Genomic DNA, 72,089 nt, shown 5'->3' on the forward strand with positions numbered 1-72,089 from the left:
CCTCGCGAAAATGATACCTGCTGACCCAACCATCAAAAAGAAAGTACCCGCGGAATCAGAATCCAGATATTATAACTAGTACGCTTCCTCTGTCCCTCAAAAAGATGGTATTCAACCAGTGCGTTCTTCCAGTAATGACGTACGGGGCAGAAACTTGGGGCCTCACTAAGCAACGTGAGAGGAAACATAGATCTACCCAACGGGATAGGGAAAGGAGATTGCTATAGGGGTCACGCTGAGGAATGGGAAACCAGCCGCGTGGATAAGGGAACAGGCTACGTTTGAAGACATTCTAGTTCAAATTAAACGAAGGAAATGGACGTGGGCGGGTCACGTCATCCGCATGGGAAACAACAGGTGGACCATCCGTTTAACAGAGTGACTCGCAATAGACCCTAAACGCACTAGAGGTCGGCCTACTCGCTTTGTAGGAACAGGTGGACGGAGCATGCGGCCTCTGTTGATTGAAGACCCCCCCCCCCCCCCCCCCCCCCCGGTCGGTTCCCTGCCCTGCGGCCACGGTGAACCTGGAAATCCCAGGCCTGCGCAGCAAGCGGCCGATGCCCCACGGCGGAAAGCTGCAGCTGTCCCTGGCCGTTGCCTGGGGTGACCTAGAGGGCCACACCATGGACTACTACGGCTCCGAGCGACAGGGCTCGGCCGCAGAGGCCGACGTACTGGTGGAGGCCTTCAGGCAGGCACGGCTGCGCTTCGCCGCGTCCTCAGCCAAGGCCTAGATGGTGGGCGTAAGTCTGCGCCTCTAGCTGCTGCTGGACTAGAGCCAGCCCCTGAGCTCTTCGCCCTGCTGAGCGACTCCAGCTGGTGCTCCTGCAGCGGAGACAGAAGGGCTACCCGCGCTGGCTGCTGATGCGGGCGTGCGCGCGAAGGCGGCCCGGCTGGCCGATAGGGGCGCCCGGCTGCGGCAGCAGTGGATGCCCTGACACATCGGGCTGAAGGGCAACGAGGGGGAAGACGAGCTTGCTGCCGCCTTCTTTCACGGTGGCCCAGGCGGCTGGGGACGACGCCCGCCTCCTTATACAGCTGCACGCGCGGGCTCGGCAGCCAAATCCGCGGCTGGAGAATGGAGAGGCCCCACCACTCATGCGGGCCCCAAGGCTGCCCCCAAAGCAGCGCTTTGGCATTTTTCTGGCCGTCTTTTTTTTTTTTTGCCCTCGACATATTTAGTGACTTTTCGTTTTGTTTGGGTATATTTTTGTTGCACTATTTTTCTAATGGTCTGCATTTACCCTCACGGTGCTGCGATAGAGGCAGCCGCGGCCTTCCATTTATTAGGAGGCCTTTGGAGCAGTTCATAACGAGGATACCAGAGTGCCCCTAATTGTCTTGCTGAGCCCGAGCATTCACGGCTTCGGGAGCAGCTCTCACTACTACCCAGTTTGCAACGTTCGAGAATAAGAGAAATAAAAAAAACCAAACAATAAGGATGCTTTGTACAGTACGCTGAAGGCAGCCAGAAATTGTTTAGCCATCCTTGCTGCGGGCTCTCTTCAAGGTCTTGACCCTGGCTTCCCTTCGTCAATTGTGGTAAGCTTGATGCATGTATCGTGGGACATTTCCAACCATGATGTGTCAGCTCAAGGTGTGGAGGATGCGTCATTTTTGGTTTTGGGCTCTCACACTTGGCCCAAAAAGGTGCAGGGTAGCTTGGCATGTAGTGGTAAGCTTGAGTCTATTGATTTGGCTGGCTTTCTGCACCTCATTGAGCTCCTGCTGCTCGTAGTGCATCCCCTTATGGGAGAAGCTTTTCTGTGAAGGCCTTGGCTGGTAGTCCCAATGCTAATCTATAGGATTGACGATGTATAATGTCAAGTTTCTTCATTTCAGTGATATTTAGCCCCAGGTACACTGTGCCGTAGGTTATTCTAATTACCAGGGCGAGTATCATTCTGTTCCTTGCTCGTCACTCTCTTGATTAGGTGGGCTACCTGGGTGAATGTTCCACAGTTTTTCGAGGACAGTTTTTCGAGGAAGTGTCCTTGATACGTCAGACCCAGCACTCGGAGTTGTACTCAGCAAGCATGAACAAACAATAAAAAAAGCTACCTCTGTCACTAAAAAAAAAAAAAAATAGTACACAACCAATGCATTCTGACGGTGATGACATGTGGAGCGGACGCTTCGCACCTCGGCCGAGGAGGATCTCCAACCTCTTCCTTTTCCCACCAGGCACAAAATAAAGTTGTTCTCTCTCTCTCTCGGCCACCAAGTGAAAAGCGAACTGAGGTCGGCGCAACGGGCGATGTATGGAACAAAGAATGATAGGCGTCACGCAGCTCAAACTCCGTGCCACACAGTGCTTCATCATCGTCGGCGTAGGTCCCCTGGATCCTGCTGGTTGAGAGAGCGGTAGCAACAAGGACGGCACGTGGCTACCTGTAAGAAGGCTCCACTCCCGGAAGACTCTGCCAAATAAAGAAGTTCTGGAGCAATGGACCAGTGTCCACTTCTACTTTAGTTCACTTCTGTTACCTTTGGTGGAGGGTGCAATCTTCATCCCCAAACTGGTTCCCCAGCTTTACCCCGTCTTGGCTCCTGAAAAGCTCTCCTTGAAGCTCTTGGATTGTGTCGGTCGCCCCAGCCGCCTGTGAGCCATGGACGCACCCATTCCCCAGCCCCATGTCTTCAGCCAATCACCCGCCAAGATCAGACGAGACGGGATCAGCCACAATGTGACAACGATGCCATTCCCCTGCCCTGTTTTCCGGCGTGTCTCAAGGGGGCATAGGCGGGCATTGCTGTTCCGGGCCCAATGTTAATCAAGCTTGCCATCATCCGTAGTGGCAAGGGCTTCACTATACATTCCCATCTTCTCACCGTTGCACCCACTCAAGTGCTGTGACCTCGACCTGGCCAGGTCCCAATCGACGAGGGGGAACTTTTACAGGAAGCAGAAGTGGACACTGGCATATAGCTCCAGGGGACCCTGTGTGGCACGCACTCAGCTCGAGCCGTCATGGCTGCATTGTAAATAGATTCCTTCTTGTAGTAAATAGATCACTCCACACTAACCATCGATTGTCTTTTAGTCCTGCCGCCATGTAACAATATCATATTAGTTTGAATTAAGAAAAAAAAAAATTGGTTTCCATCCCTCCTTGCGAAAGTGGACATCCGGCAAAGCTGTTGCAAGCCACTGCAAATGGTGATGGAGGAGGATCGGAAATGTTTCTCGTCTCGGCGGGCTTGTCACTTGCACTCTGCTAGTGCCGCTCTATTGTTACGTGTCACCGTGTAGGTCATTGGTCAGTTTGCATTACGTGACTACTACTACTACTACTAAGTGGTTCAAAAGAAAAGGAAAGGAAATGCACTGGGAATATTATTGAGCCCAGCTGGGGGCTCACCTGCATACAACCCAGTGCGGGGGGGGGGGGAGGAGGGGAGGATGAAAGATTAGAGGAGAAAAGGGGTGATGAAAGAGATGGGTAAGGTAGGAAATTAAAACGTGGAGCCTCTAGCCTCTACTTAAAGCTAAGCGAAGCAGCAGCAGCAATGGCGCGGACAGCAGACGGCCGTCTACAGGCGCTTGTTGAGACCGGCGGCCTCCAGGTAGATGAGCAGGTGGCGGAAGACGTCGCGACGGGTTCCGGCGGGGCCCGTCGGGAACAGTAGGCTCTCGAGGTGCTGGTAGGGCAGCCCAAGACGCTGAAGCGAAGTCTGCAGCACTCCCCGGTGTGCTGCAAACTCCGGGCAGGAGCATAGCAGGTGCTCCAGCGTCTCGGGCTCGGGACTGTGGGCACAGCACAGGAGGGGGAGGAGCAGCGGCCTTGGCGGTGCAGTCTGACTGCCACGTCGCAGCAGCTGAGCCGCAGTCGGAGCAGCAGGCTGCGGTCGTCCCTGCTCAGACGCCCCGGGAGGACCCGAGGGGCCTGGCCAGCGTTCGCTCTGGCTGCTTACTTAAGGCTGGGTATATCCAAAAATTCTGCTTTCAAATGTTCTAGGGCCCCATCAGATAAAGTGTTTCAGTTCAAGGTGTATTAAGTGATGCCCTTTCATTTGGGATAGAGAGCATATACTCCGCAAAATTTGGTTGCGTGTGCCTTTCATCTATCCAAGTACTTCGCTAGGAAATCCTTTTCTGCCTGGGGGTGTGACACTTCAACTGTAGCGTGGTCAAGGCGGGTCCAGGCAGGGGCTGGCCTGATGCTCAGGGTCCATCTTGGTGCGATCCTGTTATGACTGAATGTGCAGTTGTCATTCAGGTCGTTAAGCGGTATGCATTCACAAAGCCATTTGGTGTGTGCCACCATGCTAACCATCATTAGCACAAATTAGAACACTACAGGCTAGCGAAACGTGTTGGCGCTGTAACCTACCGTACTGTTGTAACCTACTGTATTTTTGCGCGTATAACCCGCCCCTGGATATAATCCGCACCCCCACTTTCAGCCCGCCAGAGAAGAAAAAAAAAATCCTCGCATAGTGCCCGCACACTTGATACAGGAAAGGCTGCACCAAAGCTACTGCTCACGCAACATATCACATACTATGCAGACAGAAAAAGCATGTATTTATAGCAAGTAGAATACACTGACTGCAAGGCGAAAGTCACGATTCAAAAATAAAATTCAGTTAGAGTGTGCCCATCCTGGTTTTTTCTTCCTTGTCCTTGTATGTTTTGTGCAATCGCTGCCATGGAAGGCTTAGTGTCACTGCGTAGGAGCTTCACGGTACAACGCGCAATTGCCGTGAGGCTGCACTAAAGGAAAAACACCGCGTAATATCCGCACCCATACTTTTCCACTGAAATTTTCACATTTTTGGTGCGGGTAATGCGCGTGAAAGTATGGTAACTCAATCACTGATCTGATATTCAACTTCGACGGACAAGGAAGTTTTATGTGTATGGTGTACAAAATATGGCAGCCCACTTAGAATAGCTGTAGTGGGGCTCCAACTCCTGTGGATGTCATTTCACTGCAAAGTCACAAGTATATCTTGCGAGAAAGTAGTCTTGTACTCACCTCTGGTACTTCATTTTTTACGCATGACACCTCTGCTGTGACAATTAAAGAAACAGGTCCGGCAAAACGTCGAACTTTTATTTACTCTACCACTTTTCCGCAAAAAAAAAAAGAAAAAGAAGAAAAAAAAGAAAAAAGATGCCAACAAAACAAAGGCACTAATATTAATGAAGCTAGAGACCACTGCTAATAATGATACTCATCAATTTGCAAAATAAGCACCCCACAGCTCTGAAATCTATCCCCACAGGGAACAGGCAGCTTGTATCAAAGCAGGCTATGTTCTCAAACTTTCCTCAACTGCAATGCACCGGCAAGGTCACATAACCTGGCAACCCCCTCCAGCTAAATGCATTCCATAAACTCGCAGGGCACACATCTCGTTCTACTCTCACTCTATACAATTACAATAGATAGTAAGAACAGGTCATTCCAGTGCATTCAGCATCATTTGCACACTCACACTTTTTTCCAAAACTTCTCATGACTTGGTCATCTTGCGACAGACTGGCGAAACCTTGTTTGCACACGTCTGCAGACATGCATTCACAAAATGTGGCGGCCCTACGCTACCAGAAAACGTGCAACAAATAAAGAGACTACCTTGATCCAGCTATGCAGTATCAACTTGTGCAAGATGGCCGACAGATTTCCCTTACTGCTCACCGAGACGAGAAGATCCGTGAGACAAATGGAGTAAAATCCTTCGTCACACGGGTGGACAAGCACACCTACGGAAGTTACACCGTTCGTTGATGGCCTGAAAAAGTCCCGGGAACGTTCCTTTGTTGTTTGCTTGACAGGTAAGCTTCACACAATCCATTCCAGTGTTTTCCACAAACGAACAAAAGGGGACAACGGATTGCAAGAGGAACCCAGGTACACAGGGCAGACTGTTCGGTGCAGCACGAAATGTCGTGGGAACAAATACACAATTATAGTATACACCACAGTGCTGCAAATTAACCTCGCGTCCTTGAAGAGGCGACACTGGTGCTGAAGACTGAAAACTTGCCAAAAAAATAATTTTTCTGCACTAATCTTATTTGAAGTCCACAGGCCCCAAACAACGTACCTCCCAAAGATTATATCGTGAGTATTAACAAAGCTGTTACACTTTGAAGTCCCACTTTTCGCCTATGTTTCTATGTTTCCAAACATCTTGCCTTGTTTCTTCAGATCCAATAATTTTTTTTAACAAGGTGAACTCTTAAAAACGATATCTTAGTATTCACAGGTAGCGTCCGCATAATTCTTGTTTCATTCAAACGCTTCTGAACTTGACAGTGCAATACAACGACAAAGACAAACAATTACTTTTCGCTACCACAAAATGTTGTGGAGTCTGCTTTACAAAATATTTGTGTTTGCTGACCTGATATTTATTTACGGTTATAGCTTTAGCTGTAACAACGTTAAAATTACTGCTCTTGTATAGTAGTCGGACACTCTAGTCCTTGTATAGCGTTCACGCATTTTTGGGCAGGCTAAAAAATTTTGGCGAGAGAAAATTGCTCAACATGCTGCACAACTCCAAGTTTGGACCTCACAGGTGAAAACTGACAGCACATTTATGGTAAGAGCACTAAAATTCATTAAATAAGAAAATCTCAATGCATTTGTCACAAAAAAAAAAACCGTCTTCAAGACCAGTGCCCCCACTTAAGACTTGATAAGTTTGGTGTCATTCCCCGGTATTTTCAAACGATTCAAGCTCTTCAGGAAAGACGAACTGTATTCAACTATGAAGTTCTCCCCCGCCCTTGATTCAAGTCATCGTTAGAATGAAAAGGATCGCCGCAGAGTCCTCGATGCACCAGCATACGTCCACTGTCAACATGCGAGAATATCACTGAGCTTCAGGTAGCGTGCTACGGCCCGCCAGCAGTCGACGTTGAGGGCGTCGAGCTGTGTGCTGCCGTCGCCCAGCCCGCACGTGACAGATGCGTAGACCACACCGGCGATGACGAGATAGTTCTCTTGAAGGAACCGCTTCGCCTTGTTTACATCGAGCAGCACCTGTGCAGCAAAATGTACACCACTCGTGGGGGAACAGAAATTGTGGGCTCACCTCTCGTTCCAATAAAAGTACACACAGATGCACACACCAAATGTTCAAATTTGAATTCAAATGTTTGGGGTTTAATGCACCGAAGCTACTCCTGGGCTATGAGGCGCACTATCACATCGCTATCACCACCAAACAATGGTGTCCATTTGTGGCTGAGTTTGTTTCGTGGCTTGTTTTAAGGGTGGTGCTGTGGGCGCACCTCTTCGGTGAAACTAAGTGATGCGGATGTGTAAAAAATGTCTGGCGTTATGCTTATTTTATAGTCAAATAAATGTTCAAACCCAGCTCCACTGGGTGAAAAGTAGGGGTGTGCGAATATTCGAAACTTCGAATATTCAATTCGAATTTTTTGGTATTCGATTCGATTCGAACGACACTTTTATTGTTCGAAATATTCGAACCACCCAAAACTAAAAAAAAAAAAAAAATTCAGAGCGTGTCTGTATCGGTGTTTATTTACAGTGGCCTCTCGATGATACGATTCTGGGGGTGCGAATTTCGGGATGATACGAATTTCCGAAAAGTCCCGGCTAAATTGCATCGTTTGCAATGGGAAAAATTTCGGCTGTTACGAACGGACCTGCGCGGCCCGGCGGAAGATACGAACGAGCCGGCGAGGCACCCGACTGCCGAACGAGCAAGTGACTGCTCTCGCTCCCCTGTTTGTCACTCTTTCTACAGAAACGGCCGGGCTGTTGTTTTCTGCTCGCGAAAACGCTCTGCGCACGCCCAACGCGCTGACACCGCCGCGAAACCACCCCCACGCTGCGCGCGGCGCGGCCGGCGGCGTCAACATGGCGTCGGCTCCAGCCGCGAAGTGGCGCGGGCGCTCGTGCGACTGCTTCTAACCGCTCTTTAAAATGCGGCTCAAGGGAGACACGAAGTTGCTTGTGCGGTAAAGGAGCTGATAATGCATGCGAAAACGGTACTATAAAACATCATCCGCGCCGCTAGTGAAAGCGCCCATAAAATATTTGCCGGGGTGCTAAGCCTAACCATCTCCGGCGGAGCCAAGCCGGCTGTCTTGATCTCATCGCAAGTAGTCAGGCTCCTCCATTCTGCCGCGCGCGTCGTGCGTCATTTTCTGACCGAGGTAGGCGCTACCGCGGGTGCGAAATCGTCGATGTGGGCGTGAAAATACAGCGCTCGCAGAGCCGAGGCGAGCGAATCGCGTGCAAAAACGCACCATGCGGTTCACGCTTGGCTGTTGTGGCGTGTAGCGAGCTTGGGCACAGCGAGTGAGGAGACGAGCGCGAAGCTTTACGTGCTTCAGAAAGGACTGCTTTGCGAGTATCAAGATTTTACTGTATCAGCGCGCGGCAATGTGCACGGGCTCGGGCATGCCAGCTACTAGTGTCTCAAGTGAGCGGCTGTTTTCGGTATCTGGTAAAGTGGTGACGAGGAGGAGGTTGTCACAGCTCCCCGAACATGTCGAGCAGTTAACCTTTCTCCATGTTAACATTTAAGTGAGTGCAGACCTTAACCTGTTGAGTGCAATGGTATTGCGTAATTCCTAATTTTACTTTGTGTGATTTGTTGTGCAATAAAGTTGCAGTTTTTGTGTCTCTAGATGGTGAAAACATTAATTTTACAAAAAACAATAAGTATTCGTATTCGAAAAATATTCGAAAAATATTCGATTCGATTCGAACTTTGTTTTTATTATTCGAATTCGCTTCGAAATTAAAAAATTGATATTCGCACACCCCTAGTGAAAAGTTTATTGAAGCAAAAACAAGCCTGAGAAGTGGTTCGATGTGGCGAGGACTTCGTTCCACTGACTTGTATGGCTAGCTGACAGGGAATAGGAACTATTTCGCTGAAGCAGAGTTTGTCGCAGTGGGGTTCGACCGTTCAAACAAACAGAACTAGAGGCCCCTCTACAATCGCCCGGTCATGTTTCTTGGCAGTGGCTTTGGTCAGACGCCACTAATCGCACAAACAAGATTCTGTGACGCCATTGAAAAATCACCGGAAATTGATTCCGTATCAATCCCAATTAATTTTTTGCACTTTGTGATAAAATCAGTAGCATTGTTATTGGGACCGAGCAGTCTTTCCTAATGAACCAAACTTGTATTTGGTCTTCGTGGCCCCTTTAATTAAGTTCATTACGGGTCATGAAAAAACATGAAACATAACTGTTCTGAATGCTTCTCATTGGCATTTATAGGTACACGGCGTAACACACAACAATGGCTTCTGAAACACATTGATGCAAACCGTGTTTTCAAGGATGGTGAAACATTCAAAATTCACAAATATCCGAGTCAGTAATCTCGAGTTTGAATGGAACGGCACTATTTTACCTTGAATACTCCGTAGTTCAGAAAACTAACATAGCCACAAGCTCACGCGTACAACACCTTGATTTATTGTGCTTTCCCTTTTCGTGCATGGAACATTCTAGAACATTTGGAGCCGGCGCAGACACACACAAAACAAGAAAGGAAAATGCTGAAATATTCATTCAATGTTCCAAAAGTTGGAGTGTGATTAAAGGACACTAAAGGCTGAATGCAACTTTGTTTTAACTGAAACATTCTACATTTCATAGAACTCTACGTGTTTGTTTGACAAGCAACGATGCATTATTTGCTGAGAAAAAAAATCTCGCACCCCTCTGTCTAACGACAACGATGGCTAGAGCCCCAAGCTTTCCGCGATTCCGCAATTCCGTGAAAGATCGCGGAATTAAAGTGTTTTCGCGGAATTCCAAAAGAACAGTTAAAACTGTGGCGCTACGTCCCCAAAACGATATATTCGGTGAAATGTGGCGGAAAAGTGGTATTTTCTATTAGCAATAGCAAAATGGTTTCTATTAATTGTCTGCAACGTTTTTACTGTTGAAAATTTAAAATTTCATCAGCGTATTCCTACCTTATCAAATAATAAAAGTGGCTAGGTAGCGCAGCCTCCACCCGAATGAAGGGGCTTAGCCATAGCCACAGAAAGAGAACATTGCACACAAGGCCGGTCAGATTGCAAAAATTGCAAACAAATGAAGGGTGCAATAAATAAAGCGGCTAGCAAGGCGCTAGTATACTTGGAGAACTCTGACACTTGGAAGTTCTTCAAGAGTGTGAGGTGCTTGGATCTCCAGCAAGTTGGGTGTCTCTCAGAGAAGAGATCAGAGTTTGGGGCATTCCTAGATTTATAGCCCTAGCTGCTGAATGGCAAGTGTACCTGAAGTTTGCCCAAGACCTCAAGTCTAGTGACAGGGACTTGGCACAATTTCTTTCTAAACAAGAAAAGCCAGGTGAAGATTTTGATGTCCTGGCTTTGTGGGCTGGGATGGAACACCTGACTCCAACACTTTCTTCCATTGCCCTTAAATACTTGTCGGTGCCAATCAACTCTGTTGACGCAGAAAAGTCATTCAGTCGCTATGGTGACATCGTGCCTCACAAGTGCCATTCTCTTGGTGAAGAAAGCACAAAGCATCACCAGATGCTCAGCCACAACAGCTTCCTTCAGTTGTAAATAAAATCTAGCATGTTAGGAGTCTGAAGTGTCTAATAAATGAACTGTTACATGTACCTTACGCCGTTTCAATGTTGTCGCGAAGTTTCACAGATTCCCCTATCTAGAATCGCAGAATTTGAAATGTTCCACCGCAAAAAGTAAGGGCGCAGAGTTTGAAATGTTCCACCGCAAAAAGTAAGGGGCCCTAACGATGGCTGAACACGAAGCCTTCTTGAGATCGATTCTTTGGTCGGCCAATCCCACACTGCGAGTATGTGCTACTCTGGAGGTACACGCCACTTTTCAAGAGTACCCACAACAACTGTCGGGTGTGCACTCTGTAGTCTTAACGTTTGGGTTTGGGGTGCACTGCGCTAATCAGTACCTGCTGCTTAGTGTTCACTTTGACTATGTCAAAATGAAGCAATTGAATAGGCACCAGCTTCATAACGCGAGGGACCCAGGCTTGATTGTGGTCACGGGAACCGTTTTTACCGCACAAGTACTCTGGCGGCCGCTACTGTGGTAGTAACCAAGTAAGCGAAGACAGAAAGAAAACGTCAGAAGATAGATAGATACAACTTTATTTGAACCATTGAGGTCACCGTTGAGGCGGCCTCCGACGGGGTGGTCCCTTATTCACAGGGCCCATATACGGCCAGCACCTCCAGGCCCCGGGCCACTAGGGCCACGTGGGTCGTTACAGCGGGGCTGGACCGTAGGATCTCGCATCGCTCTTTGGGGGAAGGAGGTAGGGGGGTGTTGGTTGGGGATGGGATTTGTGGGATGGGGGCTTTGAGTGACGTACACTCTGCAATGACGTGTTGCAAGGTGCCTTTTTCTTGGCGACAGAAGGGGCATGTGTCTTCATATTGCTGTGGGAACATGGTGTGTAGCAATGTTGGGTGGGCCAGCGACTCCACTTGAATTCTCCTTAATGTTGTCTGCTCTTTCCGTGTTATGTCTTTGAAGTTAGTGACGGGAGTCGGGTCGTCTTCTCCTGCACTCGCCTCCTCGTGTGCCCGGCGTGCCATCTCTCAAGCGTAGTAGTCGGCAATTGTGTTGCCGATTAATGAGGAGTGAGCGGGTGTCCATACGACCTCGACTACCCTTTCTGGTGGCTCTCTCTTGTTCATAACGTTTGCTGCCAAGGAGGAGATCGTGCCCTTCCGGTAGTTGCTGTAGGCCCTCTTGCTGTCAGTGACCACGACCTCGACGCCGAGTTGAAGCAGCGCTAGAGCCATGGCCACTTCTTCCACTGTGGTAGGGTCTCGTGTCCTCGTGGATGGTGTGGTGATTAGCCTGTTTCTAGACGTTACGGCCACTGCTGCTCTGTCGCTTCCGCTTCCCCGTAGTAGGGATGCGTCCATGTACAAGACATGAGGGTTGTCACCGAATCTCCTCTACAGAGCTGCTGTTCGCGCCTTTCTTCTTCCCTTGTACTCTCCCGGCGTCATATTACGTGGAAGGGGCTTCGACGTGATTTTTGCTCGCCAGTGTTCTGGTATGAGGCCCGGTGTTGGCATCAGCTCGATCTTCCATCATATCTTCTGGAGGACCCTTCTGCCGTGTTCAGTGCAGCTGAGTCGCATCCTCTGGTTGGACAGGTGGGCTTCCATAAGCTCGTCCACGGTGTTGTGGACTCCCATTTCATGCAGCCGTTTGGTTGAAGTGTAGATGGGGAGTCCCAGGGCTTGCTTCGTTGCCTTTGTTATAAGTGTGTCTAGTCCTTCCTTCTGTGTCTTCGTTAGTTGCAGGTACTGTGCTGAATAGGTGATCCGCGAGATGACGAAAGCCTGGACAAGGCGGATTGCATCGTCTTCTTTGATGCCTCGATTCCTGTTGGCTACCTGTCTCAGCATACCCACTACCTGTTCCGTGGTTGTTCTGATCTTGGCAAGGGCTGCGTCCGCTTTACCGTCGTTCCTCGGTATGAGCCCCAGTATACGGCATTGTTGGGTGGGCTTATGTCAATTCCGTCTATTTGAACAGTGATTTGACTCCTGGTCTTCTTGTTAGCACCCGGTTGGACTACTAAGAACTCGGATTTTTGGGGGGCGCAGCTCAGGCCGCACGACTTAGCGTACTCATGCACCGTCTTCGCTGCTTGCTGCAATGTTTCTTCCATCCACCCCTCAGACCCTGCTCTGTTCGTCCATACCGTGATATCGTCAGCGTAAAATGCATGGTCAATTCCTTCAATCTGTTCCAATAGTCATGGCAAGGGCAGGAGGGCGAGACTGAACAGTAAAGGTGAGATCACCGATCCCTGGGGTGTGCCGCGCTCGCCCAGTGTTATGGGGTCCGACTTGGTTCCTCCTATCGCCAATGTTGCCGTTCTGCCCGTTAGAAAGTTTCTGACAAAGTGGAAGGTCTTGCCTCCGCATCTCGTTCTGTTAAGGTTCCGTAACACGCTGGCGTGGGTTACGTTATCAAACGCTCCCTTGAGATCTAAGGCTAGGATGGCCCTTGGTCCGGTTCTCGTGGCCTGTTTGACCACCAGCTCGTGAAGTTGAATCATGATGTCTTGTGTTCCGAGATGTTTTCTAAACCTGTACATGGTGGCCGGCATTTGTCTCGTGGCCTTGAGATGTTCTTGGAGTCGTCGCAAGACCATGTGTTCCATTACCTTGCCGATGCAGGATGTCAGCGATATCGGCCTAAGGTTGTCCACCGACGGGGGTTTCCCAGGTTTCGGTATGAATCTAACTTCAGCTTCTTTCCATTCATCCGACAACGTCGAGGTCTCCCAGGCAGTATTGATATACTGTAAGAGTTCGTTTGCTGTTTTACCACACATGTTATATAGGAGCAGTGTAGTGAAAGGGTGAGGGGCAGTATGCTGAGCCAGCACGAGATGCACGTTGGAGTGTCTTGTGAAAGTGTGAAGGGGAGGGCGGCATGCGCTGCTATGGCGTCATCTCTTTCACTGCCTTCCCCTCACAGTTTCGCCAGACGCTACTCTTCCGTGCGTGGCTCACGTGAACCCCATTTGCGCGGGAGGTTTGCAACAACCTGGTCGCCATAGGCTGCGATGCACTGCGAGACAACAGCACAGTAGCATGCGCTGCCATGCGTTCGCTGATCACGCGATCACTTCCTGAGACGCAGCAGATATGCGCTATGACCAAGGAGACTACAGTTTGCGCTGTGCACAAATTCCGCATTAGGAAGTATAGTAACCGTCAATGCATTTTTATTCCACTTCAACCACGATCATTCTCCATTGTCAGAGAAAGTTGGCTTTCCTGCAGGGCGTATTGGTGTACAATGGCATCAGTGAGGGCACTAAAGCTTTGCATTAATAAGTACATAAAGCTGGCATTTCTTTTTCCTGTTCCCTTTCATTTTTTTGCGACGCAACCATCGCATCACCAAGTAGGAGCGAGGCACCGGTGTGGTCTGAAGCGTAAACAGTTGGCACTAGGCGCTCTCATGCTGGCAACAGTAGCTTTTACACCTCCGAGTTGTGGCCAACCGCCGAGAATGTTTCTGGCCGGGGAGCTGGCTTGCACTTGGACCAAAGGAACGAGAAATTCCTCTGAACACCCAAGCGCCCGGTGTGCCCACCTACAACGGACACCCAGACCCCATCAAGCTGGCCGCCAGCGAAGCCCCCTTCAAAAGCAACAAGCGCTGCTTCTAAAAGAGCACTGACACCAATTTTCAGCGTTAATATTATTGCACAGTTCATTTCCTTCACTCAACAGAATACCCTGGCTGAAATATGAGCGGCCTGCGACGCGAAGAAGATAGTTCAATTGGATCTCATTTATCGCGCCGATGGAGCAGCGCGCAGAGCGGCACTCAGCAAATGGACATCAGCGTGACATCACTCCAGGAGAGGAAAAGAAGTGACGCGACAGCGCTTGTCAAAAACTCGGGACGTCACTTCACGCGCGCGGCTTCACGAGCGGCGAGCGGGCGCAACACCCTCTCAAGCGGGCGCCGGTGACGTCCGCACAAAGCGGTGAGGTCAGGCAGGGAGTCTGTCATATGCGCCGTTCTGGATGAAAGCGCGGGAATTAGAAACAAATGATTTTCAGGCCGTTCAATGTAATTCACTATCGCGCGCTGAAGTATTTGAAGTGCTGTATCAGGTTTGCCAAACCATTAAGCATCGATAAAAGCAATAAAAGTGCAACATCAAATTTTCGTGACAGTGCTCCTTTAGAAAAAGTAACCCAGTTATCCCCCTCGGTTCCCCCAAACTAACAAAGGCACCACAGTAGTGCCTCATCCCCCACAGCCTCAACACAACGCCACCACCATTGGAGGTGGAGTGAGCAGCTTACCTCTGGCTGAGGCTTCTTAGACAGCCTGGCGAGGTGCTCCAGCAGGGAAGCGGTCCCGCAGAGCTCGTCAAAAGCTGCTGCCCAGCGACGCTCGACCCCCGTGGCGGCAGTGCCCGCATTGACGCTGAACACGAAGCGGGTCGCCTTATTCAGCAGGCCCACGTTGCGCTCGACAGCGTCGTCGATGGTGGCACTCGCCCGCGCAATGTCGTCCCACGCAGAGGACCTGCGAGAGAACGGTGGTACGCGTGCAACGGATTTATTACTTGCCAATTCAACAGAGGTCCTTGAAATGAAGAAAGTTGTGTAACAACAGATCCTGCCGTTGCGCAGCTTCACTGGCAAGCACCACAACCATGCATGTGCTGAAAATGGCGCCATCCAACAAGCTCAATGTACACGGAACTGACAAAGCCACCCCTTTTGCTATCCCATCGTAGAGTCAACTGTTTGGTCGATTGATTGATTGTGGGGTTTAACACATTGAAGCTACACCTGGCCTACGCGGCGTGCCGCAGCGGGGGGCTACGGATTAATTTTGACCACCTGGGGATCTTTAACGTGAGCCAACATCTTCACCAGGGCGTCTGGAAAATTATTATTTTAAAACCCTCACTTTTCCAGGTTTTCCCCGACTGCTGTAGAGGTGGGGCAACATATGTAAGACAATTAGTGTAGAACACAAAGAACTGTTTTATTTACACATCCCAAGCATAAATTATTTTCCCCAAATTAGAGCTGCTGCATAGAGTGTCTATTATTGCACAAGGTCTATGCAAATGCAAATCTGTTCTTGCTATTTAAGAGTGTCAGCCACTGCATGACCGTTCTCAAAGCACACTTCTTACTTCTCAAGAGCGTCTATTTTTTCTTGCAAGAGGAGGACACCAAGCACCCTTCACTTCTGTTCTTCTAGTTCTTTGACAAGAGCAGCCACTTTTTTTGTTCTTCTGAACATCTGACTCCCTGTGTCTTTGTCTTCTTTTTCTGCAATTCCTCCCTAAAGACTCTGAAGGAATTGCAAACCATCAGCACCATCTTGTCAGTAATTCCAACTTTGTCCCCACCGACTGCTGCCAACACAGCATCGTGCACCAGTCGTCATGCTACGAGTGAGTCTTCTTTCATGTTTTCCACAAGGCATTCTCAGTTGTCTGAGAAGCCTTTCTTGATTGATTGATTGTAGGATTCAACGCGCCGACGCAACACAGGCGATGAGGCTTGCCATAGTGGAGGGCTATGGATTATTCTGACCACCTGGGGATCTTTAACGTGCGCCGAAATCACGTACACATGGGCGTTTTTGCTTTTCGCCTCCATCAGAAAGGCGGCCACGATGGCCGGGAATCGAACCTGCGTCCTCGTGCTCAGCAGTGCAACGCCTTAGCCAGAGAAGCCTCTTTCTACGGCAGCATTGCTGTCAGACAAGCAAAGGATGATCTTGTTAAAAGACGGCAGCTCTGTGTGATCATACGAGCAGAGATCTAGCCACAGAACACCCAGCTTATGTTCTTTTCTGTCAATTTTTCAGTTTCTCCTGGGCGAGGCTCAGTTAACAGATCTGTGAGCACGAATGATGGGCCCGTTCTGCCTGTAGACCAGTCAGCCACTGGTGCTTTGAAAGCACTTCAAGTGCGAGGGTCAATCATTTTGGACCAGGCTCCGGAGACAGGCACCCCTAGTTAGTTCATACTTCAATAATGACCTCTCCACCACCTTTTGACCGCACACTAACAAAGGAAACACAGCCTTTCTTGAATTGGAGCAAGGCAAGCTGTGGCAGTTTAAGTACCTTGCAGAGCTTGTTCTTTGCAGCAAACCCTATGTTAAAGGCAGCTACAGGTACACAGTTCTCGGGTTTTCCCAGGTAAACCTTCAGTAACTTTTTTCTTTCTTGAAAATTCTTGCAAGCAGCGACTGTAGGATTGTCTTCAGTACCGTTGAAAGGAAGGTAACCACTGGCTTGTTGGTCTGGAATTCTGCCAAAAATAGTTCCAGTTCCTCATAAATCGACAGCACGAAGGCTACCTCTGCTGGCAACAGCTGATCACCAACTGCATTCACAACGGCGCTGTAGCTGAAGCACATCTTCCACTTGTTTGCCTTCACAGAGCACTCTACGAACTTTGCAAGTTTTGAAGCCCTGGTGATCATCCTCCCATTTTCGAGCTACCCAACTCCACAGAACTTGAGAGAAAGTAATACACTCCCAGTAAAGTTGACGTAGTCGGCACAACAAGCAGGCACGCATTTGAACAGGCCGTAGCTGCTGTGAAGAAATGCCATCACATTCAAGCCAGTTACAGCGTGGCCTGCTTTGTACACCCCACTCATTGCATGCAACCCACCACTTCCAATATCTAGGATAGTGTGACTCTCATCTGATTCCTTCAGTTCCTTCTTCAGTGACCTTACGAGCTTCATGTTCACATTCGGCCCATCCAATGAAACTTGTAGTATCTTGGCTTGCTTGCTAGATCTCTTCTGGGGCCTTCCTGAATGCAGCTGCCCGATTGTCCACACAGTTGTGCCTCAACAAGCATGAAGTGAGGTACTGCATTTTCACAGTGTCATCAGTAGTGTCATCTCAATATTGGACAAGCACATCCATCTAATGCTTCTGGGTCACTTTGTCTTGCACCATGTCAAACGAAACGACTACGAATGGCACACAGGCCAGGCTTGATAGTAGCTTATTCTGAAAGTAAGGCACAATACCATTGCAAGTTGTATACCTCACCCTTTCCACGTTTAAGCACCATCTCGACCTTTGTCACAGCACTTTTCAAAAAAAAAAAAAAAAAAAAAAAAAAAAAAAACCCATTGATGTCTTTGCACTTGTGGTGGCTGCAGGCTCCTCGGGTGCACAGGTGCAGTCTCAACTACATTGGGCCAAAAAATGTTTGTTGCTGCCGTAAAAAAGGATAACATTCCAGTTTGCGAAGCGCTTGATTGAGACTTCAAAGCAGCAAGATGCTTTCTGCTGGACGTGCGACTGGAAACTGCCGTGTTTCCCATGTTGCTCAAATAAAATGTTTTGCAGCACATTGTGCACCAAGCACTGTGAGGGTCACTCTGCACGGGCTTAATCCAGCTTGCATGTTCCAAAATGTCCGGGTCCATCCAGTCCGGAGGAGCAACTTCTTGCCGCCAACATCGTCCCTGAAAAGACTTCACTCGTGAGAACACGATGCAAACACAACATCAACGAAAGGTTCCATCATTCCAGAAAGACGACTGGGGGCAAAAACAACAAAAACGTATACCAAGCATACCCAGCGTGCACTGCTCAAGGTTGCCAGGTCCGCGGAGAAAAGAGGCCAAACTTGTCAACCCCGGCCCTGCTAGCAGCCCCACAGGCTTGGATTGGATTTGTCCGCGTTGGCTGTTCTCTTTGCAACGATTCGGGTGAGCTGAGTCCGCACTCCACTCTACACAAAATTTATTATTTTTTCACTTTATGACGTTTACGGGTCATTTTCCCTGACTGGGTCAGCTTTTTGACAATATTCCCCGACTATTCCCCAATTTTTCCCGGTAGATAACATTCCCCAGACAAGTCCCGCTCTTCCCAGCTGCTAGACACCTTGTTGGCACATGGGCGTTTCCGCTTTCTGCCTCCCCCAGAAAAGCAGCCACTGTGGCCAGGTTCGAACCCACATCCTTGGGTTCAGCAGCACAACACCTTAGCCACATCAGCAGGTGCAGATACAACATGTTCAATGCACACGAAATTGACACAGCTGCCCCCTTTGCTATCCTATCACAGAGTCAACTGTTTGGAGACCGCTACCAGCTATAACTCCAAACGAGAAATGCCAGACATGTGCAGATGGATTTTCTTTTTTTCCCCTAATCTCTCTAGGCGAGCCACTGGTTTCCAGTTGGAAAGTGTCACCTGGTAGGCAAGATGTGAGAAACAATGTGTCAAGTACTACCAGAGTACACAGCGGAACACCCACTCGAGATTTGGAGACACATGCGAAAACATATCAGGTGCTCGCTTCTGCGAAATAGACGGGTCTTGCTCGCTTAGACCACAGAAATAAAAACGGCAGCAGCTTTGCACTGTCAGCAAATGGTCCGTGATGTTTCTTTACAGAATTCAGGAAATACATTTGTATTACCCTGCCCACTTACCATTTGCCACTGACAGACAGACAATATAAAAGCGTTCAAAGGAAAATCAACCTCATGCGCGGCAAGGGACGGAAAACTAACATTGACACACTCTGCCCTCACGGCAAACAAGTTGTGGAAATCAAAAAACAAAAAGAAATGTCGTGAGACTTGTTTGAAGGGAAGGGCCATGAAGACAAAATACAACTTCGTTCATTTTGAAAAGAAAAGAAAAAAAAAAAGGCTTGGGAAACTCATTCAGCTCATTCCAAATATGACAGATGCCTTCTTAAACAAAAAAAACCAAAACGCAAGAAATTTAGAAACACTTTCAAATTTCATGCTACAGCAACGTAACATGGGCAGGAGTGACATCCCGATTTTTTTGCAATTGTAAGTCGACTTGAATGTAGGTCAACCACCCTAAAATTGCGTCCCTTTCAAAAAAAAAAAAAAAAAACCATATGAGCACAGAAAGCAGCCCATTTGAACGCTGCTGTGAATGAGCACCGAGAGAGTTCTTGAAGCCCAGGGCACTCATGACAGACGGGACGATTCAGCACAACACAGAAGTGACACAAGCACGCGGCAACGCAGCCGCCTAGAAAATCGTATCGCAAAGAGAAGCTCTTCCGTCAACTATCAATACCTTCCATATGGCGGCTCTTTCATCAATGATCGATGCTCGCACAAGAGCCGTACGCTCGTGGTACGCGTAGTAGATGTTAAAAAAGAAAAGATTTTGTATAAGCACACGGAATAACCATGCATTGTGGGTTGAACGGGAAACTTTATTCCCAGTCACGAGAACACATTCACTGCGAGATGACAACCATCGAAGCTACTGGCAGCAGCCAATCCCGCGCGATATCGAAACAAACAACATGGCGGCTGACAGAAGCGGCCGCTCGTGATTTCCTTTTATTCGTGAGTACGTTACTCACATTCAAGAAGCGTTTTGCACGCCTCTAATAAACAAAACAAGTATTACCGAATCCTTTGAGTCAATGCACGGCGCTGACGTAGGCACAATCATATCACATTCGGTACACTTCCGAACGCGCTGGTGGAAGGTTAGCCACTCTAGGTACGGTGGACAAAGGGCATAGACTGGGAACGCCAACTTTCAAAGTAGGCATCACCTTTATTGACGCCAGAATGTATGCAATGGTAAACACTACGCTTCGACCGTAACCACTGAAACAAGGGTGTTACGCTTTCTCCAGCTCGTAGCACACCTGATTTCTCATTTCTCTTGGCGTTACAAGTGGCCCAAAGTTCGATTTCAGTTCTACCCCCAACATCGGATTGTAACATTTCAAAAAAAAAAAAAAAAAAAAAAAATGAAAGGGTTGAACTACAATATTATTATCCAATGGTACGGTGCAAATACGGTATTGTGTGCCAGCACTATAAAACACAGTTACCAGTGTGCTAAATGCATGTTACCATTCAAGTGATACGATCAAATGCAACTAGAGGCACCACTACAATCACGCAGTCATGTTTCTTGGCAATGACTTGCATTGGAAGCCAAAAATCACACAAGATTTTGTGACGTCATATAGAAACTGCCGAAGTGGATGGTGAGTCACCATTGCTTCATCTGTTTTTCTTTATATCCCCACTGCTTCTTTGAAGTCTGTGATAGAATTGGCATCATTGTTCTTGGGACAAAGCAGCCTTCTTAACAAAGTAAACTTGTACGCTATTTTCACACCACACGATCTATCACTGCATACATGCACCGCGGTCTTCACTAACAGAGGTGGGCTTTCCCGCACCGCACTGGTGACATGTGGCCAAACGGCAAAAGAAACCACAGCTCACTTCAGTGCAAAAAGCTGACAAAGAAAAGAGAGAGAGAAAGGGGGGGGGAGATGACAGTTCCTGCTTTTCGTGCTGAACGAAGCCATGGATCGCCAGCATCAACTAGCCCAAACCCACACCACAATAGGCACGCGGAAGGTGTTTTTGGGGAGCACCTCTTTTTTGGCATAGGGCCCCATCCGTTCTCCTGCTTCTCTTTTCGCATCCCAATAACGTGGTCCCACTCAAACTGCCCTGTTCCACACTCTAAATAAGAAAGCCTAACTGCATACTTACACAGTCATCAAATTTCAAATCAGATGATGCACCACACGTCTTTTTTACGCTCGTAATGCCCCTTTATTTTCCATATAAGGCACCGGCAAGACACAACCTGTGTTTTGGTTCATACTCTTAGGCAACACCGCAATAATGCTGTCTTAACAAAAGTGCATTGACACTGCACACTGGCAAAGGTAGTTTGCCTGCCATGCACGTTTACCATGTTCCCGTCTGGGTCAATTCTGGTTATGGCCTCAAGTAATTTCATACATATACATTAGTCATGAAATTCCCTATGCAGAAAGGATTTTGTGGGAGACGCAAGTGTCTTTTTGAAAGTAAAATTCCCAAGCTGTTCCCAAGCGGGGAACAGCTTGGGAATTTCCCAAGCTGTTCCCAAAAATTCCCAAGTAAAATTCCCAAGCGGGGAAAGGGATACATGAGCAAAAGGTGGAAGATATGTCATGAGGGCATGCTGAGAGGGTTCACGAATCAGGCTAGATGAGGCTAAGTGGTTTGCCCTATGCACCAATCTTCTTTTCCTAGAGCTGACAGGAAGGCACATGAAACTGCCATGTACATCTTGTTCATCACGGAATTGTGCTGGTCATTTAGCTTGCCAGAATATGCAGCTATACCCTAACTACAGTAATACACTGGAGAACGTGTGATGACGATCTACACATGAGATGCAAGGCGCCCAGTATAAAATTTAATACCATAAAAAAAGCTAGCAGTAGCAGGGCACCTTCTCTAAGTATGTTCTATGCCATAGGAAAATTCTGCAAACCCTCTTCAACAACCGTTTTATTTTTCTAGATGTTAGTTACTGAAACATGGCTGAGAAACTCAATTTGAGTTTTCTGATTAAATTTGCTAAATATTAGCTTCGATTCGCACCTATTCAAACAAAATCGTTCTTCACTTTGTATTGGCTTCGAAAGCAGAAATCCTTATTCGCACACCCCCAGTATACTTGCTATTCATATTTGACATTTGTACATGACCACATTATTTTTTTCTTTCCTCTCATTATGCCTGTTCTTTTTTCCACTTCTTTTCTTCACTTGTTAGTTGCTGCTAGCATAATTGTTACTTGCTTTCACTCTTTAACTCTTTCATTACCGCGGGCAATTTGCCAATTTTGAGGGGTCTAACAAAACATTTTTTTTGCGCTATACTTATTGGTTAGGCACACATTGCAGTGTCATAAAATGCTGATAATTCCACACGCCTTCCAACGACAGCAGTTTTAATTATGTTTTCATAAATAATGATTGCAAAAAATATTATCGAATTCGAAATTTTTGGCCAGGTGTCGAAGAAGATAAAAAAAGGTAAGTTGTGTACAATAAACCACCAGTAGTAGAAAAATTTAGAATATACATTTTGTAAATAAACATTTCAAAAACCCGTCCTAGAAAAAAAAATTGAGTTGTGCGGCACAATTTGTCAGATATAAAAAAAATGTTACCCCGCGTGGTGCCCATGCCTTGTGGTGAAGCCCAACCACTATTTTAAATTTTGCTATCTTGGTTGATTCTCTAGACAAAATCTGGTGGTTTGACATTATTAAGGCCCCCAATTAGCCTCCACGTGATGTAAAAACACCTTGTCAATGATTATGACCAGCACAACATTGAAGACAAGCAAGCGATGCGAAAAAATCCGCTTGGAGTTGAAAACCAAACTCTTTGGTGGATGCTTCTTGATGTTCTGATGATCACTTACCAGTCAGAACTTTCATTTGCAGTTCACCATCATTTTCTGATTCGCTATGGTAGCCCTGCTTGCAGGAATATGGTACGATGCACTAAAATCATGCCCAGCAAGTTTTCACCAAGCCGCCGTCGTGCTATGAAGCGAGTTCAGCACTACGAGCCTTCTACATTGCAGCACCATCTAACAATTTTGAAAAGAAACAAATACAAGGCTGTTGGAGACTGTCAGAATAAACAGTTTTACTAAGCAGCAACACTAGACCTCCGGAAATAACCTCGTATGAAACAAACTGGCCGGTGAACAGCTGGCGCTGTTCAAGGCCAATTGGAAGCGTTCTCGTCGTCTGTACTGATACCCGACGACTTGGTGTTATCTTTTGACTTTCAGCAGAAGCTGCTATCACAGAAGTAAAGCGTAGATAAAGTGGAAGCACGAGTGGCATGCTTGTTTCGAGGAACAGTAGCGGGCAACGGAGGTGCCACGGCAAATGAGCTTGTAGTTGAGTAACTGCGTATTAGCGTCAAATATGAATTTCACAATGCAAAAACGAAATCAAAACTGGGAAACTGGTTGAAAATGCCAGGCACACTTGCTAGACATGCGGGGACCATCAGAAATAACCTTTGGCAGAATAAAGCTGCCCTTTCTCCGAACCAAAGACCACTAGAGAATAGCTGGTGTCATTTTCAAGTAATTATCACCTCTCAGCGCTGTTGGATTAGTAAGCTGACAACACTATTTGGCAATTGACTTGCCAGAACCCTTTTGACAAAAAAATATTATGGTAGTGCAGCCTAACCACAATCTGCACCCTTTTTGTCAAGTGCAACAGCCACGCCCCCTTCCTCAAAAACACACGCAGCTCAGCTCGCGAAAAACACCGTCAAAAATTGTAATGTCGTCAAAGTGGGAAAATTTAAACTGATTCTAAAAGTGCAGTGCCTAGACTAACCACTGGATGCATTAGGTGTAGAAGAAACGACTAAAACATGTCGAAATAGACAACATGAATCATCGATCACCAGTGATCGATTTGAATATGTGTGGTAACAAAGAGTTAAAGGGTTCAGCATAGTGTCTGAACCTACCACTCCTGTTTGGACCACCCAAGGCCTACAGTACTGTACAGATAAATTCTGGTAACCTGATGCATTTGCTGGTAACGTATGAAAAACAGTTTTCCAAATATAGAGCGTGTTTCCTGCCTAACAGCACTTCTTGTTTCCATGTTGCCCGATCCCTACACACAGCGAGCAATGGCAGCCGTACCACGATTAACACTTCCCTGCCCACGAGAAAAGCAGTGGTTTTGGGTAGTCTACAAAATTTTTTTTACCGATCGCAAAAAGAATGTAACACGTAAGTGTATGGTATTGAAATGCAGGAGGGTAAAATTTCCTTTGGAATGGTAATTGTTTCAAACAGGAATATTTAGGTGGATAAAAAAAAAAAGCTGCGTGGGAAAATTTTGTGACAAACAAAAAATAAGCAAAAACAGCGTTCCTTCACACAGAAAAAAAAACAAAAATACGAAGATATACATTTTGTGTGCATACTGGCAATTCAAAACTCCTGCATATCTCACTGTACACGCAGACTATTACGAAACTCAAGCAACAGAGCAGAGAACTTGAAGAGAGCGCCCTCGCGAACAATTTGGAATCCCTGCCACCGAAGCAGACTTGCCGTAATCTCACCGCAAATCAGTCAAAGGAATGTGGTATAACCAGAATTGGTTGTTGGAATGCTTGATAATGCAAACGAAAAGCCTAAGACTATACGAGCATGTTCGACAGGAAGGCATACTGATGCTTTCAAGGTGAAGTCGTTTGAAGGTGTACATGCGCAGGTACAAAAATAGGTTTGGATTCAAGTGTGCTATCCTCGCAGGCATTGCAAGGAAAACAAACAAAATCCATGGATGAATTCAAATGTCACAGTGGTTTCATTGTCGACAAAATGAAGCCGTCTGAGTGCCTAAACATTCCCGAAGGAGGGAAAGTGAATGGGCTGGTCGATTTGGGAAAATTCACATCGAAAAGCGACAAGCATGTCCCCCGCGACCATGCTCTCATGATCATGTTTCAGCCTGTTGCTGGTTCTTGGCATAAAATACTTGGAGTTTTCGCTTCTAGAGGAAATGTGAAGGCTGCACTTCTGTCAAAGATATCGCTAGAAGCTGTGTTGGTGGCAGAGAAAGCTGGGCTGAAGGTCGACTACACCATGGCCGATGGGGCTCCATGGAATCGCTCTACGTGGCACTTCTTCTGGAAATCCGGCTCCGTGGCATCCATAAAGCCACGTGTGTACCCCACCCCAAAGAAACGGGAAGAGGCCTCTTCATCTCTGATTTCCCTCACTTGGTGAAATGTGTTCAAAATGGCCTCTTCAGCGGAACATACGATACGCCTGAAGACGTTGATTTCGAGCAGTGTTGTACACGTTCCTCCAAAATAGGAACTAAAGCTCGTTCCTCATTCCTTGCCAATTTTGAAACGAGTTCCCGTTACAAGTTCCTTTATTGCGAAAGGAACGCGTTCCAGTTCCACTTCGAAAATTGGAACGTGTCGTTACATTAACGTTACAATTAGGTTTTTAAATTAAAATATAGTGTCGGATAATCCTGGGTCGAAATTAAGTGAGACATTTAAAACTCACATCGAACTATGTATATTATACGAATATTAACACCACCGGCAGCAGATTATCTGGAGATAAAGATAATCAAAAGAAACGCTCCTAGGCGAATTTTTTCAGGGAGCACCGGACAAACTCCCGACGGCTCGAGGACATTTCGGTGCAGGATATTTCGGTGCGGAAATTTCGGTGTACGGACATTTCAGTGGACGGACATTTCGGCGACCAAATTATCCGGTGCTTGCCTGTTTGCGACAGCCGTTATATTTTTATTTCCGCTTAACGTGGGTTATGGACAACAATCTGGAGCAGTGAATTTATATTGTTGATTGATTATATGTTCGATCTTTGCCAGGTATTTTTAGAAATTCTACATTTATATATTTTTGTTTAATACCTGTTCCTGGAGACACCTGTTATGCAGCCGATTGAATTCTTTAGCACACGTTTTTTTTTTTTCATTTATGACAGGTTGTTAATTTATATTCGCTCTTTTTTAGCTAAGACAATTACCCGCGTTTACGATGGTCTACCACCTCTTTTGTATTTTTTTTTAATTACACACCCTCAAATTACATAAATTACATGCACACTCAATATCCAAAAAGTAACAAACATTTGCTAGCCCCCTAGAATCTAGAAAACCTTATGAAGAGTATTACGTAGGCTGGGCTGCCTTGCTAAAATGAATTCGCGAACACTGGTCTAGGATATTGTCGGGGAGGAAAAACGGGCCTTTTGGAAAACAGCCGCAGGTTCTAATGTCCTAAATGCTGATTAAGCGCGTACCGGTTGTGCATACAAATTCCACCCATTGTGTTCGGGACAACCAACCTTCGTTTAATGTTTACAAGCCTACATTTACCACATTTTAATTCTTCGTTCTAGCGCCCACCCCCCCCCCTCCCACCTCCCGCCTGTACGCTCAAATCTCGACCAGATTTCTTTTTCAGCCATATTATTTTAGGTTTCCCCTGAAAATCCTACTGGCGTGGTGGAGTTCACGGTCTCCGAAGCGTCACCGCAGGGATTTTTTATTTTTTCTTATTTAGAACATACTGCTGGCCTCTTAGTGGAGGCTTTTGCAGGAATTGGGTGATACATTCAGAACAATGACATAGCACACTTCGCGTTTAAAACAGAGAAAAAGCTTTACATTCACTATTGGCGCACAAAACCATTATAATATGACACAAAAAGCCACCCAAAAAGCCGCTCAGAACACAATGGCCACTATCGTTTGCTGGCTACGCCCTTCCGCGCGTCGCGGTCATATCGACGGCGCCCCCACTCCAGGAATCGCTCTTTCTGCGCCTTCAGTCACCCCCTTGGGAATTTACTCATCAAGTCGCGCATATCATGCATACCCCAGGTATACATCGCTTCCTCCCATTATAAGGAGCAAACCCGCCGCGGCGGCTCAGTGGCTAAGGCGTTGCGCTGCTGAGCACGAGGTCGCTGGTTCGATTCCCGGTCGCGGCGGCCGCTTTTCTGATGGAGGCGAAAAGCAAAAACGCCCGTGTGTACGAGGTTTCGGCGCACGTTAAAGATCCCCAGGTGGTCAAAATTAATCCGGAGCCCTCCACTACGGCGCGCCTCGTCGCCTGCGTTGCGTCAACGCGTTAAACCCTACAATCAATCAAAACAATTATAAGGAGCAAAACAAAATGACTAGGCTAGTGTGACGAGGGTGGCAGCAGTCTATAGCTTTCGAAGTCCAGTAGACGCAATGGTGAAGCACAAGTGGCACCCCTGTCTCTCTACTTAGGGGGATGATTGCCGGCGGGGCTCAGCTTTCCCCTCCCCTAAGTAACGCCACCAGAAGTGCGATGGTTGGTTTGTTAGTTTTAAGTAGAACTGACACCGAATGCAACAAAGGAGAGATTGATTGAGAGAATATATAAAACGAAATGCACACGCGCCTAATCAACCTCGTTTTTCTGTTGTCTTTGCGCAGAAGGTTTGCTGGGGGGGGAGAGGAATAGACTAAAAGCAGCAGCGTCTTGCACCGTTGGGTGAAGTGAAAGGAAAGCGCTTTGGTAACACTTAAAGTATTAATTTGTTGTTCACATGAATGTTAAAATAACAAAAAATGGTTGAACGGATCCAAACTAACAACGTTAATTTTTAACATCTACTACAGAAATTGGGTTTCACGTGACAATGCTCCGTCAGGGTTTAGCGTTCGTTTCCACGAACGACGGAGCAAGCACAAGTCTCGAACTCTCGAACGTAAAATCATATCAAGTCACGAAATTACAATATTAAAGCTAAAATGTTCAACGAATGCCTGGGACATCCCCTCACTCAAAATGTCTGGGCCAAGGCGTCGTGCACCAAAATGTCCGTGCCCAGAAATGTCCAACCGAAACGTCCTGGACCGAAACGTCCAGGACCGAAATGTCCGACACCGAAATGTCCGGAACCCGTTTAGCAGTCCGTCCGTTTCGTTGGCTAAGTTGTTACCGGATTGACCGGGACCGGTCTGCTCCTGAGCGCGTGGAAGGGCGAGTAGGAAGGGTGCGGATGCACGGACATGGCCAAGGCAGGCCCGCGGAACTAATCCCCCTACCGCGACGAATGCCCAAGTGCCCAGCCGGGTCCCGGTCAACCCAGTAACAACGCATACGACAGAACGGACGGACTGCTAAAACTCTCTATTCTTTCCCCGCAAGGGAACAATTCGATCGGCCAGACGCGCATTCTGGCCTCCCCAGACAAACGATGAAGGGTGAAACGCATTCTCGCAACTACGCTATTCACCCGCCGAACGCTGCGTAAGCAACCAGCATGAAAGCAAGCTCAAGCTGCGGCCTGCTGCGTGGTTATTCTTCTGCCTTTGACCTTAGAGGAAGCACGTACGGCTGAAGGGCTGGCAATCTGACCATCTTATAGGAAGAGAAACGCAGTAGCGCTTTGTGGATTTTTTTACTCGAGCCTTGGCATCAAAAACAGCCAAATCCTAGCGATGTAACGGCAGGAACGCCGTTCCTGCCGTTCCTTCAAAAACGTAACGAGTTACCGTTGCAGTTCCACCGACCCTTAATGGAACGGTGGCGTTCCTCCGTTCCTCCAAAAAGGAACTAGTTCCAGGAACGCCGTTCCTTGTAACGCCGTTCCGTACAACACTGATTTCGAGCACATAAGAACGGAGCACAATGAAGATAAAAGTGCAGACACGCTTAAAGTGATGCCAAAAATTACAGCTGCTCACATGAATCTCAACAACTTCGAAAGGATGAAAGTAAATCTGGCTTTTCCCCTTTTCAGTCTGCAGGTGCTTCAAGGCCTGTTCTACAAGAGCGAAATAATGAAGCATGGCAGTGACCCTGCACCAACCGAAGCCTTTGTCCTACTCATGTGGAAGCTAATACAACCCATGACAGCAAATGTGCCATTGGAAGGGCTTAAACCTGGTTCTACACAAGAGAGCCACATTAAGGATGTGCTGGAGTATCTTAACCAGTGAGAGGCTCATGCGGCAACTTCACAAGTGCAATTTCTTTCAACACGCACTGCCGAGGGTTCAAGGGTCACCCTTGAAGCTACACTTGACCTCTTGAAGTACCTTCATGACAACTGCAGATTTATGTACCTTCTCACATGCTGGCTCAGCCAGGACTGCCTGGAGAAACTGTTTGGCATCATCAGGCAATTTTCTGGGTGCAACGACCATCCTACTGCTGCCCAGTTTTTGCTGACGGTGGATTGCCTCAGCTTTGATGACTTGGTTAAAGCTCCTCCCAGTGGAAACCGTGAAGGGGTGAACTGACATTTCTGCTGAGCAGTGAGAATGCAGTTCTTGAACTAGATGCCCTTTTGGACAGCGGAAAGATTGACAAAGTATCGGACTTACTAAAGAAGTCCGCAACACTCCTCAACCATGACTACCCGGAAAAGATGAGTGACTCCCGCCTCGTCTATTATATGGTGGGCTACGTTGCACGCAAAACGGTTTTGAAGAATGCCTGCAAAGACTGCTTTGATGAGCTCCTCGCTTCTGCTGACCAAGCCGACAAACAGTTGGCAAGGTTCACCAAGTTCTATGACAATGGGGGTCGTCTTTACCCCTCCAAGGAGCTCTTCTCATTTGTGGATGCCCTCGAAGCGACATTTTCTCTATGGTTCAGCTACAACGAGCTGCAGGGTGAGAGCTTAGACAACCTTGCTTCCTGCCTCCAGAAAGACGCCGTCACAGTAGGATGTCCACGGCATGGCCCCATCCTCACAAATCAGGCCATCAACTTCTTTCTGGTCACCCGGCTGCACTTCTACATGAAGGCATTGAACAAGAAGAAGGCATCTTCTCGAGAAAGGAAGAAACACCTAAAGCTCAGTCCCCTCGAGTAACAGCCGAAAAGAATCAAAGGCTGAAATTCCTTTTTTCAAGTTCCTGGTGAGCAGTCCCACAAAAAGTGCTTGAATTTGTTCACACACACAAACAAATCTAGCACCTAAAGTCAAAGTGCCCTGAGAAAAGAACATTGATGGCTTAAAAGGGTTTGTAATTTTGAATGTAATCTGACCCATTCACTAAAAGTGATCACTTTTTGTTTGTTTTAACAACCTCATCAAAAATAAAATGTATGTCAGTTATACCAATCAAATTTTTGATAAGTGTCAGAGCCAGCTGGCTACATTCGGCTGTTAAAGGGCACCCAATCGGTTCTAAACTTTGATTATTCTAGCTCTCAAGTGAATAGGACACTCATTGTATAGCGATTTGCACAAGCACAAGGAATAGCTATCAAATAGCTTTTGTCGTTGTCGTACTGCTTGCAAAAACAATCATACTCCGCACTACTATCACCGGGCTGGGGCTGTCCGCTGCCACAGTGAACATGTAAGCGTGCGACAGCGCCATCTGGCGGTTTTCCTCCAAGGGCGTCACGCGGAAGTGGGCGTGGTCATTCACTTGCCTATTTTAGCCACTGTACCTTTGGTAAAACAATGCAGTCGCCAAGCGGGCTCTGCCAAAATACCCCTGCCGACCCAAGGTACAACAATCCGTACCAGATACAGTCTTCTACAAGTATACACCCTGCCTATTTATAACACATTTTTAGAACACAGTCTATTTAGAACACAGCGGTGCACTGAGTGCGCACAGGCTAATAGCTTCTGTCTCTGCAGATTCCGGAAATCATGAGCTGATTGAAAGGTGGAACCTGGACGACGCAGCTACCGCAAAAGTGGGCTGCACAAGGCTATCGAGAGACACGTGAAAGAAGAGCATCTTGGTCCGCCTCCTACGGCGCATGCGGACCAGGCAGCGATGCCCCCCCGTCTCCTACATAACGCCCGAAGCAGTGGCCGGCAGCTTTGTTCGGAAGCGGTACACTGACTGCGCACAGGTATGTATGCTCTTGCAACACATTCCCATTTTTGTACCGCTGCCGAACAGAGTTCTTGTGTCTGTTTTGCCTAGTGTGATTCATTGTGCTGGGTACCTTCACTGGAATGTGAGGAAGATGAGTACTCGCGGGGCAAAAAAGGTAGCTGATGGTGGCGAAGTTAACTCTTTCGTTACCACGCCTATTCAAATCGATCACCGGTGATCGATGATTTATATTGCCTATTTCAACTCGTTGTAGGCGTTTCTCGTACACCTAATGCGGCCAGTGGTTAGTCTAGGCACTGCCCTTTTAGAATCAGTTTACATTTTCCCGCTCCGGCGACATTGAGATTTTTGACGGCGTTTTTTGCGAGCTGAGGTGCATGTGTTTTTGAGGAAGGGGGCGTGGCTGCTGCACTTGAGAAAAAAGGATGCAGATCGTGGTTAGGCTGCACTACTATAATACTTTTTTTGTCAAAAGGCTCCTGGCAAGTCAAATACCAAATAGTGTGGTCAGCTTTGTAATCCGACAGCGTTGAGAGGTGATAATTACTTGCAAATGGCCCCAGCTATTCACTAATGATCTTTGGTGCGGCCAAAGGGCAGTTTTATTCTCTCAAAGCTTATTTCTGATGGTCCCCCGCATGTCTAGCAAGTGTGCCTGCCATTTTCAACCAGTTTCCAGCAGTTTCGGTTTCGGTTTTGCATTGCGAAATTCATATTTGGGGCTACTACGCAGTTACCCAACTACAAGCTCATTTGCCATGGCGCCTCCGTTGCCCGCTACTGCTCCTCAAAACAAGCATGCCACTCGCGCTTCCACTTTATCTACGCCTTGCTTCTGCGATAACAGCTTCCGCTGAAAGTCGAAAGATAACACCAAGTCGTCGGGCGTCAGTTCAAACGAGGAGAACGCTTCCAATTGGCCTTGAACACCGCCAGCTGTTCACCGCCCAGTTTCGATTTCATACGAAAGTATTTCCGGAGGTCTAGTGTCGCTCCTTAGTAGTACTGTCTATTCTGATGAAGTCTCCAACACCCTTGTATTTGTTTCTTTTCAAAATTGTTAGGTGGCGCTGCAATGTAGGAGGCTCGTAGTGCTGCACTCGCTTCACAGCCGGACGGCGGCTTGGTGAAAGCTTGCTGGGCATTATTCTAGCGCATAGTATTTTATTCCTGCAAGCAGGGCTACCACAGTGAGGCAGAACATGCTAATAAACCGCAAATGAAAGTTCTGACGGATAAGTGATCATCAGAACGTCAACAAGCATCCACCAAAGAGTTTGGTTCTCAACTCCAGGCGGATTTTTTCACATCGCTTGCTTGCCTTCAATATTGTGCCGGTCATAATCATAGACAAGGTGTTTTTACATCACGTGGAGGCTAATTTGGGCCTTCAATAATGCCAAACCACCAGATTTCTTCTAAAGAGCCATCCAAAATAGCAAAATTTGAAATAGTGGTTGGGCTTCACCACATGACACGGGCACCACGCGGGCCAGCATTTTCTTTTATATCTGACAAATTGTACCACGCAATTCAATTTTTTTCTAGGACGGGTTTTAGAAATGTCTACCTACAAAATGTATATCCTAAATTTTTTCTACTACTGGTCGTTTATTATACACAACTTACTTTTTTCTTATTTTCTTCGGCGCGTGGACAAAAATTTCGAATTCGATAATTTTTTTCGCAATCATTATTTAGGAAAACATTATTAAAACTGGTGTTGTTGGAAAGCGCGTGGAATAATCTGCATTTTATGTCACTGCAATGTGTGCCTAACTAATATGTATAGCACAACAAAAAATTTTTTGTTAGACCCTTCAAAATTGGTCAATTTCTCGCGGTAACGAAAGAGTTAACCTTAAGCAAGAGTTTGATGATTTCTGAAAGGAGATGATTGATGAGTTTCGTGAGCTGAGAGATAGCGTAAAATATTGCAGTGACACTTGCAATGAGGTGACAAGGACAAACAAAGATATGCAAGCTATGATGAAGGAAATAAAGGAACTAATAGCCAGCAATCAAGCATTGAAAAAAAGAGAACCGCAGGCTTACGCAGCGAGTGGAAGAACTCGAGCAGCACAGCAGAGCTAACAATTTGGAAGTAAAAGGTATACCAGCCGACCAGGATGCCCAAGAAATGGTTCTGAAAATGCCTGAAATAGTTGGCGAGCCAGTCACTAAAGACGACATTGATGTGTGCCTGTGATGTAATACAGGCTCTTCTAATGATCCCCAGCGTTACGGACGGGAGAATAACGAGACAGGGCACCGGAACATGGAGAAGAACTGAAGGTGGCACGCGTTATAGGGTTGGGTTATGGCAGAACACGCGGAGTGGAAAGGCGACGGAAAAAGAAAACTAACTAGGGCTGCTAACTTAAATAAAAAAACACGAGTCCGTTTTAACGGAAGTCAAGTTGGCCAACTGCAACAGTCTCACGTGCTGAATGAGCTGTTCTGGAGGGTGCAGGTTGGCTGGAGCTTCTTCGGCGCGCTGGCGAAACTTCCTCGAACGTGGGCAGGTCGTGGGGTGCTGGTCCGTGCTGTCGTTCCCTGGCCGTTGCCTTCTAGGCCGTCGCAGGGGAACCACGGTCGCGCACCTGGTACTGAAACAGCGGCGTCCGGTCCGCAGGCTGCCTTCTTGCTCCCGATCCCCGCCGAGCAATCAGGAACACACCGTCCCCTTCGCCGGAATCCTCTAGCACCCCTCCTCTTCCTCTTCGTTGCACATAGCCCCACCATAGGGATTGGCCGTCTTCTTGGACAAAATGTTTTTCAAAAATGCAAAGTTACGGCTACTTCTTCACAGTGCCACAGGGTTCCTACCGCGAAACAAAACGAGTTAAATATAACTACGCTTTGTGCGTCAAGAGAAGCACAACTCTTTTCTTTCCAAGGCCAAAAAAAAGTGGATCACGACAACTGAACTTGGCTGCACCGAAAAGGCTCCCATTTACATAAATGAACACTTGACGAGGCAAAACAAACACAGCTTCTCGGTGCCACGGTTGCAGAGAAGAAACAAGCCGGGTGGAAGTACACATAGGCGAAAGACGGCAAAATCTTCACACGCAGAGAAGATAAGACGCCGATGCTCCGGATTCATGCCCTAAATGTCGAAAAGATTACTTTGACCTCATGAGCCCCCGGCTTTTTCTTTAAAGGGCAGTGGGACCTTCTGATCTGCAAACTAATGAAGTGCAGTAAAGCTTGATGTCGGGCTAGTTGGCGTAACATGTTTTTGAAGGCACGTTGCGCTTGTTGTGAACACAGTGACGGACACTGGAAAGTACGTTTTTTTTCCCGTGTCTGTCTCTGTGTTCACAACAAGTGCAACGTACCTTCAAATGCAATCCAATAATGCAAAAAAGAGTATTTGCATTCTTCATGTCAATGCGCGTTCATTAGAAAACAAGCACGAAAGTCTCAATCTATTAATTGAAAGTTCTGGCATCCCATTTGATACAATTATGGTTTCCGAAACTTGGTATACTAACCATTCCATTCCTTATTCCTACCCTAACTACAAATGTTTTGTTTTGAGTCATCCAGATCAGCGTGGCGGTGGTTTACTGTTATTAATCAAGAAGATGCAGACCCCTCAGATTGTCGAGGAATTTACCGTTTCCAGCATAAATTATGAAATGTTAACGGTTCTAGACGGTTCAAAAATGTTTTCAGTGATTTATCGCCCGCCAAATGCAGATCCGCAAGCTTTTTTTTTTTTTGAAACGTTTCTAGATTTTGCATCTATTAACAAATACTCGCTTTTTCTTGGAGGTGATTTTAACATCGACCAGATAAAAACATCCAAACTGGGAAACAAATTCTTATCTATACTTGAATCGTATGGTTTTAAGAATGTAATTACTGTCCCTACTCGCATAACACCATCATGTGAAAGTCTTGTCGACCTCATTATCACAATACTGGTAATTTCGTTGGGAACAGTGGTACTCTAGCATATGAAATTAGCGACCACCTATCTTTGCGATGATTCATGACGATAAAGAAAAGATAGCGGAAGGAAGGCCTCCAGCACGTTATCAAAGCATAACTAGTGTAACACTGAACTTATTTCGTAGGGATATACTGAATCATAACTGGAATGACGTGATATAAAAAACCGATGCAGACTCAATGTACAGTGTAGACCATTTATAACGTAACCGCTTATAGTGCGGGACCGGATATAACGCGGGTTTTTGCGACCACCGGTTTGCCTCCCACAGAACTCAATGCATAAGCATACCGCTTAAGATGCGGTTGGCCGAAGCACAATACCGTTTATAGTGCGGTTTTTCGGCGGGTCTGCTGATCGACCGGCGCAGCTGAGGCATCGTTTTAGGGTAGCAAAAGAAAAAAGAAAGGATGAAATCGGCCATCTGACGCAGCGTGCACCCCTTGCCCTCCTCTAACGTAGACACCCAAAGAAAAAAAAATAGGCACCCTTTAGTTCGTGCGTACCTGATAACCACAACTGACCTTGCTTGATGCACCTCGGAAGATAGCGACAGATTCCCCATCCGCGCGCGGCAAGTTGATTTTATTAATCGCGAACCGCATGGCCCGTTTTCGCGCACGAATCGTGCACTTCGACGTTGGGCGTGTTTTTTTTTTGTTTTTTTTTGTTTTGTTTTGTTTTTTCGTGTTCGTATCGACGATTCCGCGCTCGCGGTGGCTTCTTCGCGTGGCAGTGGGAGGAGCCCGACGACTTGCACCAATGGGGAGACGCATACCTAATGGCGGGAGATTCGAAGCGCTCCGAGTCGGCTAGCCGCGCCAGAGATGTTTAGGCTTACCACCGCGGTATTTTTTGATGGGCGCTTTCACAAGCAGCGTGGATGGCAGTTTATATTCCACTTTTCGCCCACATTATTAGCTCTTTTCTCGCATGAGCATCTTCGCTTGCGCCCCGTGCGGCATTTCAGCGAGCGGTTAGAAGCGGTCGCTGGAACTTACTGGAACTGCCTGCACCGCTTCACGGCCAGTGCCGACGCCATGTTGCCGCCTCTTACTCTTACGGCGCCGCCCACACCAGGCCAGTTGTATCCGCGCTGGCGTGCACTGCACGTTTTCGCGATACCAAATCTACCACGCGGCTCACGCTTTAGAGCGTTGTGCAGATAAACCACCGCTCTTTCCCTTTCCGAACATTCGAGCCGCGCGAAGCCGAAAATTTCCACCACCAGTACGTTGCGCTGATAAGCAGCCGCCTTCGGCATCGTGAACACAAGGTGGGGTTAAAAAAAAAAAAAAAACCCGCTGGCGTTTTTATCACGTCTTGCGGCATCTGTTCATAGACGCTAAAAACGCAGCCATGGTCTTTCAAAACAAACACAACGGAAGTTAAAGCCGCGCTCGCTGTTTGTGAGACTGCGCTTTTGCCCTGCAGCAGCGGCTGATGTTAAAAATAATACGAAATATAGACCATGCCTTCGTTTTTAAGTGCTGTGGGTTTGAGTGATGATAAATATAGGTTGACTTGAGAGATAGGTGGCGATGTGGTTGAATTCGCGCGTGTTTTGGTTATAGTGCGGTACCGCTTATAGTGCGGATTTTTGCGGCTCCCGCGACATACGTTATAAGCGGTCTACACTGTACAATGCTTTATTGTAGATATTGTTAAGATTTATAAAATGCACTTTCCATAGATAACTGCCTCTAAGCTCAAGAAATGTCGCAAGCCTTGGATAACCAACTCTGTTTTTCATGACATTAAGGCAAAAGGACTCAGAAAAATGGCGTATTTTCTAACCATGCCGACACAAACTGAATGCTAAACTACGAGCAGCAAAACTTGACTACTTTTCTGCCTATTTTGACTGCGTCTCAAACAACACTGACAAGTTATGGAAGAGGTTTAACTTACTTATACGACCGAACGTTGAGACACCTGTTCAAAATACAACAGTAAATAATCACATTGTTAAAGGCAAAGAGCTTTCAGATCTACTAAATACATATTTTGTCTCAGTAGGCGACCCAGGAAGCTGTCACATAAGCAATTATCTGCATCTGCATAGAACAGCAAACTTCACTAGCAGTATGGTATTTTTTCCCACCAATGAGACTGAAATCATAAATGCTTTTAAGGGATTTAAAAATTTCAAATCAAAAGATTCTGACGATATGCAGATGGGCCCAGTTAAGTATGTTATTGACCTTCTAGCTCCGATTCTGAAAATGTTGCACAATTTAGCTCTAGAAACTGGCTCCTTTCCTTCTGACATGCAAATAGCAAAAGTTATAGCAATATATAAAGGCAGCGACATAAATAACGTGAGTAACTTTAAACCAATATCTTTTTTGCCTATACTGTCCAGAGGTTTCGAAAAAATAATAATTCTCATTTGAGCGAGTTTTTTATGAAGCATTCACTTCTTTCCACTGATCAATACAGTTTTCAAAAAGGCAAATCTACCGAACTAGCTTGCTAACAAAAAAAAAAGAGTACATTTTAGGTGCATTTGAACGAAAGGTTGTCGTGCTGGGGTTGTATATTGATTTTTCTAAAGCATTTGATTGCGTAAATCATAAAATACTACTATACAAATTAGACCAATATGGTGTACGTGGAAAGGCAAACGAACTTCTGGAGTCCTACGTAAAATATCGGAACCAGTATGTTAGCCACCAAGGTGTCCAATCTGACAAGAAACGTGTAACCACCAGTGTACCTGAGGGGAGCACTCTTGGCCCTCTTCTATTCCTGATGTCTAAACGACATTTTTCAACCTTCAGATGACACCCTTTAGATAGGCTATGCAGGTGATACATCAATTCTGTTGTGTGGGGTAGATCAAGATAGCTTAATATGCAGGGCCAGTAAAATTCTAGAACAGATCTCCAAATGATGTGAAGAAAACTTTTTGAAAATTAATACCAAAAAAAACGCAGGCAATACTGTGCCAAGCAAAGAATACAGCCTTAAACATAAGATCATGGATACATTTAAATACAGATAATATTGAAATTGTTGATTATGTTAAAATCCTTGGTGTTATATTTTCTGAAAATTTAACATGGGATTTGCACGTTGAACACGTACGCAGCACATTAAAGTTTCTGGAATGTTAATCAGAATTGCGACGTTTTTCCTTTGGCCGTAAAACGAGTTTTATATAATGGACTATTTTTACCCACGCTCAATTACTGTCATTTAGCCTGGGCAATTACATCTAAAACAAATAAACTAACAGTGTGTCAAAAACGAGTGATACGAATTATTGTTAACGCCCCCTGCAATTCTCATTCACTATTTTTTTCCACTCATACAATATTACCAGTAGACTATTTTTATGAATTTTGTCTCACCTGTACATATCGAACATGCATTCGAATGCAAAATAAGCTGTTCACAAATTTATTTAATCTTGTCGAACGCCACTATGAATACAATACCCGAGAACAATACCCATGGATTCAGCGTTTGTCGCACATCCTACGGATTGCAGTTATTATAACATTGCACTGCTTCCAAACAACTTTTCGTCAACGGATATTGATATTCCCACGCTGCCGACTCATTCGCTACTTATGCATTTTCTTTCTGTTTACTTATCTCAGAATAGGTATACATAGTTTTTCTTGCTGCAGTTTTGTTGTACTGTTTTTTTTTGTTATCTTGTCTTATTTTTCCTCTCTAATTCTTTTTCAACAAAATGTGTGAAATGATGGTACATTATGTGCATGAAATACCCATTATTTACTCCATAACACAAGCTGACCTAATTCTTTGAGCTATGTTAATCATACTTTTCTCCTTTATTCTATTTTGTAAATAAGCATATGTGTATAGATGCGGATATGTATATGTATGTGTGTTTGTATTGCATTGCCCATAGTTTTTTGAAAATCTGTTATGATGCGTTTTACTTCATATTCACCAAAAACTTCCACGTTTTTTTTTTCATTGTTTTCCCAAGTTGGAAAATATTTGTTTGTACAAAATTGTATGTACTCAAGACGCTACGCAAAAACTATTGCATATTACAAAACCGTACGGGACAAAACAAAATGGGGGGTCTTGGGCTCCGGCAAGCTGCAAATGCGCAGCTTTTTCCCTTTTGCTCCCCCTCTCTCTCTCTCAAGAGAAAAATAAAGATTTGATTTCATTTGGTCGGAATGGAATGGATTCTAGCAAGAAGGCTAGAATCCAGGCTAGAATCCCTGTTGTGGGAAATGAGAGTCAGGGTGAGACGATTCAGATAAAGCCTTTTCCCGGCACCTCAAGCATTCATATGTGCCTGTGCGGTCTGGTTACGCCCATAGGAGTTCCTCACGCACGCTGGTAAAAGTGGCAAAGGCACTCTGAAGTGATGAGATGATGATTCATCAGAGCTACCGCACATCTGTGCTCAAAGACGTGGCTACAAAGGGCCCAAGCTGGGCAGAGGAGGGCGCACCTGATGGTCATCTTAGAGAGGAAGGGGTTCCGGGCGAGCATGTTCTGCAGCACGCTGATGGAGCTCTCCGGGATGGCGTCCGAGCTCTTGATGTGCACCTCCACCAGGCTGCGGCGGCACTGGCCCACCAGGATGGCCAGCAGCTGCGCCGTCAGGTGGTCCAGGCGGGGAACGCTCAGCGTCACCTGCCTGCACGACACGACGAGGGGGAAAGGCGTCGAGGCTCGAGCACCCACCTTTCAATCGCAGTATACTGGCCTTCTGCTTTGTTCACTCGTGTGTTTTGTTGCCAGCGACTGGCCAGGCCGCCCAGCTGTCTCATCTGTTTTCAAAGGGAAGCGCGTCTTTCCTTCCCTTTCTTCTGTATGCCACGCATAGCAGGCTATCTGATTTGATAGGGAGTTTCACTCTGTTGTGACTGGACTAGGATATTCTTTGATTGCCAGCGTTCTCAATCTATAATTCCATAGTTCTGGAAATAGTAACGCGGAGAGATAAATGCCTGAAGGGCAAGCGACGCGACTTTCGATTCGCCGTCACTCTACTAGCGTGTGTGCTGCTCCTTCGCCGCTCCTTTGCCACTTGTATTTAGTTCTGGATTGTTGTGGAGAACAAGTTCACTCCAGCAAACCTTGTTTACTGGAGCGAACTTCGCCCTGTGTCGTTCTTGGCTATGTGACAATACGATGGTATGACGCCTGGTTGGTCATTGCACGTCACTGCACAGTCCTTCCCGCAGGCCGTTCGTATCAAAACCCGCGATTCTATTTCTAGGCTAGCGAGGCCAGAGAGCGGAGTTGTTTCAGCAGTTGGTAAAGAGAATTGGAGGGGTGTTCAAAGTGAACCACTAGATTGCACTGGGTGCATACAGGAATGCCAGGATTGTAAATACCTGGCACCAGAGGTCGATGTACCAACGGTTCGACAGTTGACGTGACATGTCCAACTGGTGCTGCCCATGTTTCTTATGTCTCCCACTTATGCTACAAGTGCAAGTAAAACCACCATATGACAAACCTCGCAATCTAACAAATCTTTTAATTTCTGGATCTTTGCCCCCCTCTGAAAACCATGTGTATTTTTTCACAGTGTCTGGAGTGTCATCCGACGGCACCTGAACATTTAATGCCAAGCTTGGAGCAAGATGGGACGTCTGCCGTTGTGCTCAGTTATTTTTTTTTTCCATCTTCAGTTTAAATTTGAGTTTTTATGGCTTAGGTTAGTTTTTGGAATTTCAAATGATTACTTTTTCGTGTTTCAGTTATGTTAGCTTAGGTTACATTAGGTTCGGGAGACTGGAGTGGTGCAGCATTTTGTCTACAAAACGCCAGTGAACATCGCTTTAAACCTTTGAGGGTCACGGCCGTACATGTACGGCATCGGCAAACACATTCAAAATGGTCAATGACGTACATGTACGGCATCGCTTGTATCTTTAAAAAGCGCGCCTTTTTCCCCAACTTCTCTTGCTTGACATGTGCTGCCACACTGCGGAAGTACGTCAAATTTTTTTCTTGCGCCGATGCCTCCTCTTTTTATTTTTTTATGATTTATTTCAGCGGTGCGCAGGCTATCGCTTGCGCATCCGCTAACGAGGAGGCGCGCTGCGTGTCGCCCACCGGGTACCTGGGCACCTCTCGCTTCTTGCGCCTGCCACAGACCAAGGTCTCCTGCGAAACTGATGAGGCTCTTTTCTCGTTTTCTTTTTGTATTTTATGAGCGGTGCGCCGTCTCTATCGCTCCCGCATCCGGACGTGCGTGCCGGCGGGCACGCAGCGGCTGGTTTTGTTATCGTCCTCCGGGCGCTTCCCGCTTTTTGCGCCCCCGAAACTGATGTCTACTGATTTTGATTCACTCAAAAGGTGCCGGCTTGTTACTCTCCCGTTTTTATTTAGAATTTTTCTTGAGTAACGCCATAATAAACCACATGCATGTAACAACACAAATAATTTTTTTTGTCACTTTACGGTCACCCAAAAATTTTTTTATTATTTTTTTTTTATATAGATTCGTCCATAGAATTTAAATCAGCAATAAAAAAACCGACCCTGGGAGGATGCATTTGGCGAAAAAATTCGACCCTCAAAGGGCTAATGGAGTGCTTATGTATAATAGCATCGGACGGTCCTGCAGACACAGGCATAATTTTTTTTTGCATTTCACCTATTTACTAATTTTTTACCGCACTTTCAATTAAACGAAGTCTGCGCACGTGTATGCGTACCATTGTGACGCACGGGTACCACATTTTTAGGACACGTGCCACGCTACTGCAAATGGCGTGCACCCCAATGTTGCGGCCACAATAAAAAACTACAAATTTGCCCCACACACCGTTTCCCGGCCACTCAACCACATAACACAACCTTCCAGTCTTTACAAATATGCAGTAACACACGAGCTACATCGCATTTAGTCTGAAAACGAACATACATACAAGCAGTTCATCACAATTTCATTTATCCACACACAAACCGTACATCAGCCCCTCTTAGGGGCCACGAAAACAAAATACAAGTTTTGTTCCCTAAAAGGAGTGCTCTCTCACAATAGCAATACAAATTTTATCACGAACTTCAAACAGATATTAAGGAAAGCATGCAAGGCAGTGGCAACCCCCCAGCAACTTTCCCGCGATTTCTCTCATGTCACAGGATATTGTTTGTGTGATTGCCGGCCACCCACCTAAGCCACCACCAAAAACAAGACTAGGAGATTGTAGTGGGGCCTCTAGTTCAGTGTGATTAAATCACTAGAATGCTAACGTGCAGTTACCAAACTGATAACTACGTTTTTAGTGCTGGCCCCTATTACGTTGCTTGTGCCCACAACACGTCACTGTAGAGCAAAAGCTAAAAGTTTAATGTTTCTTGTATTTTTTTGGTTAAAAAAAGTGTTTCGTGCTGGAATGGAGCTGAGTGAGTGGCCCAAGGCCAGCCAGTTCTTTTAAACTGAAGAAAATCGTATTGTGTCTTCACAGACCCTTTAAACCAGAAAAAAGGGTACCTAAAAACCTCACTGCTGTATGGCTAGGCACTTATACCAAACTGATCACCCATTAACAACCGCTAGGGTTAGGTAGCTGCCCCTTCGTTTGTGTCAGCAGCAGCTTCCGTAATTTAGTCTTAGGCACTCTTCCACTAAAAGATAGGATACCGCTGTGTCCCCGACTGAACAGAAAACTTCACTTTGAGTTTACTTATCACAGTAAGCCAGATACAACAGAGAAGAGAATGCAATGGCAGCTCTGACGAAGCACGTGTCACGAAGCATCATGCACTGCAGTGAAGCAGCACTACGGCGAAGAATCTGCGTGTTACCAGCACCCAACTTCACCCTTAACCTTTTCACTGTGGGGAGTCTGGCCGTGGCTTGGTTTTGGGAATCTCAGGAAATGAGCACAGCTATTTGCTTATGACTGCACCCAAACATGACGCGTCAAAACGAAACACCATGGGTGAAAAATAGCCTTATTCGATGGTTTGCAAAAAAAAAAAAACAGACGCAGGACACGAAAAGATGGAACAAAATTGTGCCGCTAGTTTGCTGCGCACGTTTCTGGGACGTCAGCCCCACCATTTCAATATCAGAATCTGGTGCAGTGGAACTGACCCCTTACTTGAATGAGAAACTCTCAGAATCCAAATCTCATACTCGGAATCGGAAGAGCCATCCTCCAGTCTGCAGTCAAAGGCCCCGCGCGATCAAGCCATCCAAAAGTGACCGTGCGCACGGAGGGAGCACTTTCAGTAGCCCGCACAATGCGCAGAAATGAAGCTTTGTGAAATCAAGAAGACAGATAGATATGAAAAGTGGATACAACACGGATACAGCAAAACCTCGTTACAAGAGACACTTGGTTATGAGAGACATTTGGATGGAAGCGGTTTGGTTGGCTTTCCTTTGTTCGCAATGCTAGCAACATTGCATACATGAGACCTTGGTTACAAGAGACACGTTTTTTGGTTCCCTTGAGTGTCTCTTGTAACGAGGTTTTACTGTACAACAAACTCGCTGCTGACAGTGGCAAGTGAGGGCGCAGCGCGTGAGCGAAAAAGCTTCAATCGAGTCCTGTTTCATTTGAGAGGCAATGGAACGTGACTAACTTGAACGCTGTAGCAGGCGCACGAACAGAAAAAAAAATACAAACTTGCGGCAGATGGCAGAACACCCCTTGCATCCGCAATTGCACGCCCACCAAGGAATCACTCAGATCGACAAAGTAGAGCGCGTGGAGTGATCACGCTTCCCAGCAAGGATGGGTGGGCCCCATCGCTCCGCACTCTTCAATATGCATTTCAAAATAGCATGGTAGTGCAATTACAAGCTTCTAACAAGATTCGTCAGATGGCGCAAACAGTCCAGGCACACCAGCTTTGCGCTTGGGCGCGAATTTTTAAATGCGCAATGGAGACCGTACCAGTACTGTATTTACTCGAATCTAGCCGATACCTTTTTTAAAAAAGTTGACGAAAGTCGGGGGTCGGCTTAGATTTGAGGATGCGGCTTTCCTGTTACCGCTAGACAATCAGCGCCATCTCACAGCCATAGGCTTGCAGGTTTGCAAGCTCCATTTTGCTTGTTTCAACGTTGTGAACCCAGCTCTCAGCGTTCTGTGCTTGCTTGCGTTTGTCGCCGCATGACCTCGAGAAGTACCAGTGTTCGCGGCACAATGGCACTCACCAAGCGGTACCACTACACCGCGGCTTTTAAGCGGATACCGTATTTACTCGCGTAATTTGCGCACTTTTTTTCGCGAATTTAGTGCCTCAAAAAGGGGGTGCGCAAATTACGTGGGTATATTGCGAAAAGTCCAAAATAACATGTAAACGGTCCTAACGTGGACTATGTACAAATAAGAGAAAATCGAGTATGATAGCAAAAGTGAACGATACTCGTTTATTTGAACGCGTACACAGTCAAAAGTACACAGAAAAGTAGTTGAAAGTACACAGTCAAAAGTACCTACAAAAGTCCAGTCTGGTTGTGGTCTAGTCGGAATCGCTCGTTGAGAAATCTGACTCTGAGTCGTCGTCACGGCCGCCATCACTGCCCTCCCAAAGCGCATCGTCCTCAGTTCCGTCGAGTGCAGTTGACAGCCCCGTCTTTTTGAAGCTGTGCTCCCCGATGCTGGGTGAGACCATGCCCCACGCTACCACGATCCACTCGCAGACCGTCTCCAGTGGCGGTCGCTTTATCCTCCCAGTGGGAGTGAGCCCGTGCTCTCCGCTGGCCATCCACTCGACGTACATCTTGCGCACATAGTCCTTGAAGGGTTTGTTGACCGACACATCCAAGGGCTGCAGGACAGATGTTAGGCCACCCGGAATAACGGCCAGGTGGGTCCGCATGTCGCACAACTTCTCCTTCACACTCTCCACAAGATGCCCTTTGAAGCTGTCGAGCACCAACAGTGATGGCAGTCGCAGCAAAGCCCCCGGTCTCTTGCCCCAGACAGTGTCGATCCAGTCCTGCATCAGCTCCTCATTCATCCACCCGTTTTCTTGAGCACGGATGTGAATGCGGGCCCCCAGCTTCATTTTGGGCACTGTCTTCCTCTTGAAGATGACAAAGGGGGGGAGTTTGCGGCCATCCGCTGTCACGGCAAGCATCACCGTGCAGCGTTGTTTTTCGCAGCCAGTGGTCTTGATGGGCACAGACGAGACGCCTTTCTCGCTCACTGTGGTGTTGGGCGGCATGTCGAACGTCAGTGGCGATTCGTCAGCGTTCCCAATCTGGGACATGATGAAGTTCCCCGTTCGGCGTAATCCAATCACGAAGCGGTGAAACAACACAATTTTCTCCTCCTAGTCCTGCGGTAACCACTGGCAAAGGGTCGTTCTCCGTCTGAGAGACAGTTGGTGGCGTCTCATGAAGCGCGTCACCCAGCCTCTGCTCGCCTTGAATGCCGCAGCAGGGATCCCTTTCTCGTGAGGAACTGTAGCATCTTGCACGACACGGCAAGACAGGACGACCTCATCTGTCGAACATACTTCAACAGCTCTTCTTCCATGGCAGGAAACTTTCCTTGCTTTGGTCCCCGAAACGCCCTCCTTCCAGGTTTGGTATTTTGGAGGGAACTCTTCTGCTTCTTCCAATACCGCACGTGGTTCTCGTTCACGTTGAAGTGCTTTGCGGCAGCACGGTTCCCTTTTTTCTCAGCAAACTCAATGACACTGAGCTTGAATTTCGCCGTATAGTTATTGTAGCCCATCGCTACTGTAGCAAAAGGTGACTGACTGACGGCGACGGCAAAACGTGAACACAAAGGGAGGATTCCGTCGCAGCGCACACGCAGGAAAGAGGCAGAGGATTCTCTCGCAGCGCGAACGCAGGAAAGAAGAGGCGGCAAGGCGACACCGCGGCAGGGCTGATATGCCCTCTCACACCTCCGATGCAGAAATTAGTGCTTCCGACTCCGCGTCTGCCTTTGTGTATGTTGTGTGCGAGTTCTCACGGCGCAAAATAAAGGAAAGGAGGAGGAAGGCACACACTCGAGCAGTTTCGACTCCCAGCGGAAGGACGAGAGGAAGGGTGTGCACATATGTGTCGGGAAGGGCAGAGCAGGGGAATGTAGCCGGGCAGGGCGCCTGGATGTTCCTCCTCGCCTGCGCTCCGTCACGGAGGGGCGGAGTGGAGGCGCACCCAGACACAAAGAAGGGAAGAAGTGAGAAAAGAATGAAGGGACTATTGGCGCGCAGCATCGTGTATCACTACTCTCTTATGCTCCATGCCGCCGTCCAAAGCGTGCTTGTTTGTGCGCACGTGCCAATGGGTTCTCTTGGGCGAGACAGGGAGCGCAAAATATGCGAGTAAGATTTTCTTTCTCTAAACTTGGAAAAAAACTTAAGGGTGCGCAAATTATGCGAGGGCGCAAATTATGCGAGTAAATACGGTAGTCTTCGAGGCCAAGAGAACTTCAAACCTCCAACCACAGCGCGACTTCGGAGTCAATGAGAAGAATGTGCGCCAATGGGGGAAGCAGCGGAACGAACTTTTCAACTGCACTGCCAAGCGAATGGCCTTCACAGGAACTAAGAAAGGTCGACAGCACGAGGTGGAGAAGGAAGTCGCTGACTTTATCCGGCAGCAAGGAGAGGGTGGAATGCCTGTGACAACGGAGATAATGCAGGCGACAGTGAGGGAGATCGCAAATCTACAAGGCATTGCGAGGACTCAGTTTAAGGCCAGCAGGGGCTGGGTCACTCGCTTTATGAAGCAGTTTGGGTTCAGCCTGCGACAGCAGACGTCTGTGTGCCAAAAGCAGCTACCCCCCGACTTCGAGAAGAACCTAGTCACATTCCAGCACTTTGTCATCAAGAAGTTGGTGGAAAAGGAGTACCAACTGGACTAGATCGGTAACGCCAATTAAACCCCAGTGTATTTTGACATGACTGTGGCCTACACCGCGTGAATGACAAGGGCACGAAAGAAGTGAAAGTCAACACTGCAAGCTACGAGAAGCAGCGCACCACCATATGATGTGCTGCACGGCTGATGGGCAGAAGCTGCCCCTGTACATTACTTTTAAGAGGAGTCGGGCGAGCCCACGAGAATGGTTAGATGAGTGGTGCCCTCGTTGAAGATTGGGTCAAGACTGTTTGGCGGTGCCCATGTCGGTGCTCTGCTGTTTAAGGAGTCACTCCTGGTTCTGGACTCCTACCACAGCCATTTGACGGATGACATTAAGTCCGTGCTTTTAGAGGACGGTACGGACATTGTGGTAATATCTGGTGATATGACAAGCCAGCTACAACCGCTAGACCTGGCCACCAACAAGCCATTTAAGGACAGGCTGCGGAAGCATTACGACAACTGGCTGATGCTGCAAGATCAGCAAATGACACCGACAAGTGTGCTTCACTCAGCCAACTGGCGAAAGGGGCATGGGACAAAATTCCTGCCGAGGTAGTTGTGCAGGCCTTCCATAAGTGCAGCATTTCGAACGCGCTGGACGGAAGTGAAGACAGTGCGCTGTGGAAAGAGGACAGCGATGACGAGGAGGAGGAGTGAGCATTTAACAGGCTACGACAAGCATTCAAGCGTAATAAAGTGCTTGTTCTATACTCGGGGACAACGTTCTGTGGCAATGGAGAGGAAGTTATAGGGGGAGGGGGAAGGGGGAGCTAACTGCTTTGTGTTACTGCACCAAAGTAGTTCCTTCCCAATAAACTGGTTTCGGTTTTAGTTTTCGTGTGACAGATACGCATTGCTAGTTTTCTTCGCATGGGCTCTGTGGTTGAGTGCACTGAATGATGACCACCGAGCATGCAGGAATATTATGACAAATTCCATTGGGCAAACAGGAGCAAGTGGAGCGAGCAGCCAGAGCAGCACACGGGAGTAACGGGGACGTGTGCTTTCATTCCACGAAAGCACACGTCCCCGTTACTCCCGTGTGCTCTTGGCTTTACATATTCTGGCTAATAATTTGGTGGCATTATCAACACAAGGCTAAAACATAAGAACTATATATTTCTGAATTGCCTATGTTGCCGCCAGCCAACCAATTACTTTTGTTGAATTACTTCCAGGTGTGCAGCGAAAAGGTGTAAGGGGGGGGGGGGGGGGAGGGAATGTGAAAATGTACCGGTACGTCGGTGACAGCGAAAGAAAGGGTTAAAGGGACAGACAGCCAAATTTTGTGGAGTATCCCAAATGAAAGGGCAGCACTTGAAGCACCGTGAATTGAAACGGTTTTCCTGATAGGGCCCTGAAACATTTGAAAGCGGGATTTTTAGACCCGCCAGAGTTAAGTATGCTGCCAAAACAAAATCTGTCAACAATGACAGTGAGCTGTGTGGCAACATACTTTTAAGTGTACACGAGATGTAAAGAGGTATATTTAAAAACTTGTCCCCAACTAAAACAACAATGAAGTGCGGTCTTTCGCATTCCTTTATGGGGTTTTGAATCACCGAAAAGTACCAATATCTTGACAAAAAGGCGTCAAAATTCTTCCCTCTATCAGAAAAACAGCTGTCGCAACTGGGACGGAACCCACGTCCTTAAGATCCCGGCACAACGCCTCAGCCACTGAGCCACTACAGTGGGTAACAGCCGTTTTTTTCCCTGTGGTGATATTCGGTTCCCAGACGGGTGCAAGCCTGGTACTTGCGGTGTGACCAAAAAAGCAAATTAAACACACTGATAGACCATTTACTGCCCCAATACTAACCTAATAGATAGAAAACAATCATTATTTGTAAAAAGTATGCAAGGAGATGACCTTACAAGACATTTCACAGTAAAAAAAATTACTGTTCCTGGCAAAAAAAAAAAAAAACATTACCAATGCTGAGGCTCAGGCCATTCGCATAAGATCAGAAATTCTATCCCCAGGCTACTGACGCAACACAGTGGAGTTGTTTCAGCTGTTGGCGAAAAAGAATAGGAGTGTTCCAAGTGAACCAGTAGTCTGTACAGAAATGCCGGGATTGCAGCTATCTGGGAACAGACTGTTGCTTTGTCTCTCAAGCTGGTTACGAAAGTCAGTAAAATTGCCACTTTATACAACAATCTCCTCATCCTATCCTGCTTACCGCAGAAGAAGGATGATGATGATGGTTGGGTATTAATGGCGCAATGCCAACTGGGGCAAAGAGCGCCAAAACAGTTGTTATATATGAGAGATGAAGACGTAAACACTAAAATCGCTCAACAATAACAAAAGTAAAATCAGTGAAAGACAATGAGTACGGCTGGTGTAGAAGGCCAGTTTGTGATTATGCGTGGTATGAAATTAGGTGTAAAAATTTTACTCCCGCTAAATTGTTAAAAATGCGCTTGACAGAATACATGGGACCATCAGACAGGAAAAACGCTGGGTGACCATAGAAGAAGGACAAAGCGGAAGAGGGGAGGCAAGGATGACGCACCTGAGGCAGGGGCCCGAGGCGAGCGCCGCAAAGATCTCGGACAGCGGCACGGAGTCCTCGGAGTCGTCGTACGCCCGGCGCACATCGAGGCGGAAACGGCGCAGCCCCTGGCTCGCCTTGAGGGCCGCACAGAGCGCATCACCCAGCTCGGTCACGTTGGCCACCTCGTCCTCCATGTCGTCCTCAAGGCCGCCGGGGCCCCCGCCGCCGAAGCTGGCGCCCCCGCCCACATACTCGACGGTGAGCGAGCGCAGTGCCCGGTTCGAGGCCAGCGTGGCGTACACCGACCGCAGCGCCTCCCCAACGAGACCCCAGTGGCAGACCTGCACGTCGGTGGCGCACGACAGGCCGCACGCCAGCGAGGGCGACACCGATGCCGGCAGGTGCAGTGACAGAGGGAACTGGGCGCGAGGCTCCAGCTTCAACGTCTCCAGCAGCACCTGGTCATCCCTGCAAAGGGGAGAGGGGGAACCGAACACTGATTGCCGTGTTTAACGTGCCAAAGCTACACAGTCGATGAGGTGCGCCATAGTGCAGGGCTGCGGATTAATTTTGACCACCTGGCGATCGTTAAAGTGTGCCGAAATCTTGACACATCGTGCTTTCGCTTTTCAACTCCGTCAGAAAAGCAGCCACCGCAGCAGGGGCTGAACCTGCGTCCTTGGGCTCAGCAGAACAACGTCTTAGCAACCGAGCACCCACAGAGGGTACAAAGCAGTCAGACCGCAGTCAGCTCAGTTTGCTTTGTGCCGCATAACACACTGTTTACACCAACCACAGTGTTCAGAGCATTCCCTCAATGCAAAAGGAGTAGTCTGTAACTGTACATACATGCACGTCTCTCTGAAACTCTTTGCCTCAATAAATCCCAAGATCCAAATTCAACAGCAGTGCCAAAATTTCGTATTAGGAAGAATTGCAACCGTCAGTGAATTTTTTTATGTTTGTTCTTCAAATTGTCCAGCCTGCCCTTTGACACTAACAAGGAGTCGCCGACAACACATGTTCTTCGAATCCATCGTTTTACACGTTCCTCATGGTTTACACGTTCCTCATACCTGAGGGTGGAAGTACCATTTGCCACTGTAAATGATGTGTTGTGAATACTTGATCTCCGCTGAAAAATTGGCTACACGTCTGCTCGCGTCGCTGCAAATGCCGTTGAAAGATGACAGTCGTATGCCACCCCTGCCATATAACTGCCTCTCCTGTCTCAATCCATCTATGCAAGGCATGCAGAGTTCAATTTTGCTGCGTCTGCACGGCTGTCCCGCTATCTGTTGGGACTTAGCACTCGGGCAACAAGCGTGAGTCTTGGACACCAGTGTTGTTTGCACTTTGCGGTTAAAAAATTGCTTTCAACGCATCTTTTTTTACGCGCTATCGCAAAAATTAAAAACATTTACTGTTAATCAAAAGAACACTGCAAAAACCAATTGCGTATTGACATTCTTCCTCAAATAAGCCCAAAAGCACATTTTTGCTGAACAGGGTTGACAAGTATGGAGCATTTTTCTAGATATATTACTAAGTGTTTTGCTTATATAAATGTCTCGCTCAGGAATTCTTTCAACATTAACCGTGCGGCTGAACCGAGGGACAAACAGACAGATCAAAATTTTGCCATTTCAATGGCCCAAGAAAGACGATTCTTTACAACTATCACAGCTGTGCATACAACTGAGCGTTTGCACTTACAGCACTTGTTACAGTTACAGCATAGTGCGACTACTAGGTAGTGTAGCCTTCATCGTATCCATCAGCACACGCTAATCATCGTCCCACTGTTAAGACCACTGCCTCGCAAGAGCCGCAGGCAAGGTGCTGTTCACTCTCGGGTAAAATGTTCGGTACAAAATTCAGGTTGCCCAACCATAAGTCTGCCAGAAAACAATTCAGCGTTTCCAGAAGGTCTGAAATAACTCTTCAAACAGCCGGACTCATGCAATATAAATATTTTCCAGTTGAAAAAAAATGGTCTCTCTCATGCTCCATTACATTTTTTTTTCACTCATCTCAGACGTATCATCTGTTTCGTATAGCGCTCTCTTTGGAATCATTGGTCACAATACTGCTGCTTTAGATGTCCGCAGCGCACGTAAAGAATCCCTAGGTAAAAAGCAAGAAATACGGAACTAATGGATTCTAGAGTTAATAACAACATGCAAACCGCACTTGATTGATGAGATAATTTTAAAAAATGAGTCCACAGGGTAGTGCATTCAAGGGACCTTATTCTTGAAAAAAAAAAAGAGACAAAAAGATGGATGGGTTTATTCACAACATATAAGAATGCCGCGCAAGGTGCTGACTTCTGGTGCATTGACAAAGACGACTATGACATTCAGCTTCTAAGCAATTCTGCTACATCCACAGCTGTTTCGGCATTACTGTACAACCATTGTTGCAAAGAGCTGTAGGCAAGTTCACAGCTTTCTGCATAAAATTCAAATCCTTGTGTCTGATAGCAGCCACGGCGGTGAAGTAACCACGTTTTGTTTTTTGCCGACACGATTCAGCAGACGGAGTGCCTGAGCTCAATTAAGTACCTGAATGCACAAATTAAGCGAGTAAGCGATTACGTGCAAATAAGGTTCTCTCCATAAATTAAGTGAGTAAGCGATTATGTGCAAACAGGGTTCTCCCCATGGCGGGTGGCAGTGTTTGTGGCCAATCGCCCACATTTATTACCACCCGGCAACTACCGCCCGCCTCTCAGGCTTCAAGTCTGCTGCACTAGCGGACAGCTTTCTGTGGCTATGCAGTGGAAGCTACGAGCGCGAGGGGCCCACTTCCACATGCGCACTGTTACAGGAAAGCACGGACGCCCGAGGGAAGCGGCCAGACATCTTCATGAGTCACAAACACAGGCCGTGAATCTGGCGGGAATTACAGACGACACAACCTCGGTAGACTGTGAGAGACTTTTCAGCTCTAAAACTCATCTGAACACAACTGAGGAATCACCTCAAAGAGAAGACACTAAACTGTGTCATTCGCTTTGCCGTTGAAGGGCCTGATGTTGAGAGCTTCGTACGGGAAGCTGGGCCAAACTGAAAAATTGGAGGCTTAAAGTGTAGGATGTCGGGAAAACGGAAATAAACTGTCTCGCAGTGTTTCCTGGGTGCAATTGCGCTCGAAGGGCTATTATCTAGTCATTTTTCAGTATGCGCCTGTCAACTGCCCCCCCCCCCCCCTTGTGTCTTGATATGTCCACCTCTGAAAATATTCTGGAGAGAACCGTGTGTGCATTGTGGACCCAAGACACAACGCTTAAAAGCTGCAAAACGGCACGCATCTGTGACAATCTTGAAGCACTGCTGCTCGCTATTTGCGATCTCAAGGCATGCAAATCACAAGTTTAGTGGCAACGTTACGAAGACACCGAGGCACTGATCATCACCGCCCTGGAGCCATCACCATAACTGCCCCGTTATGCAAAAGACCGAGTTGGAAAGGTACAGCTGTCACTAAAAGAGTTTGGGAATATTTGCAATTGATTTCACTGCAAAGCAGTATACCTCTACCAGCCAAGAAAATTTTCGTGCCTGCATCAGGAGAAAACTCCCAGGCTAAATAAAAAACTACTTGCACCACCGGGAATCAAATCAGGACCCCAATATAGAAACAGAGCAAAAACCCAACGTCTTATCAATTAAGCTGCGCCCACACGAGGAGACAGACGGTGTACTCAACAAGCAGAACAGCGGGTCTACCCCCTGCGCTCATTAAAAGCCCTCGTGTGACGTGCACACCGCATGACGTATCATAACAGCATTCATATGGTTTTGATTACTGGCAAACTGAACCGCATCTGGGGAAATTATCACGGCCTTGGCGGAGACGCATGAAACAACAGTGAGGGGGTGGCAGTGAGAGAGATGACGCCATAGCCGTGCCTGCCGCCCTCCTCCTCACCCTTCGCCTGGCACTCCTCTCCATTTTCTTTCCTCGGTCACTGCTGCATTCAGAACTCCGCCCTAGCGATACCCAGAGGTAATGGTAGCCAGAGTTTCTGGTTTCACTCTTTGTAGAGCCACATGTGCGAATTCAAGTGACACCACATGTATAATCATTGCGGGTGTCGTTTACAGCTCCACCATCCAACCACCTTGACAGCACGGATTGCAGCCAAATTTTTTTTCTACACCTGAAGCATTCCGAAGCTTTACTGAAATGTTTCAGGGCTTCCTTGACATGGCAGGGCGAAATTTCAACGTGCTATCCGCATTCATCTGCTGATCAAATGATAGGACTCTGTATGTGTAGGTGGCCACTAAATAAAATGGACCAAGCAAGCAGTGTGCAAAAACTGTTCGTGAAAAACCTTCTGGCCTGCACCTGCTGTCGAAACAGCTGAGTGCATGCGCATCTTTCATTAGTCAATGCATATCAATTTTCTCAGCTTTACCCACAGCGGATTTCCATTGATTGTGGCCTTGTGCAGCGCGCAGAGCAAGCAGCTTGCACATTGCGGCATGTACCGATTACATTTAATGATTCACATTCAGCATCGAGTGATGTGCACCGGGAGCTTATTGCCATTTTATTTGTGCCATTGGAGCAAGCAGGCAATGCAAAATATAAGGGCTGCCGGTTTATATATCAGCTGTGTGTTAGTTGCATAGACGCTAGCAAGGGCTCTATCATGCATGAATTTTCCTCGGCGACTAACTTTACAGTCAACAGATGGTATTCACTGAAAAGTTGAGCGAGTGATTTCTTTGCTTGGCAACACTGGAAACCGCTATGTCTGTGCCAGCTGTGCCTGCGAATGCACTTTGCGCCCACATCTCGCAGAAGAAAAAACCCCGGTGTGCGTCATCTGCTCTGTTTCAACCAGATTCTCAGCCGTAGCGCCAACAGATATATTATTGCTCACACTCACATTACGCGGTGGCATTCTCCATGCCCTCAAGAACTCCACAACACCGGAGAACGAAAACGCGGCTATGAACGAAAGCGACACGGTGTACAAGAGGCCGATGATTCAGTTGCCTACGCCCATAGATGTTCATATAAATGCCCTTTCATTAACTCTTTCGTTACCACGCCTATTCAAATCGATCACCGGTGATCGATGATTTATATTGTCTATTTCGACATGTTGTAGTCATTTCTCGGGCACCTAATGCGGTCAGTGGTTAGTCTAGGCAGTGCCCTTTTAGAATCCGTTGAAATTTTCCCGCTCCGGCGACATGGAGATTTTTGACGGCGTTTTTTGCGAGCTGAGGTGCGTGTGTTTTTAAGGAAGGGGGCGTGGCTGCTGCCCTTGAGAAAAAAGCATGGAGATCGTCGCTAGGCTGCATTACCATAATATTTTTTTCCTCAAAAGGCTCCCGGCAAGTCAAATACCAAATAATGCGCTCAGCTTTGTAGTCCGACAGCGTTGAGAGGTGATAATTACTTGAAAATGGCCCCAGCTATTCACTAATGACCTTTGGTTCGGAGAAAGGGCAGCTTTATTCTCCCAAAGCTTATTTCTGATGGTCCCCCGCATGTCTAGCAAGTGTGCCTGCCATTTTCAACCAGTTTCCAGAAGTTTCGGTTTCGTTTTTGCATTGCGAAATTCATATTTGGCGCTAGTACGGAGTTACCCAACTACAAGCTCATTTGCCATGGTTCATCCGTTGCCCGCTACTGCTCCTCAAACAAGCATGCCGCTTGCGCTTCCACTTTATCTACGCCTTGCTTCTGCGATAAGAGCTTCCGCTGAAAGTCAAACGATAACACCAAGTCGTCGGGTGTCAGTTCAGACGAGGAGAACGCTTCCAATCGGCCTTGAACACCGCCAGCTGTTCACCGGCCAGTTTCGGTTTCATACGAAGGTATTTCCGGAGGTCTAGTGTCGCTGCTTAGTAGAACTGCCCATTCTGACAAATTCTCCAAGGGCCATGTAATGGATTCTTTTCGAAATTGTTAGGTGGCACTGCAATGTAGTAGGCTCGGAGTGCTGAACTCGTTTCACAGCCCGATGGCAGCTTGGTGGTGAAAGCTTGCTGGGCATTATTCTAGCGCATCATACCTTATTCCTGCAAGCAAGGCTACCATAGTGAGTCAGAACATGATAATAAACCGCAAATGAAAGTTCTGACTGATAAGTGATCATCAGAATGTCAACAAACATCCACCAAAGAGTTTGGTTCTCAACTCCAAGCAGATTTTTTTCACATCGCTTGCTTGCCTTCAATATTGTGCCGGTCATAATCATTGACAAGGTGTTTTTACATCACGTGGAGGCTAATTTGGGCCTTTAATAATGTTAAACCACCAGATTTCTTCTAGAGAACCATCCAAAATAGCAAAATTTGAAATAGTGGTTGGGCTTCACCACAAGGCACGGGCACCACGCGGGCTAACATTTTCTTTTATATCTCACAAATTTTACTGCGCAACTCAATTTTTTTTCTAGGACGGGTTTTTGAAATGTCTACCTACAAAATGTATATTCTCAATTTTTTATACTACTGGTGGTTTATTGTACACAACTTACGTTTTCTTATTTTCTTTGACGCGTGGACAGAAATTTCGAATTCAATAATTTTTTTCGCAATCATTATTTAGGAAAACATTATTAGAACTGGTGTCGTTGGAAAGCGCGCGGAATAATCTGCATTTTATGTCACTGCAATGTGTGCCTAACCAATATGTACAACGCAAAAAAATGTTTTGTGAGACCCTTAAAAATTGGCCAATTTCCCGCGGTAACGAAAGAGTTAATGCACGGTTGAGTGCAAGTACCAAATAATGGTTTTGAGCAAATGTTTCACGCTTACGCCCATTTAGATACGACAATAGCGTACCAGTTGGTACATGCAAGGACGTGTCCCGCGCCGTGCCGTGCTCATCAGTCAGCACAAGTGCTGGCGAATCGCAAGTGCCCTGTGAACAAATCGCTCAAGTCTGGCATCCAGGCGGCAAAATTTTCAGCCCCAATATTTCCATTTTTGTAGGGGCGATCGGCTTTCACTAGCATATGCGCGCAACTTCGTACATCACGACGCATTTGTACGCATACGTACGATCTGAAGTTTTTACCACTCTGCCTAGTCATGTGACGATTTCAACCATGCCTGGCGATAGGTAAATCACAGGGCGCTGCATGGAACAGTAGTTTTTGTTGAGCTATTACTTTGCATTCGGTGGGGCACAGTTTAAGACATAATCAAACAGCTCTTGCCATTGTGTGCCGTGCCTTATCGGGAGCCAAAGCGGACAAGTACCACCATCTTGTAGCGCCCCTGACGTAATCAGCGACACGTGATTTGGCAGCGTCGCCTTAGCAACACAGACGCTGGCGGCGCACACACATAGTGTCCCGCATGCGTGCCACACCAGTGAATACAACCTATAAAATAAGAACATCATGAACATGCTATGCCGAATTTGAACGTCACGGTTACACAGCTTCACTGCATGCCAGCCACTGTAAAGGATTAACTCTTTTGTGACCGCTCCCATAGGCCATCGATCACATATGATCGATGGTTTCGCACGCCTGCAGAATACAAATTTTCACTCAATTTGATTGATTGTAGGGTTTAACGCGCCGACGCAACGCAAGCGATGAGGCGCGCTGTAGTGGAGGGCTCCGGATTAATTTTGACCACCTGGGGATCTTTAACGTGCGCCGAAATCTCGTACACACGGGCGTTTTTGCTTTTCGCCTCCATCAGAAAAGCGGCCGCTGCGGCCGGGAATCGAACCCGCGACCTCGTGCTCAGCAGCGCAACGCCTTAGCCACTGAGCCACCGCGGCGGGTTTCACTCAATTTTCAATGGAACACCTACCGACATCTAGGAGATAGTATGAAAACTGGAGTTTTTTCTTTTGTGAAGTTCCTTCTTTTATCGCCAGGCGGCAACGCGTCATATTTTATTCTGACAGGCAGTGGTTTCGAATGTAAACAAACATGGTGTCATACCCGCGCACAAGTGGGATAAGAAATTCGTGTCGTCTCGTCTCGCGTGTCTTCGCCTTCTACTGTGGATTTTAACAATGAGAGTGGCAGTGAAGAGTGGGAACACAACGTTAGCGATCGGATTTCAGCTCGAGTGAGGATTCGAGTGTCAATCAACCTGGAACAGCAAATTGGGCTCAAAGGTGAGTTGGTTTCGGTTTCAATTGGCTCTGGAGTAGGTATGTGCGCTCGAAATATGTTCTCGCTGGTTTATATCTGTTCGCTAGGGTGTTAAATACCTATGGTGGTGATCTCCTGCACACCAGCGCAGAAACAGATCGAGTTTTCGCCAAGACGAGAGCCCAACGTGTACCTGGGCGATGACTTAGCCATGGCCCTAGTGCCAAAGAGATCACACACAAACAAAAAACCGGTTACACCTAGCTGCATCAAACTTTCGCGATGAAGAAACAAAGCATTGTGTCAGATTTTGTATAACCTGAAATAATTTTATTCTTTTTGAATATTTTTATATTTATGCTTTTTTCTATCGCTTTCTGTACTTTTTTAACTAAGTTCTTACTTTCGGATTTTTTCATGGTGTTATTGTCAGTGTTGAAGTAAAACATGGTAGTGCATGTCAAAGAACACATAATTAGATGCATTTTGGTATATGCTGAAGCAGGATGGTGCCTTTGCTTTATGTAATAAAAAATTTGTGCTGAGACCTCCCTTTTTCATCCCTTATTCTGGCGGTCCCGAAAGAGTATTGTAATGCTCGCAGTCTAAAAAACAAATCGCTGTGGCCGAAATCAAAAATTGATATTCATTAGATAATTAAAGATGTGCAAGCACGTTCAGCTGTGTAGACAGCAGGTGTTGGGTCAGAAAGTGTGATGCCAATGGCTTTCAAACACCGCTTGCTCGGTCTGTTTTATTTTGTGGCCGCCTGTACATGCCCACATTGACGTAAAACGTTAGGCCAAAAGTATATGTCAAAACAAAAAATTTCCCCGCATTTCCCCGAGGGGAAGAATGTGAAAGTGCGAATGCAGGAGTTGAATTTGCGCGGTTCGGTAATGTTCGCGAAAGAGAGATCACACACACACACACAACTACAAAGAAAGAAAGATGCATACACCTATTTGTGTTGTCGTTGTACTTGATTGCTAGAGCGGATCTCAGCTTTGAAATTTCGTGTCAGTACTCCTTTAAGCGGGTGCATTAGCCCTTCTCACGCCCGATTCCTGGCCAATCCCCCACGTGGGTATGTGCCATGCACAGACACCTATTTGTGTTGTCGTTGTACTTGATTGCTAGAGCGGATCTCAGCTTTGAAATTTCGTGTCAGTACTCCTTTAAGCGGGTGCATTAGCCCTTCTCACACCCGATTCCTGGCCAATCCCCCACGTGGGTATGTGCCATGTCAGCGGCCAGGCAGCACGCGCCCATCTCCCCCTGTTGCCAAGGAAAACGAGGAGATTCCTGGCCAATCCCCCACGTGGGTATGTGCCATGTCAGCGGCCAGGCAGCGCGCGCCCATCTCCCCCTGTTGCCAAGGAAGACGAGGAGCACGCGCACCCGCAGCTGTTGCTATGTAGACGGACGGCGGTCACCGGAATTCAGGGTCGCTTATAAAGTGCATTCGCACTTAAAACTCCAACCACTCTCACTAGCAAAAACATTTCACTTTCCAATGTGTGTTGCACAATTTGAATTTCGCATACTCACTCAGCATTATGCGATGAGCCGAGTACCTCTGGTAACACAAGGGTCTTCAGCGTTGCATTCGAACTGAGAGCATGGCACAACCTTGCAACGACGTCGCCTTCAAAGGACGAGTCCAGCAAGCTGAGTGACTCCAACGTGCAGTTTGTGAGGAGAGCTTCAGCTATGTGCGTCGCACCTTCACCATCAATGCTGCAGTTCTTAAGCGCCAGCGTTTCGAGGGGATGATGCCTCATCAAGAAGTGCGCCAGGGCTTCCCCGATTGTCCGCCCTACGTTCGTGGACTCCAATGTCAGGTGCTGGAAGGACAGGTTGCCCTCCAGAGCCGCAAACAGGTCGGTGACACAGTGGAGGCAGACGTGGCGGGAAGTGGCGTGCCCCCGGAGAGCGGAGTGCTTGCAGGTCGTTCCAGCCTTGCAGAGCCCGAACAGAGCGACCTTGCGGATCACCCGGTTGCTGCGAAAAACCTCCGCCATGGCGTCGCACGCCGAAGACCTCACGCTGTCCTGGAGGCTCAGCTCCGTCAGCCGACGACACGCTACAAGCGCGAGCAGCAGCGTCGCGGCAGATTCGGGCGACAACTGATTGCCGACGAGTTTGACCGTGACCAGGGAGGCAGCGTTGGCCCTCAGCACCTCGGCCACCTTGGGAGCGAGGGAGTCGCCGATGTGCACGTAGGAGAGCTCGAGGTCGCGCAGGCACTGCGGGGGACCGAAGGCGTCCAGGAGCCCGCACTCGGGCTCCAGCCGGTACCGGGGTCGCACCACGACACGCTGGAGGTTGGGGGCGGGTCCCACGATGAACGACGCCACGAACGACAGCCGCTCGACGTGCACTCGGTCGTGCACGCGCACCTCGTGGATGCACAGGTGCTGCCTCGGCAGCCAAGCCATGAGGAACGCGCCGTCGTTCTCGTTGCCGCCGTTTCGAAACCGAGCCCCGAAGTCGTCGCGGTCGTCGTAGGAGCGCAGGCATAGCTTGCCGGGCTCGAATTCCGTCAGCACTAACCTCGCCGGACGTAGGGCCTGGTTCCAGGACGCGAGGTCGTCGATGAGCCAGCACTCCGTCGAAGTGTCCGCCGAACAGGCCCGCTCCGTGTTCAGGCCCCGAAGGAGCCGTTCGAGACTCCATCGCCACGGGTAACGGCTCGACTCGGTGGCTCCGGCACGTTGCCGGAGCTGTAGCGGCCGCAGTAGGGCGTCCATGCCGGTGGCAGAGAGGCGGTTGAAAACACGGCGACGACTCTGCGCTACAAATAGACGCTAGATCTTACGAGCGTGCGTTAGAAGAACGCACATTCAATGAGCGCATATGCGAGGGTCCAATTGAATGGAAGCCGCGGTACTCACCGCACCAACCCTAGCAGCCCGGCCTAGGGCCATGGCGATCTCATTCGCGCCATTTTCACGGCAGATTACACCCGATCACACCGCGCTGCTACTAGCTGGCTACTGTTTACACTACAGGCGCGTTATCTCGTGGGCACAAGCCGAAGAGTCTGCTCAACACACAAAGGCTTATACGGGCACAACGAACTAACGCCGCCTCAGCGAGTTGGCCATTTCACAGCTTCGCAACCGGCTAGGCTAGCTTTGCCTTGGCTTGGCTAGTCGCTGGTGGTTTGTTGTTTTGGTTTGCCTGTTTGTTTTGTCCAATGTGCTTCTAACCAGAGTTACTGCTTCTAACAACCTCCTTTATAAAGGAGGCTATGACCCTGGTTATATTCCTGATGTCCACCGGAATATCTTGCTTGTTGAGGCGCCGAGCGTTTGATACCGTTTGCAGCCGAGCACCGAGCTTTAGGAGCTTCTCGTTGTTTGCCAGATCGAGGACACCGATAGCTGCTTTGTATGTCTTTCGTATGGCAGCGTTCAGACGGTTACGTTCATGTAGTAGCCATTCGCGGAAAGCCGCGACGTGAGCAATGTGGCTGATTGCAAAGGACTGGATCAGGCGTTGCAGGCTATCCTCTCGCATACCAGATCTTGAGCTGCGTAGCCGCCGCGAATTTACCAATAAGACGGGTAACTGTTCATTGTTTCTACGGTTCCTCTCAATCAAGGAAGCCCAGAACTCTGATCTTTGTGACCTCAGGGAACGTTTGCCCGTTGCTAGTCCGTAGCATAATTGATGTTGCTCTCTTGCTTGAGCCTTTTTGTAGGTTGAATGATCAGTAGTACCGGTAGTACTCGGGGAGTAGACCAGGCCCGTGACATATTACAGAAAAAAGATTTTGCGCAGCGAAATACACGGAGAGGGAACGGACGGGACGGGCGCTAACTTGCAACTGGTTTCTTTTTTTTTTTTAATTTTCTTGATGTTTGTTGATGTGTGCGTCACCGGATGCCTGATAGTTTTTTGCACACGTCTGTGATTCCCCCGAAAGTATATATGCGTACCATTTTTTTCAAAATCCACTTGCGAGTTATCGCCCGCCCCGTCCACTCACACTTTCGCTGCGCGAATTTTTTTTTTTTTTGTAATCTTGATTGATTTGATTGATTGTGGGGGTTAACGCGCCGACGCAACGCAGGCGATGAGGCGCGCCGTAGTGGAGGGCTCCGGATTAATTTTGACCACCTGGGGATCTTTATCGTGCGCCGAAATCTCGTACACACGGGCGTTTTTGCTTTTCGCCTCCATCAGAAAAGCGGCCGCCGCGGCCGGGAATCGAACCCGCGACCTTGTGCTCAGCAGCGCAACGCCTTAGCCACTGAGCCACCGCGGCGGGTTTTTTTTTTTTTTTTTTTTTTTGTAATCTTCATAAACAGCCTGGATATTCTTTGAGTAAATACGGCATGTGTTCTTTGCAGCGAATTTTAAAAGGCGTCAAGTCTGAAGAATGGCGAGATGGTAAGGCGTAAGGAGGGGGCTCTGTTTTTTATCCGTACCCTCGGCCTGATTACGAACCTCCAGTCATAAAACACTAGGTATATAAGACCAGGGGATTTCAATACCTGAATTGAACAATATTCGCGCTCGTTCATACTGCTCGTTTGTAAAGCTACCTAGTCTCATGGCCGTAATGATTATGCCGTAATAATAATGCCGTAATAATTACGTCAGGGTTAAAAACAAAACGCTGCATGCCTGCGGGCAGCCACTCCCAGCGCCAACTGCAGTTGAGGAACTCATGGAAATCGACCGATTGAGTGGCCGCACTATCCAACCGGAAGACACCGCTCAACGCCACGCCAGCCTTACCGCTGCAAAGCGGTGAGCCACCTCTTTCACCTACCCACTAGCGCCAACACTCAATGCGCGCCGTAACCGCGGTTGCAGAAAGACAATTACACCATGGTGCATCGACCCCGCTAGGGCCACAGCGTCGTGGCCTGGGCGCCTCTCACCCTCCTTCAAAGCCCCGCACCGGCAAGTGCTATTCCCTAGCAGGAGTGTCACGACACCGTCGTTATACAAATCCAAAGGCTTCAAAAATTCGTCGCATGTAGGGCCCGACACCAGTTATGTGCCATCACGCTGAGCAAGATTACATCTGTGAAAATTGATGGAGTACAATACGAACTCGTGCCATACCTGAAGCCACCCCCCGACACTTGCCGGGGTGTCATCCCCGGCTTGGACCGGGAAACAACAAATGAAGCTCTCGGCGACCTCCTACAAGCCAACAAGCCTCCGCTCATACATGCTCGCCTCATGGGCCGTACCACCGCGGCCCTTCTGACCTTCCAGGGCCCTTACGTGCCCTTCTATGTGGAAGTCGGCAGCCTGCTGTACCGCTACCGCCCACTCCGCTGAACTGTACAAGTTTGCCAACTGTGCGGGTACATCGGCCACAGGCAACATGTCTGCCCGCATTCTGACCGCCCGCTTGTGGACTGAGCAATCCTCCCGCAGACCATTCGTGCAATCCCCAGGAAAAACGGTGCTACCTCCTTCATGTCACCGCAATCAAAGACTGCCCTTAGAGACTCATACGCGCACCTCCAGTCACCAAGCCGCACTCCACCCACTCGGGACAAACCGCCTCTCCAGCATCGGACGTCAGCTAACCAGCTGTTGTATCACGCTCCAATTCCGCTCCCCCCTCTCCCCACGCTACCTGCGGCACCCTCTCAAACCACACTCGATTGATTGATTGTAGGGTTTAACGCGCCGACGCAACACAGGCGATGAGGCGCGCCGTAGTGGAGGGCTCCGGATTAATTTTGACCACCTGGGGATCTTTAACGTGCGCCGAAATCTCGTACACACGGGCATTTTTGCTTTTCGCCTCCATCAGAAAAGCGGCCGCCGCGGCCGGGAATCGAACCCGCGACCTCGTGCTCAGCAGCGCAACGCCTTAGCCACTGAGCCACCGCGGCGGGTCTCAAACCACACTCCCACGGTTCCGTCCACAAAAGAACAACTTCTATCCGAAATAAGAGAACAGAATGCCGCTACGCTCCAACGTATTGAAACCCTTGAAAACGTCAACCACCTCTCCCAACAAGCCCCGAAAACCCTATTACCTGCCGAGACCGTCTCCCCAACTGTGCACCCTCCCTCTCTGACCAGCCGACGCGTACGAAAAGATTCGTACGCAAGCCATGCAAGTTGTCGAAAAACAAATCACCAGTGCCTCGTGACTGCTCTAATCAAGACTATTACCGACGCTGCCCAGACTCTCCTTTGGCTCGCTGACTCTCTCACCTAGCGCATGACCACCCTGGAGCAGGCGAGCCAATCCAACTTCACTCAGGCTATTCTGCAGCGCCTTGATGCCTTCGAGGGCGACAGGTCTCCTCAGCCAAAGAAGCCGAAGATATCTCAAACATCCAGATGCCCAGATAGCCGCCGCCATCCCCGTCCCGCCGGATGATGAGGGACTCTTCCGCGATTACCGTTTATCAATGGAACTGCCGGTCATTACCAGCAAAAAAGCCCAGCTCGGTCACTACATAATCTCCTCCGGACGTTATTGCCCTCCAGGAAACCGATACCCCAACTCCAACGCTTCGTGGCTTCGAATGTTTCACCCAGGATCCCTCTCTTCGCACAGCAGCGCCGTCTCTCTAAAACATTCGCGGCGCAACAGCACGATATACCTTTATCCATTAACCACACTTTCGTCGAGATTCTCCCCACTAACCCGGGTGAACACAGCCTCTTTATCCTTAATGTGTACAGTCCCCCGCAACACCCGCTTAAGGACATATGGCAGTACAAAAAGGCTGCCGTAACTTTCTTCTGCTTGGGGATTTCAATGCCCCCACCACTCATGGGGTTATAACGAAGCTATACAAGAAAAGGTACTGCCCTCCTTCACGCAACGCAACACCATGCATTAACGCTGTGTAACGGCTTAACCCTCACTACCCGTACAAGAAACAGTGTTCCCGCGACACCAACCCGGACCTGACTTTCGCACAAAATGCCCCGCATCTCGAACAGCAGAGACTACCCGATACTTTGGGGAGCGACCATCACAGTCTGGCACTCTCTCTTCGCCGCTTTCCTCTCAAGCGTAAAGTCGGTCGCGCTACCCTCACCGATTGGTCCTCGTTTCGCAAGGATCCCACCTCCCTGCCTGATGACATCACGGATCTTGAAGTATGGACATCGCAGCTCCTCTCCTTGGTCCAGAAGCCCACGACCATTATTCCCCTCACTACCAACAATTCCTCTGTGGATTCCCATCTCTCACATCTGTGGGCGGCCCGACGAGGCCTAGTAAACCTTTAGAAGACGCGCAAGCACAATCGCTCGATAAAGCGCCGCGTAGCTGAAGTCACCCACTGCAGCGTGCAGCGCAATATGCTCATACCCTAGAAACTCAAAAGTGGCGCTCATTTTGGGATGAGCTGCAGGGTACGCTTAGCACCAAGCGAGCGTTGCGTATTCTGAAACACCTGCTGGGCTCAAAGCCCTCCAAGACTGCCACGAATCACCACATTCAACGTATGATTCATAACTTCCCCCATCCCCCAACCCGTCTTCTAGACACCATATGCATGAATTTCGGGCCCCGCAAACTCCACCACCCGTTCCATCAGACGACTACAGGGGTGCTGCGAGCCCTACGCTCGATTCCCCCTTCACGATTCAAGAATTGCTGCAGGCCTTCTCCCGCATTACCCGCAATACCAGCCCCTGAAAGGATCGAATAACCAACAAGGTCCTACGCAACCTCGACGAAGACACCCTCAACTCCCTCCTTATACCTCTTCAACAAGCAATGGTCGGCCGGCACACTTCCTCCTCAATGGCGCCATGCCGACATCCCCCTCATCCCGAAGCCGCGCAAACCCATCTCGATTGATAACCTTGGACCTATTTCCCTCACCTCATGCCTAGGTAAACTCTTAGAGAACCTCGTTCACTCCCGGCCTTCTTGGGAGACAATAACGTGACCCTCCCACCATGTTTGGGTTTCAGGCACACCTGTCTACCCAAAATGTGCTTTTACAACTTAAAGAGCAAATTTTGGACCGTTTAAGCAAAACACACCCCAGTTCCGTACACTTGCATTAGAAGTAAAAGGAGCCTTTGACTGCATGTCATGCATGCGGCAATGCTCCAAGGCTTCCAATCAAGAAACTGCGGGGCGGCCACATACAACTTCGTCCGGGCCGCGTATTCCCAAACCATATCCCGTAGGGGCCCAAGCCGACCACACCCCCTAAGCAGGGGCGCAGCCAACGAGGTTAAAAAAATTGCAATTATTTAACCTCCTTGGACGCAGCACCGTGACGTCACTACCTATATGTGCGCGACTTAATGCGAGGTGGATTTTTTCTTTTTTCCCCCTACCCTCGTTTCGGCTGCTTTGCGGGCGGCCGATGGTTTCGCTCCGTGGGCGGGGCTGGCCTGCGGCGCTGGGGAAGCTGACGCACATGTGATAGAAGTAACGTTTTGTACCTGAGCCCCTGATCTCCCCGCGCTCTTCTTGCGCGCCTGCAAGTTGACGCTGACCTCCGATCTTGTTCCTAGATAAGCGCTCGGCTCGGTGCTCGAAGTGCGGGCGCGCGGATGGACGCTCAAAACACCGAATCGTGTTTTGAGGTGTGTATATAGTGAAAGAGCACCCAACTCAATTGTATACCCTTCTGTGTGCTGTAGAATGAGCTTTCAATGAGGGTGTTTGCTTTCCGGAACGTGTATAATTGCCACATGCGCGTGAAAGCGTCCATCCGCGCGCACGCACTTCGAGCACCGAGCCGAGCGCTTATCTAGGAACACGATCGGAGGTCAGCGTCAACTTGCAGGCGCGCAAGAAGAGCGCGGAGAGATCAGGGGCTCAGGTACAAAAGGTTAACTTCTATCACATCTGCGTCAGCTCCCCAGCGCCGCAGGCCATCCCCGCCCACGGAGCGAAACCATCGGCCGCCCGCAAAGCAGCCGAAACGAGAGGAGGGGGAAAAAAGAAAAAATCCACCTCGCATGAAGTCGCGCACATATAGGTAGAGACGTCACGGTGCTGTGTCCAAGGAAGTTAAAAAATTGCAATTTTTTTAACCTCATTGGCTGCGCCCCTGCTTAGGGGGTGTGGTCGGCCTGGGCCCCTACGGGATATGGTTTGGGAATACGCGTCCGGGCCTCCCTCAAGAACCGCACCGCAACCCTCCGCATAGGTCCCCTCCAATCTGACCATTTCCGGACTCCGCCTAAAATGACACCACAAGGTTCCGCGATCTCCCCTCTACTATTAAACGTAGCCCTTCTTCAAACCCCAGCACAGCTTTCTGCCATCCCCAATCTTCAGCACGCTTTCTATGCAGACGACTATACGTTCGGGACAAACACTGGATCCCCCGTAGAGCAACAAGACATTCTCCAACAGGCCATTGATTGTACACTCAAGTACCTGCAAGAGAGTGGCCTGTCATGTGCTCCACATAAATCCGCACTCATCGTTCTTTGAATCCGCCCCCGAGGCCGACCCGCAAACCTCACTTCGGGCCCGACCACTACGATCGATTCCACGCCCGTTCCCGAAGTGCCCTTGCTCCGTATTCTTGGTGTGACGTTCCAAGCAGACGGCTCTGGGGCGGCAATGCTCCCACAACTTCATGTCACAGTCACTCAGCTCACACATCTCATCAGAAGAATCTGCAACCAGCGCCAATGCCTAATAGAACCAGACACCTGCCGTCTTTCTTTTGAACAGCGCAAGTAGACGAGGACGAGAAGTGGACATGACACAGCGCAGACTAACAACAGGCGTTATATTGCACGAAAATACTTAAATACATATCTCCGTTGCAACAAAGGAGGGGAAGGGGGGGGGGGGAAGATACACATGGGGGAAGGGGGTAGAGGAAAGATACACATCCATTTTTCGAGCCAACACGGCGGATCACGTTCATTAACAAGATAAAAAGGCGATTTCTTTGTCGGTTAGCATGACAGACGGGCAGCTGACGCATACGTCTTTGTTGGAGAGGATTTCGTAGGCTTCAACTATCTCTCTCGTCAGTTGATTATTGCTTTTATGAATTATGGAGCATTTTTGCAGGTCAGGGTAGCAACCACATTCTTTACAGTGCGCGCCTAGATTTCCTTTATCTTCTTTCTTCACATTATTGCGATGCTTGCGTAATCTGTCATTTAGACATTGTCCTGTTTGCCCTATATACCTCTTCTTGCACTTATCTAATGGTATTGAGTATACCACGCCTTCCGAGCAATCCACAAACTGCGTGCGATGCTTTGGGGTGCAAGTATCGGTGAACACGGAGCACTCATTCACTTTTTTGCAGAGTTTTGATAGCTTTTTAGGGGCCGAGAAGAGCACGTTTACGTCAACGCGCTTTTTAATCTTTTTCAGATTATGTGAGATCGCGTGAATGTAAGGGATAGTGGTGCATTTCCTTTTATCTTTATCTCTTGGAGCATCCTGCCTGCGTCGTTCATTCATCACCTGTTTCAAAACATTCTCGGCTACAGAAGTCTGTAAAAGCAACGGATATCCGGCGGCAGTAAGCCGGGCCGTCTGTCCTTCGAGGCTGGCTCCCATCAGGTGAACACACGATTTGTTAAGCGCATTTGACACACAGAGCTTTACGATTCCCCGCTTTACTAATTTAGAATGCGCGGAATTATACGGGAGGACGGGTTTCAAGCACCGAGGTTCGTAGGCCCAGCATACATGGCCATCAGAAAATTGCAAACGAAGATCAAGAAATCTGATGCTATCATCATTCAGGGTTTCATGCGTCAAACAAAGTGGATGGAAATGATTCTGGAAGACACTGAGGATATCAGAAACTGCACTTTCTAAACATTCTTTCGTAGTGTCAATAAGGAGAAGATAGTCATCGACGTACTTGAACGTTTTAACCACTTAAATTGGGGTGAGGCGGTTAGCGACAACCCTGTCAAGGGAGGCTAAATACAGATCGTTCAGTACGGGTGCTAGGCAGGAGCCTATACATATACCATTATTCTGAAGATATATGTTGCCTTCCCAAGTAGAGAAGGTAGACCGGAGGTACAAGGCGAGCAGTTCTAAGAACTTGTCAACGGTCTTGTCCAAGCCCTGCTGCTCAACCGCAGCACATACGACACTCCGTACGTCAACCTCAAACCAAAGGAACATGCCAAATTGGACACCCTTATCATGAAATACTGCAAAATCACCCTCGGCCTCCCCACCCACTGCTCGGCTTCTGCAATTAGGCATTCACAATCCCCTTTCTGAGCTCCTTGAAACACAACTCACTCGCCTTGACATCACCCCTACGGGCCGCAGGGTACTGCACAGACTGGCTACCCCCCTCCTTCACCTTTCGACGCCCCCCAGCGTATACCTCCCTCACTCCCCCCTCATCTCTTCGTGTCCCCCATCCCGAAGCACATGCACTCTTCCTTCAATCAAGGCAGAAGACAGGCCCGCGTCAGCTGACTCAGAGCAAAATAGCGCAACAAACCGGACACCCTTCCCGATATACGGACGTCGCTCCGTACCCATCCGTTCCGCTCACGCACTAACGCACTAATTGTCGTCGACTCCTAATCGGCTACCATTGCCTTTCTTCATTCACGCACCACGACGGCTAAAGAGACAGCCAATGTTCTGGAGGCAACCACGACTTCTTCCAACTACGCGGCAATCCTCACAGATTCGCAACAGGCTTGCCGCGACTACTGTATCGACCGCATCTCACCTTCAGCTCTCAAGACTCTGTCCCCAAGTAAGGATACCCCCCCCCCCTCCCTACCCAGATTGCGTGGACCGCAGGCCATTCTTCCCTCGAGGGAAACGAGGCTACACACGGCACACGGCAGACAAACGAGGTGGACCGGACTTCCCCGCACCCTCCGTTTACTCCCAAGTCCCTTACCAGTACACAAAAATTCTATATCGTTATCACCAACTACGTTTTCAGTACCCCCATCCAGTGGCATAACTAGATAGGACGGCGCCCATGACAAACATATTTTTTGCGCCCCTGATGATAATAATGATAGTGATTATTATTTTTGAATTAATAATATTATTATTATTATTATTATTATCGTCGTCATCTATGTTGAAAAAGGCCATCTTGTGGTTTTGGGAACGCGAATGAGTGACTTTATTGCGTTTGATTCAAAGCCATCGGCGACTTTTGCATCTTACATGTACGGGCCGGAAAGATGAACCAGATTTTTTAAGAGCTGCGGTTGGCTAAAACACTTGACTACTCTCAGTTACTGCTGTTTGTTTGTGGGTTTTTTGGGAGTAAGGATTCAGTTCGAAACATTTAGAAAGGTAGTTTTTTTTTTCCTTCTTTTAAGCTGCGAATTACAGCCAGAAGGGTGCAATCGTCGAGACCAGGAAGCCTGTTCTCTACAATGATCTGGACTTGTTCTAAAGTCATGGCCGAATTTTTTGTGTGCAGTTAATAATGATGATGGTTGGATGTTTATGGCGAAAGGCCAACTGGGGCAAAGAGCGCCAAAACAATAGTCATATATGAGGGGTGAAACCTTAAACACTACGAAAAATCAGCAAAAACAAAAGTAAAATCACAAAACGACAATGAGCATGGCTGGTGTATAGGGCCAGGGAGTGATCACGCGTGGTATGAAATGAGGTCTAAAAATTGAACTTCTTCTAAATATTTAAAAACGCACTTGATAGAAAACATGGGATCGTCAGAGAGGAAAAACGCTGGGTGTAGTGGGACGTGTAGTCTGTATAGCTGTGGGAAGTGTTTGCGTCGTGTTGCGTGAAGTGCTTTGCATTGAATGAGTATGTGAACTACGGATAGGGTCTCTCCACACCTGCCACTCTGGGGTCTTGAAGACCCCGTGAGGAGATACGAGTGTGTGACATGTGTGGGCCCTATCCGTAGCCTAGCAAGGGCAACTTCTGTGTATCTGTTGCGTGTGTCAGTTGTGTATGGTCCCAAGCGTGGTTTTATAACGTGTAACTTGTTATCTGTTTGTTCACTCCAGTGTGTTTGCCATCTGTTGCGAAGTTGGTGTCTGATGTGTGGCTTCATGTCTGTGTATGGCACTTTTGCTATGTCCATTGTATTCAAGAGTGTAGCTGCAGTGACCATTCGATCTGCGGTTTCGTTCCCGGCAATTCCAGAGTGCCTTGGAACCCAACAGAAAGTTATTTGAAGGTTTGATGCATATGCAGACATGATAGCCTTAAAAACATGATTGATGACAAAGTTTTTAGAATGCTTTCCTGATGCAAGTGCTTGTACACCGCTTAGAGAGTCCGTGTACACGATGGATTTTAGGATTTGATGTTGGACTATGTGATTTATTACCATTAAAATACCGTATGCTTCCGCTGTGAATATGCTGCTACAAAGGTTCATTGTTTTACTGACGTTAAAGTTTGGCCCAGTGGATTTGGCCCAGGAAGCAGTGGATGCAGCGGCATCCCCAACAGACGTTGCCACCACAGCCGCTGCTGGGTGAGCGGGCGGTGCGGAGGTGGGTTGGGCTGCCATAGGCAACCCAGGGGGGGGGGGGGGGGGGGCGGGGGCGGGACCAAGTCCGACTCGCGGTAGTGGGTCCCCGCCGAAACCAAACGCCGCTCCGCCCCCCGGCGAGCTGCGTCGGCGTACCTGCCCAGAGGGAAGGAGGCGAACCTCCTTCGCGCCTCTGGGAAGGTGATGTTTTCGGTTATCTTAAGGTTAATGATTTTTTTCTCAAGATGAAACTTTTCACAAGCGCGAGAGTATGCTGCGTGTGGACCCTGGCAATTCGGGCAGGTGAAGTTGGTTGCAGTGCAGTTGTCGGAGAGATGATCGTGCTGGGCGCATTTGGCACACGTTGTTCTGCCTCGACAGGAGTTGGTACCATGCCCGAACCTCTGGTACTTGAAACAGCGCCGCGGGTTCGGGATGTACGGCCGGACAAAACAACGGATGAAACCTGCGTTGACATGCTCGGGCAGTGTGCAGCGGTCGAAAGTCAGGATCAGATGTTTGGTGGCTATTTCTTTGTTGTCTCTCCTAATGACGATGCGCCTTATGCTGTCACGCCTTGGTCTTTTAGGCCTTCGAGCAGATCAGTCTCTGTCTCGGTTAGGAGATCTGCCTCAGAGATCACACCTTGACAACTGTTGAGGCTGCGGTGGGGTGTGACCCTGATCTCCAGCTCTGCCATGCGGGTTTGTTTCAGGAGGATTGTGGATTGCTGCTGAGTTTTAACTTCAACTAGCACTTCACCAGTTCTGAGCTTTTTGGCGTCATATGTTTTGCCGATGATACCTTCAAGGTATTTAGAAACAAGAAATACAGATTGAGAGGAAACCGGCTTTGATTTGTCCACAGATTCAATGATCAAAAAACGAGGGTAGTTATCTGGCTTTGGGAGCGAGATAGAAGCGAGATAGAAGGCAAAGAAGGAAAATATACCTCGGTGCGGCCCCTTTTAGGGGGCCGATCGCGGTTGGGGGGGGGGGGGGTTTGAAAATACCATATGGCATCGTATAAAAGCAGGGAGACGGGGTACTTTCTCCTTTGACCTTACCCTGGTAGTCAAAGAGGTCCCGGAGCTCCCTGCCTGGTAGAGAGACAGGGAGCCCATCGGCCGGAGCTTGACCAAGGCTCCGACGGCCACCGTTCATAGTTTCTAACCTTCCACCTATAAACACATCGCCACGGTTGGATCCAGCTCATGTTTGGGGGCTCGGGGTCCGCGGTATCGCCAGTACCGTCACCAAGATTGCTCAAGGTGCCCCGTGCGGGGTTATGTGCAGTTAAAATTGTGCGATATTTAATAATAAACATAATCGTGTTTGCTGTGTGCTTATTTGACATCTTCACTGTCTATTCTATTCTTACATACGTTGTGGCTAACGGCCAGAAATTTCTATTGCATGCCTAAAATGTATCTCTATGTTCAAAGTGCAGTGTTTCATTCCACTTTTTGTGGGGGGCGACTGGTGAGAGGCGGTCGACAACAATAAAAAGAAAAAAACTGCAATAAGAGAATTAGTTTTGTGATGCACTGCTTGGAACTAATTTTACAGCTCATTAAACTTTGGCGGCA

The 72,089-nt window shown here is 47.9% G+C and overlaps 1 protein-coding gene and 2 pseudogenes across 1 annotated transcript; 1 reads left to right on the forward strand and 2 right to left on the reverse strand.

Moving 5' to 3' along the window:
* Positions 1-6,084: 6,084 nt before the first annotated feature.
* Positions 6,085-60,210, reverse strand: LOC144161494 (uncharacterized). The gene is made up of 5 exons (XM_077692161.1): positions 58,647-60,210; positions 49,016-49,465; positions 39,138-39,326; positions 14,817-15,042; positions 6,085-7,004 (listed from the first exon to the last, which is right to left on the reverse strand). The coding sequence occupies exons 1-5, from the start codon at positions 59,846-59,848 to the stop codon at positions 6,819-6,821; spliced, it is 2,253 nt and encodes a 750-aa protein (XP_077548287.1). The 5' UTR covers positions 59,849-60,210; the 3' UTR covers positions 6,085-6,818.
* LOC144161492 (uncharacterized) lies at positions 16,646-18,067 on the reverse strand (annotated as a pseudogene).
* On the forward strand, positions 28,576-29,735 carry LOC144161493 (uncharacterized; annotated as a pseudogene).
* Positions 60,211-72,089: the final 11,879 nt, after the last annotated feature.

Source organism: Haemaphysalis longicornis, unplaced genomic scaffold (genome assembly GCF_048455015.1).
Source record: "Haemaphysalis longicornis isolate Haplotype H1 unplaced genomic scaffold, Haemaphysalis longicornis Haplotype H1 scaffold_118, whole genome shotgun sequence".
In the NCBI taxonomy this organism is placed as follows: Eukaryota; Metazoa; Arthropoda; class Arachnida; order Ixodida; family Ixodidae; genus Haemaphysalis; species Haemaphysalis longicornis.

What these genes read in the sequence shown, in the direction of transcription:
- LOC144161494 (XM_077692161.1), bottom strand. Translation starts at nt 59,848, where the DNA reads ATGGACGCCCTACTGCGGCCGCTACAGCTCCGGCAACGTGCCGGAGCC. An exon ending in GCCTCGGGCCCCTGCCTCAG is followed by an intron (nt 39,327 to 49,015) that starts GTGCGTCATCCT and finishes CGTGTCGTGCAG; the next exon opens with GCAGGTGACGCTGAGCGTTC. An exon ending in CTAAGAAGCCTCAGCCAGAG is followed by an intron (nt 7,005 to 14,816) that starts GTAAGCTGCTCA and finishes TTTGCTGCACAG; the next exon opens with GTGCTGCTCGATGTAAACAA.